Raw genomic sequence first — 72,089 nt, 5'->3', positions numbered from 1 at the left:
CTGTGTGTTTTGGAAGGGACTGTGGGTCGGCCTCCTGCCCACAGACTATGGCCCAGAAGAGATTGAGAGACTTGGGGACAAAATGGCATTGAGATAATGTAATGTAATGCTACATCCTTCTCCCTCCCCCCTCCCCCTCTTGTTGCTGTGTTTAATTGTGTTGGGTCATGGCACGTAGACAAAGGTCTGGAGACACCTCCCAGCAGGGGATGTGTAAGGAGGGGCTGCCTGCTTATCATAATCCCTTATGTGTTTCAACTGTAGTTTCTGTTTCCATGTACAAGTGTTGAGTTCCCATTGGTTCTTCCTTGTCCCCTACCCCCTCTATGACAAGGCTAAGGGGAGTGTCCCTAACTGTGTTTAAAGGTGTATGTTTTTGTATTTAATAAACAGTTTATGCTCTGCATGTTTAACTCTCAACACCTGTGTGGCTTGTCTCATGATTGAGGGGTTAAGGGCTGGTTATGGTGAGTCTGCAGGCTGCGGGTGTGTTTGGAGGACAGGAGACACAGGTCTGGTGGAGGTGCCCAGCAGAGGTATCTGAGATCTGTCACAGGCAGTATAACACACGTCCACCCAGACAGGTGGCACAGAACATAGATCACCTGACTCCACCCAAATATATATGCTCTGCCAGCAGGCCAAGGGATTCAAGAAAACCCCTGCCCATTGGCTGAGATACCCTATATACCCATTACCTGACCTTGCGTTGCCCTTCTCGTATCTAGTACCACCAAGTACCTGGCCACCTAGTGGTAGAAGAGAAAAGTGCAACAAGGGCAAACTTGGGGAAAAATCAATAGATCTCTAACAATCAACCAGGATAATTATTCCTGGCAAGTAAATTTGTGAGGAGCAACCCTGCCTAAACTCCAGGGTGCTACACCACCTTAATTACCCACATACCCTGTGTAATCAATATGTGTCCAGCTTTAAAGGGATGAGGTGGCCTTGCTACCTATGCATCTGTAGGAGGCGTTCTGTCCTCCTCTCTGTTGCTGACTGCTGAGACAAGGTGAGGTGGAGATGAGGGGGGTGCCGTAGCTGCAGGAGAGGTGTGAGTGCCATAAAAAATGGTCTGGGGGCCGGATTTGCCCCCCGGGCCTTATCAAGGACACATGTGCTCCTAACTGTTTCCCTTAGTTAGGATAGCGATGTCGGGACCCGAGATGAGTCTGATGTTGTCTGATAAGTCCAAGATAAGTTAATCTTGGACTCATCAGACCACAGGACATGGTTCCAGTAATCCATGTCCTTAGTCTGCTTGTCTTCAGCAAACTGTTTGCGGGCTTTTTTGTGCATCATATTTAGAAGAGGCTTCCTTCTGGGACAACAGCCATGCAACTTGATGCATTGTGGGGCGTATGATCTGAGCACTGACAGGCTGACCCCCCACCCCTTCAACCTCTGCAGCAATGCTGGCAGCACTCATATGTCTATTTCCCAAAGACAACCTTGGGATATGACGCTAAGCATGTGCACTCAACCTCTTTGGTCGACCATAGCAAGGTCTGTTCTGAGTGGAACCTGTCCTGTTAAACCGCTGTATGGTCTTGGCCACCGTGCTGCAGCTTAGTTTCAGGGTCTTGGCAATCTTCTTGCAGCCTAGGCTATGTTTATGTAGAGCAACAATTCTTTTTTTCAGATCCTCAGAGAGTTATTTGCCATGAGGTGCCATGTTGAACTTCCAGTGACCAGTATGAGAGAGAAAGAGCGATAACACCAAATTTAACACATCTGCTCCCCATTTACACCTGATACCTTGTAACACTAACGAGTCAACTGACACCAGGGAGGGAAAATGGCTAATTGGGCCCAATTTGGACATTTTCACTTAGGAGTGTACTCACTTTTGTTGCCAGCGGTTTAGACATTAATGGCTGTGTGTTGAGTTATTTTGAGGGAACAGCAAATTTACACTGTTATACAAGCTGTACACCCACTACTTTACATTGTAGCAAAGTGTCATTTCTTCAGTGTTGTCACATGAAAAGATATAATAAAATATTTACAAAAATGTGTGTATATATATATATATATATATATATATATATATATATATATATACACATACACAGTACAGTCTAGTGTAGCAAGGTCCTGGGTCCCCTTTGGTCTAATGAGAACCTCCAGAGTTAGGGACATCTGACATCCTTTTTTGTAGAGTGGGTTACATGACATGATGGATGTAATGCAAGTTAGATTCATGGGCGCCAGACGCTTCTTGAATGCAAAGAGATTTATATTCTCTTGAACAGAACTGTGAGAGAGAGGGTTTAGGGCCAGGACACCCTTTAGTATTTGCAATGGTAATTAGCAGACTCCAAGACTTCTATAGACAGCCATGCAGGGAAAGGCACCCAGCAGGACACCACGCCTGCATATGTAGGGTTGCTGTCTCATATGACACGTGGCCGCTGCGTCACTCGGGAGCCAATGCACGTGTTCAGCAGCCACGATGTCCATTGGGCACCTGCGTTTGCTCCTGACAGAGCAGGAGCATGGATCTGTGTGTGTAAACACACAGATTCACATCCTGTCAGGGGAGAGGAGACAGATCGTAGTATAGTATATAGGAACACCGATTGGTCTTCTTCCCTAGTCAGTCCCACCCCCCCCCCACAGTTAGAACACACCTAGGGAACACATTTAACCCCTTTACCTAGTGTTAACCCCTTCCCTGCCAGTGACATTTACACAGTAATCAGTGCATATTTATAGCACTGATCACTGTATAAATGTCAATATATAAATACGCTGTGCTATCAAAAATGCAAATGTGTGTAAATATATTACATATAAGTGGTAATGTGCAATACATGCAATGTTGCAAATAAAGTGATAATGTGCATACACTTAAAAAATGTTATATATATATATATATATATAGCGTCCAAAAAAGTAATCACAGTCTCAAAAATAAAGTGCTACAGTGTGCTTGTGACCGTTATTTTCATATCACACAAGCACACTGTAGCACTTTATTTTTGAGTATATATCAAGCTACATATACTCACTGTGATGCATATTTAATATTTTTATTATACATTTTTTATACTGTGATTACTTTTTTGGACGCTATATATATCTAACATTTTTTAAGTGCATGCACATTATCATTTTATTTGCAAAATTGCAAGTATTGCACATTACCACTTATATGTAATATATTTACACACATTTGCATTTTTGATAGCGCAGCGTATTCAATATTTTCTTTTGATTCTTTGCATGGTATATGAGACATGTGTAATGCTAGCAGCTGATCATCAAAAAGAAGTATTAATTTGGAGACCTTATTGGTCTGAAAGTTAGTGGAGGCTCATAGGACTATATATCATAATGCTGTATAAATGTCAATGGTCCCAAAATAGAGTCAAAAGTGTCCAATCTGTCCGCTGCAATGTCGCAGTCCTGATAAAAATCGAGATTGCCGCCATTATTAGTAAAAAAAAAAAAAATGCCATAAATCAATAACCTATTTTGTAAGCGCTATAACTTTTACGCAAACCAATCAATATACGCTTATTGCAATTTTTTTTTTTTTTTTTTTTTTTTTACCAAAAATATGTAGAAGCATACATATCGGCCTAAACTGAGGGAAAAAAATAAATAAATTAAATTTGGGATATTTATTATAGCAAAAAGTAAAAAATATTGTGTTTTTTTTTTTCAAAATTTAAGCTCAAATACCGCCAAAAGAAAGCTCTATTTGTGGGGGAAAAAAGTGATCAAAATTTAATTTGGCTATGGTGTTGCATGACCGCGCAATTGTCATTCAAAATGTTACAGCGCTGAAAGCTGAAAATTGGCCTTGGCAGGAAGGGGGTGAAAGTGCCCTGTATTGAAGTGGTTAATAAATGACACACAGTGGGGAACATATTGTTACCTAACACAGCGGATTGTAGGGACATTAAACTGTTATGAAAGCAGTAGGAGGGGAGGATCGGGGAGTGGACGGAACTGACGGGCATGAAGGTGGGAGAGAACACAGGAGAGCTGCGGATGACGGAGGCACGTAAACTGACCACCGTGTGAGGGTTCACCAGCCATGATAAACCATGGTAAGTTTACAGAAGGGAGGGCAGAACCAGGCAGGATCAGCCAGGTATTTCAGGTGATACAGGGGGCCGAATTACATAGCACAAGCACTGTGCTGTATAACATGCTTTAAAGGAACAGGATCAAGTTTTTTTTTTTTTTTTTAGGGTTACAAACACTTTAAGTTCCTGTATAAAAGGATGCGGTATATATATATATAGACTCATAAGTTAATTCCCTTTATTTCCATTGACTTTAAGTCTTCTCCCATTTCATAAACAATGTTTTTGTTTTTAATTTTTTTCTTAAAAGGACAGTACATATGGTTTATCATCGCCTTAGGAAAAAAAAATATTATAGGTTCCCCCTAAAAGTCCACTACAGACTCTTATCCAGGAATGGAGCCACATGTCCTCAACCTTGCATGGAAGGATTACCAAGCAACCCACCCCACCCAAACTCCTTTTAAAGCACATTTTCCCATGTTGATGGGAACAAGGACCTCATTTTCACATCCTGTCCATAGGGGACTTATCAGAGCCCAACATCAGCAAAAAAAAATTGTAGCACCCTCTACCTTAGGTAGGTAGGTGCTAGACTAGTGTTTGTGGTTGCACTGTTAGTGCAGGTAGATTTAGGCAGGCCTAGCTATGAGCTAGGCCTGTTTGTTTTTGATCTGGGGCAGGGAAGTGGTTTAGTGTAGCAGCAGGTGACTGACATGTGCCTCAGCTCTCTGGCGCCTCCTCTGTTTCCAGTGAGAAGGTTCTGGAAAAGAGGCAAGGCAGAGTGCTGGAGTGACATGGGGTGTATTTGGGAGCCCTGACCAATCCCTAACTAGGATTGTCAGGGGGCAGGCCTCATATATATATATATATATATACCCATGGTCAGCCTGGAGCTCGGAAGCTGGGAGGAGCCTCTCTTTACACCGTCATTAAGAGGTGTCCTGGAACAGGAGCAGGAGGAAGACAGCGGGGAACACAACCAGGAAAGTCATTCAGGAAAAAGATCATTGTGATAACTGATACTTGATGGACTACTGCTCCCAGCACATCCGATGCAAATCCTGCCAACCCTCCTGGCTGCAGCGACTTGACTTCAACGCCACAGTCTCTCCCTCTGGCTCCACATCCAATCCTGGCATGTCTCTCCCAGAGCCCCTCACTCATCGACCCCGAACAGTGAAGGAAAGCAAGTGATCTCAAGTATTGTGCTGGAGGAGATGTGCAGTAGAAGAGACTGTTAGTTTGCATTCAATTACCTTTATTTTCAACTAAGAAGTATTCATCTTTTGGGCATCCCATGTCCCTTTTCCTCATCCAAGTTTGTTCCCCTAATAAAAACAACAAAAACAAGCAAGAGACTGTTCATTGACTGGAGAAGTGTGCCAAAAATGGATGTCTGACCAAGCAGGGTGATGTGTGGATACTGAAACATGCAGTGACCCCATGGGGGCACCGCTACATATTTTTTACCGTATGCTGTGTACTGCCTAACTTATTATCTAAATCTGGGATTCTTTCTTTATGTGCTTCTTCACTACCTCGAGTAATATCTGAATTCTCTCTGAATACTCTGCTGCTTTTATACCTACCTACCCTTCACTAGTGCATTAACTATGAGACTGTTCAAACAACTAAACACCCAAAGAATGTGATTTCGTAACACCGATTTCCTGTCGCATCAGGGCAGCATACACTTTGGGTTGTGACTCCGCCCCTCACAACCTGATAGGACCACATAGCTATAAGTTGTAAAGATGGCCCCCGCCCCAGTCTTCTCTTATTTTTCCTCACCTGAAGGACTGAAGATGTCAGAAGCACCCCCTTACCGAATTCGCCCCAGCCAGGTTCTAGCCTCTCCTGGGTGGAAGTCCTTACCTGTACAGCCTCTAAATGAGCTAGATGGAAGGAACCCCACTCTGGTGATCTCAGGGGTATGTTGCGGCTCCAGTATAAGCCTTAAATAGGCTTAGTTGTGTGCAGTGGTCTCCATTACACTTTTCATTCCTTCTGTGTGTGCGGTGCACACTCTCAGGGTGGCCTGGTCGGTTCGCCAGGTTCCAAGATGGCGCCGAGTGGGGCGCGCCGCTACTGAGCATGTGCGGGCGGGTCGTGACCTCGGCGGCCATGGTGGTTCTTTTAAAAGCCTCAATCTGTCATTATATGATGCCTCTGGTTTCTGAAGACACCCTGACTGCTTTATCAGCTCTGTTTTTCCTTCTGGCGTTCCCCCTTGGGGTAAGTGGTTTCTCCTTTCTTCTGGTACCTGTGTTTGGCTGACTGCATGTTTATACCTACCTATATCTCTGCCAGGTCTATCACAGTTTCCTTTCCATGGAGAACGCTGCCCCAGCAGATCACCATCAGCCCAATAGGTAAGGGGGGGGGATTTCCATGGTAAGTAGTGAAGATTGAAAAAGAGAGCAGGATCGTGCTAATGCTGCCTAATTGGTCAGCCCTACCAGGTCATCAAGGTCGTCAAAATCAAGACGAAGAGAGACCTCTCGCAGGAGAAGCCGCTCCAGCCATAGGCGAAGCCGCTCACGCGGCAGAAGTCGCTCAGCCCACAGAGGAAGCCGTAGGAGGAGTCGTTCCTACTCCAGGCATAGGCGTTCCTATCACAGGAGATCCCCTGCACGTAGACGTCAGTCTCCTGCACATCCCTCCCGGCCGGCAGGGAATGCTTGCTGCGTATGCGGGGCCACAGCCCTACCAGACAGATTAGCCTGCCGCAAATGCATGGACGAAGCCACCAGAGAGAAAGAACTGGTCACTGTAGAGCCTACCGGAGTCCCTGCTACGCATATCTCAACTCCGGACGTGGAGGTTACAGCCCTAAGCACCTCCCCATCCCATCCCAGTACATCTAGGGAACAAGAATTCCCGTCAGATGAGGAAGAACTGGAGGCGGCAGCAGGCTTTGATTTTTCGCTCATAGGCCCCTTTGTGAAATCGGTCAAGGAAGCGATTAACTGGGAAGAACCTGAAGAGGTACAACAGAAACAAAGGAAGTATTTTCCAAATCTCAAGAAAGTACCTGAAGCCTTTCCATTCATAGAGGAACTGGATGAGCTTATTAAAGATGAATGGCAGAATCCAGAGAAGAAAGTTAGTCTCTCTAACAGGCTTACCAAGTTGTATCCTCTAAAAGAACCCAGGGTATCTCCCCTGGTTTCCCCTCCAGTGGTGGATGCCTCTTTGATGCGCCTAGCCAGGCATGTGATGCTTCCCATTGAGGATGCAGTGACGTTCAGGGATGTCCTGGACAGAAAGGTGGATACGGACCTTAAAAGGGCTTACGTTTTCGCAGGGGGTGCCTGCAGACCAGCAGTGGCACTGGCCGCCGCGGGAAAGCTATTTCCGGGTGGTCTGCAAACACCGCGAAACTCGTGGCTGAAGGCGCAGATCAAGACCAGATCGTTAAAGCCCTACAGGAACTCAGTCTTGCAGGAGATTTTGTGGCGGAAGCCTCGGTGGATACCATTAGGTCCGCTTCAAGATCTGTGTTAGCCACGGTAATGGCCAGGAGGGCGTTGTGGCTTAAACCCTGGTCAGCCGACCCGGCCTCAAAGTCCAACTGGTGCAGGATTCCATATGATGGAATTAACCTCTTTGGCGCAAAGCTGGATACAGCAATATCCAAAGTGACAGGTGGGAAGTCTGGTCTTATCCCTTCAGACAGAAGACCAAAACAGAAAAGAGCGCCTCCCTTCAAGCGCAATCTCCCGGAAAGATACAGGGATGCAAAATCCTATAGACCTGGGAAGGAGTAAAGGAGAACTTGGAAGAACCCTCAGACGTCCTTCCTCAAGTTCCAAAAAACCAAGACCCCGGCCTCCAATGAACAGAAACCGTTTTGAAGGTACGCCCGCCCAACCAGCGGTAGTGGGTGCCAGGATCACAAGCTTCAAGTTGGTTTGGGCGGAATTGATAAAAGATCCATGGACAGTATCCACCATCCGGGTCGGGTACAGGTGGTCGTTCAAGAACCGCCCTCCAAGGGGTCACTTCTGCGCAACCAAACTTCCTCCTTCCAGAGAGAAAAGGCTGTCCTTGGTCCAGTATATCCAGGACCTGTTAAGGAAACAAGCAATAGTGGAGGTCGCACCATCTCAAAGAGGTCAAGGTTTCTATTCCCCACTCTTCCTGGTAAGGAAAAAGTCAGGGGACTTTCGTCCCGTCCTGGACCTAAAGAAACTCAACCGGTCAATTTGGGTAGAAACATTCAGGATGGAGAGCCTTCAATCAATTCTCCAGGCGATAAATCGGGCAGACTGGATGCTCTCAATCGATCTTCGAGACGCATACTTGCATATCCCGATTCACGCAGCGTTCCAGAGATTCCTCCGATTTATGATAAACAGCTGGCACTTCCAATTCCGAAGTCTTCCGTTTGGAATTTCCACCGCACCCAGGACGTTCACAAAAGTCCTATTGCTCATGATAGCCCACTTGAGAGAGAGGGGATTAAGAGTCCACCATTACCTGGACGACATCCTGCTTCGCTCGGACAACAAGGAATCTCTCATCCAGCATCGGGGAATCCTGGTCTCCACCTTACAGTCTCTAGGGTGGCTGATAAACTGGGAGAAAAGCAGTATCCATCCCACTCAGAGAATGGTCTTTTTAGGGGCCGAGCTGGACACGAGAGAGAACACGGTGGAGCTTCCAGAGGAGAAGATTCCTCCCCTGATTCAGAAGGTGAAGAAGGCTATCTTGGCCAAGAGGCTACCAGCCAGAACATGCCTCAGTATCCTGGGCTCTTTGGCATCCACCATTCCGATGGTTCAGTGGGCGCAGTGGAACTCGAGACCTTTCCAGATTTCCTTCCTGCGCCAGTGGAACGGGATTTCAATGTCCCAGTCGATTCACATCCCTCAGGAGGTGAAGCAATCATTGCTGTGGTGGACTCGGCCTCGCAACTTAAGAAGGTGCAAGAACATTATCACCCCTCACCAGGAGACGGTGTCCTCAGATGCCAGTCTGCAGGGGTGGGGAGCTCACCATCAGCACTTTGCGGCTCAAGACCGCTGGCCATTCAGGGCACAGGACACAGTGTCAAATGTGTTAGAAATGAGAGCAGCACTCCAGGCGCTCCTGTCCTTCAGCTCCCTCTTGAGAGGAAGACATGTTCTTCTGAGAATGGACAACAAGGTTGCGGTTGCCTATGTCAACAGGCAGGGGGGCGCCAGAAGCAGGTCCATGATGCAGGAGGTCCGTCCTGTCCTAGAGTGGGCACAAGTGAACCTGTTAAGCCTAAGGGCAATCTATATTCCGGGAGTCCAGAATGTGCTGGCTGACTCGCTGAGCAGGAATTTCACCTCCAACCACGAGTGGTCTCTGAACCCACAGGCCTACGCCCTCATATCCCGGACTTGGAGTTTACCAGAGATAGACCTGGTGGCAACCCCAGAGAATGCAAAATGCCGGAGATTCCTATCAAGAATACCATTCCCTTCGGCGGAGGGGATGGATTGTCTCCTGCACCCCTGGAACTTCCAGCTGGGATACATCTTCCCTCCAACTCCTCTCATAGCGCGGTTTCTCCTGAGACTCAAGGAGTCATCGGCACTGGTGGTGGCAGTGAATCCCTTCTGGCCGAGGAGGCCATGGTTTACCACTCTGATGCAGCTGAATACGGCAGATCCCCTGCCCCTTCCGTTGTCGTCAGACCTACTCTCCCAAGGTCATCTTCTTCACCCGAACCCGGAGAAGCTACATTTGATGGCTTGGAGATTGAAAGGGCTAGGTACCTAGAGCAAGGCTGTTCCCAGAGGGTAGCGGATATCCTTCTCCAGGCCAGGAGGCCTACCAGGAATAATACTTACAGGCGAGTCTGGGAGAAGTTTACCGCCTTCGCTCAACAGCAAGGTTGGAACCCATCCTCACCATCGGTGTCACAGGTCCTGGAGTTTCTTCAGTTAGGTCTAGAGAAGGGCCTTAGGTCAAGTACCTTAAACGTCCAAGTCTCGGCCCTGTCCGCCTTGACAGGAGTCAGATGGGCACAAGATCCCCTTGTGGTTCAGTTCCAAAGGGCCTGTCTAAAGCTGAGGCCGCCTAGGAAACCTTCCTTCCCAGTCTGGGACCTCTCAGTCGTACTGGAAGCTTTATCTAAGGAGCCGTTTTTTCCTAATGAGAACATATCCTTATGGGATCTGACGCTGAAAGTCTCATTCCTGATAGCCATAACATCGGCTAAGAGGGTGTCAGAGATGCAAGCCTTAATGGCCAGTGATCCATATCTGATTGTATTGCCAGACAGGTTAGTCTTGAAACCTTCGGACTGGTTCATCCCCAAGGTATCCTCGTCCTTTCACTTCAACCAGGAGATTAACCTTCCGGCTCTCAGTACGGAACAAGGCGACCCTCACCCTCTGGACGTCAAGGGTAATGTCCTGCAGTATCTTTCAGCTACCAGATCCATCAGGAAGACCGAAAGTCTCCTAATCATTCCACATGGATTCAAGAGAGGTCAAGCGGCATCCTCACGCACAATTGCGTTATGGCTGGTGAAGACCATCAAAAAGGCCTACTCACTAAGCAATCATCAAGTACCTGAGGGCTTAAGGGCACACTCCACTAGGGCAGTGGCAACCTCCTGGGCAGCATATTGTCGAGTCTCGGCGGAGACAATTTGCAGAGCGGCCACCTGGTCTTCCAGAGCACCTTTATATCCCATTACAAGGTGGATTCCGCCTGCTTATCCACGGTGGATTTCGGAAGATCCGTTATCCAGGCCAATTCTTCTGTTCTTTGTTAATAAACTTAGTTTGAATTCCCACCCAGTCTTTGCGAGTTATTCCCCAAAGTGTATGCTGCCATGATGCGACAGGAAAACGGAAAATTGTATACTCACCTTTCCGTAATTTTCCTTTCCTGTCGTATCTTCATGGCAGCATACAATCTCCCACCCGTCTGAGGTGATATATACGGAGAATACGGGGCGGGGGCCATCTTTACAACTTATAGCTATGTGGTCCTATCAGGTTGTGAGGGGCGGAGTCACAACCCAAAGTGTATGCTGCCATGAAGATACGACAGGAAAGGAAAATTACGGAAAGGTGAGTATACAATTTTCCGTTTTCTGTTCTCTGACTCTGCACACGTTTCATCAATCAAGTCAGGCACTCGTAAACAATTTCTATCTCCATTTATTTGATATTTTGGCTTGTATAAAAGTAATCCATCCATCTCTGATCAGCCTTTCCTGCTGAATGAAGTTAAAGGGAACTATACTTTATATCGTTTTATTCATTGTTTTGTTATTTAGTATGCAATGTACCTGTTTACCTGCTCATTACAAATCACTATTTATGAATACAATTATGTGCATAGACACTAATACTATTGCAATGTCAAAAAAGGGTGCAAGTTATGTGCAAAATCAAAAGCAAAGTAAAAAATCAATTTTCCATTTCTTTTCCCCCCTCACAGATCCCTTGAGCCGCTGTCTTTTTTTTGTCCGCCTCTCACCCTTGAGGACGTTACCTCTAACCTGTTAGGCTTCCCGGCATGGTAGGGATATGTGTGTAATTCACTTATCCCCCTTTTTTAGCCCCTGCAATATTAACATCTACCACTGTGGGGAGCTTATACCATGCCGGCGGCGTTCTGTGATCGCCGTCGGACGTGGGGGTGACATCGAGCGCGGTATGACCGACTTATGCGTGTCACCGTGCATGCATGTCACCTCTCACGTCACGTTATTAGGTCGGAGGCGACAGAGGAAATCGGGGCAGCCCAGCCTTCCAGAACACCGAGGTGGCCACAGAAGGGCCGCCATAGGTGGCTCATTGGCCCCCTCCTGAGGGGAACTTCCAGAGGCAGAAGCACACACCTGTTACCCATTTTCAAATTAATTACTAAGGTACTTAAGATATGCCCCCCACCAGCAGTCCTCAGACGATGCCCGGGGAGAACACACATATACGCTATTCAAGATGGATGGTTAAGAATAGGGATGAGCTTCGTGTTCGAGTCGAACCCATGTTCGACTCGAACATCGGCTGTTCGATCGTTCGCCGAATTGCGAACGTTATGGGCCGTTCGCGCTAAATTCGTGTGGCGCGTCACGGCCCATAATTCACTGCGGCATCGCAGTGCATTGCTGGCTGATGATTGGCCAAGCATGCACTATGACCCGCATGCTTGGCCAATCACAGCGCTGTCAGTAGAGAGAGCTGTAATTGGCCAAAGCCAGGGTGGCTTTGGCCAATTATGGCTCAGGGGATTTAGTACACACCCCACACTATATAAGGCCGCCTGCACGGCGGCCCTGTGTAGTGTGTGTTCCGGTGTGCTGAGAGATAGAGAGAGAGAGAGACAGTGTCATTTGATTTGAGTTAGATAGATTAGGCAGAACAGTCAGTCAGTTAGCTGCACTTACAGTGTATTGTGTATATATATGCATCCCAGGTGTTGCATATATATATATACACTGTATTCAGTTTAGCTAGATCTGTTCCTGTTATCTTCTATCTAGACTATTTACATTTAATGCAGTGCGTCCTGCTCACAGTGTTCAGCTAGATCCGTTCCTGTTAAATTCCTACTGACCGGCAGGCTTGTCTGGTTACAGTATATAAAGCTACCTGAAGAAAATTACAGGTGTTCTATTTGATCCTATTAGTACCACGGTCAGGCAGCTAGACTATTTACATTTAGTACAGTGCGTCCTGCTCACAGTGTTCAGCTAGATCCGTTCCTGTTATCTTCCTACTGACAGGCAGGCTTGTCTGGTTACAGTATATAAAGCTACCTGAAGAAAATTACAGGTGTTCTATTTGATCCTATTAGTACCACGGTCAGGCAGCTAGACTATTTACATTTAGTACAGTGCGTCCTGCTCACAGTGTACAGCTAGATCCGTTCCTGTTATCTTCCTACTGACAGGCAGGCTTGTCTGGTTACAGTATATAAAGCTACCTGAAGAAAATTACAGGTGTTCTATTTGATCCTATTAGTACCACGGTCAGGCAGCTAGACTATTTACATTTAGTACAGTGCGTCCTGCTCACAGTGTACAGCTAGATCCGTTCCTGTTATCTTCCTACTGACAGGCAGGCTTGTCTGGTTACAGTATATAAAGCTACCTGAAGAAAATTACAGGTGTTCTATTTGATCCTATTAGTACCACGGTCAGGCAGCTAGACTATTTACATTTAGTACAGTGCGTCCTGCTCACAGTGTACAGCTAGATCCGTTCCTGTTATCTTCCTAATGACAGGCAGGCTTGTCTGGTTACAGTATATAAAGCTACCTGAAGAAAATTACAGGTGTTCTATTTGATCCTATTAGTACCACGGTCAGGCAGCTAGACTATTTACATTTAGTACAGTGCGTCCTGCTCACAGTGTTCAGCTAGATCCGTTCCTCTTATCTTCCTACTGACAGGCAGGCTTGTCTGGTTACAGTATATAAAGCTACTTGAAGAAAATTACAGGTGTTCTATCCCAGCTTAGTGCAGCTACAGGCCATTAGTATGTCTGGAAGGCCAAGAAGGAGAGGCAGACAGTCACAAGCCAATAAGAGAGGGCAAGCAGGCTCTGTGTCTAGTGCTGGTCGTGGAGACGGTGCATCCTCATCAGCACGTGGCCATGGGACACGCTTGGCCTTTTTTTCGGCAGCTGGCCATGTTGAGCCGCAACATGCGGAAGACTTGGTCGAGTGGATGACCAAGCCGTCCTCATCCTCCTCATCCTCTCTCACCCATGCCCAGGGTGCTTTGTCTGGCAAAGCAGCGGCCTCTTCCCTCAGCTCAATGTCATCAGTGACTCCTTCCCTAGCTCCACCATGTCCTCATGAGGATTCCCTCGAACTGTTTGACCACAGTGTTGGGTACATGCTCCAGGAGGATGCCCAGCGTTTGGAAGGCTCTGATGACGATACTGAGCTCGATGAAGGCAGTAACATGAGCGCGGACAGAGGGGGTGCCCAAGAAGGACAGCAATCTGGCAGTCATGCTCCCCCTGCTGCAGCATACTGCCAGGTTTGCTCCAGTGATGAGGAGGGAGGGGATGATGAGGTCACTGACTCAACGTGGGTGCCTGATAGGAGAGAGGAGGAGGAGGAGGAGGAGGAGGAGGAGGAGGAGGAGGAGGCGGCAGCACATCACCAACGAGGCAGGATGCCCTCCAGGGGCCAGCCTAAGGGCAGCACATTGACTGCATCACACCCCAAAGCTCCACATGTGCAGGGCGCTGCAGTCTCTGCGCGTTATTCAAAAAGTTCTTTGGTGTGGGCCTTTTTTGAGACGAGTGCATCAGATCGCACCGCTGCTATTTGCAACATATGTCTCAAGCGTATCTCGCGTGGCCAAAATATCTCCCGCTTGGGTACCACATGCTTGACCAGACATATGTTGACCTGCCATGCAGTTCGTTGGCAAGCGTATCTAAAAGACCCACACCAAAGAACAAAGAGGATCTCTCCTTGCTCCTCATCAGCTGAGATTTCCAACCCCACTAGACCTTCAGTCCTCTCTGAGACCTGCAGTGAGAGGAATGAAGGTGTAGAATTAGGTGTGTCACAGCCAAGTACTTGTGGGCAATCTGCTTTTGGTACACCGACGTCAGATTGTACCAGGCAAATTTCCCTGCCCCAGCTGCTGCACCGCCGAAAGAAGTTTGCTCCCAGCCATCCACATGCCCAGCGGTTGAATGCTAGCTTGGCAAAATTGCTAGCACTTCAACTGCTGCCTTTTCAGTTGGTAGACTCTGCCCCCTTCCGTGAGTTTGTGGAATGTGCGGTTCCTCAGTGGCAGGTACCCAAACGCCACTTTTTCTCACGGAAGGCGATTCCGGCTCTCTACCGGCATGTGGAAGGCAATGTCCATGCCTCGCTGGACAGGGCGGTCAGCGGTAAGGTGCATATTACCGCTGACTCATGGTCCAGCAGGCATGGACAGGGACGTTACCTAAGTTTCACGGCGCATTGGGTGACTCTGCTGGCAGCTGGGAAGGATGCAGGACAAGGTGCAGTAGTGTTGGAGGTTGTTCCGCCACCACGCCTCCAAAATGCTGATTGTGACACACCTCTCTCCTCCACCCCCTCCTCTTCTTCTTCCTCCATGGCCTCTTCCTCGGAACCAGCGGTGCTCCGTAGGCGTTCAAGGGGCTACGCAAGTACGCAGGCCAAAAGATGCCATGCGGTGCTTGAGCTGGTGTGCTTGGGGGACAGGAGCCACACTGGGGCAGAGGTTCTGTCAGCTCTGCAGGGGCAGGTTCAGAGGTGGTTGACGCCACGCCAACTTAAGGCAGGAATGGTGGTTTGCGACAATGGCACCAACCTCCTCTCTGCCCTCCGACAGGGACAAATGACCCATGTGCCCTGTTTGGCTCACGTCCTTAACTTGGTGGTGCAGCGGTTCTTGGGCAGGTACCCGGGCTTACAGGATGTCCTGAGGCAGGCCAGGAAAGTCTGTGTGCATTTCCGCCGGTCATATAATGCCAGTGCTCGGCTGACGGACCTCCAAAAGGAGTTTAACCTGCCCAAGAACCGCCTAATCTGTGACATGCCCACCAGGTGGAACTCAACGTTGGCCATGCTGCAGCGGCTGCACACGCAGCAGAGGGCCATAAATGAGTACCTGTGCGACTATGGCACCAGGACAGGGTCAGGGGAGCTTGGTTTTTTTTCCCCACGCCAGTGGGCCATGATCAGGGATGCATGCACTGTCCTGTCACCATTCGAGGAGGCCACGAGGATGGTGAGCAGTGACAGTGCATGCATCAGTGACACTGTCCCCCTTGTCCACCTGTTGGAGCACACGCTGCGTGGAATAATGGACAGGGCACTTGAGGCAGAACAGAGGCAGGAAGAGGAGGACTTCCTTAGCTCTCAAGGCCCCCTTTATCCAGACAGTGTTCCTGCGTGCCCGCCGATCACACAGGAAGAGGACGAGGAGGAAGAGGAGGAGGAGGAAGATTGTGTCAGTATGGAGGTGGAGCCTGGCACTCAGCATCAGCAGCAGTCTTTAAGGGATCAGTCCCAAGAAACACATGGACTTGTACGTGGCTGGGAGGAGGTGGCTGCGGACCATGTCGTTCTTAGTGACCCAGAGGACTCCGGACCGAATGCCTCAGCAAACCTACGCTGCATGGCCTCCCTGATCCTGCAAAGCCTGCGTAAGGATCCTCGTATTCGTGGTATCAAGGAGAAGGACCAATACTGGCTGGCAACCCTCCTTGATCCACGTTACAAGGGTAAGGTTGCGGACCTTATCTTGCCATCGCAGAGGGAGCAGAGGATGAAACATCTTCGGGAGGCCTTGCAGAAAGGTCTGTGCAACGCGTTCCCAGAGACTGGGAGGTTACAAACTCCTGTTTCTGGACAACGTGTTGCTGAGGCTTCGGTCAGTCAAAGAAGGAGCGGTGGAGAAGGTGGCCGTCTGACCGATGCGTTCAGACAATTTTTTGGTCCGCAGCCCCAAGGTATGATCGGTTCCAGCAACCATCGCCAGCGTCTGTTTTACATGGTGCAGGAATACCTAGGGGCAAGATCAGACTTGGACACCTTTCCCACCGAAAATCCTCTGGGTTACTGGGTCTTGAGGATGGATCACTGGCCAGAGCTTGCACAGTATGCAATTGAGCTACTGGCCTGTCCTGCATCCAGCGTTCTTTCGGAACGCACATTCAGTGCTGCTGGAGGCGTGGTAACCGATCACAGGGTGCGTCTGTCCACCGACTCGGTCGATCGGCTGACCTTCATAAAAATGAATGAGTCTTGGATCACCACCAGCTACCAAGCACCTGATGCTGATGTAACCGAATAATTTTTTTTGAAATCTCAGATCCCTTCAAAGACTGCCTATGCTGATGCTGAGTGACTATCCCTGAGTAATTATCCTCTTCCTCCTCAATCATCACGCTGATAGCTTGTTGCAGTGTTGTGGCACCAGCACCAGTGCCTAAGGCCCAATTTTTCTGCCCCTGTCTAACAGGGGCGTGTAATTACAATTTTTGATGCAATACTTTGCAGCAGGGCTCGTTCCTGCGTTCCAACTAGAGTGTCTGTGAGGGGTTGCAGTGTTGTGGCACCAGCACCAGTGCCTAAGGCCCAATTTTTCTGCCCCTGTCTAACAGGGGCGTGTAATTACAATTTTTGAAGCAATAATTTGCAGCAGGGCTCGTTCCTGCGTTCCAACTAGAGTGTCTGTGAGGGGTTGCAGTGTTGTGGCACCAGCACCAGTGCCTAAGGCCCAATTTTTCTGCCCCTGTCTAACAGGGGCGTGTAATTACAATTTTTGAAGCAATAATTTGCAGCAGGGCTCGTTCCTGCGTTCCAACTAGAGTGTCTGTGAGGGGTTGCAGTGTTGTGGCACCAGCACCAGTGCCTAAGGCCTAATTTTTCAGCTCCTGTTCAACAGGGGCATGTAATTACAATTCTTGATCTAATATTTCACAGCAGGGCCCTGTGAGGGCTTACAGTGTTGTGGCCACAGCAACACCTAAGGCCCAAATTTCTGCTGAGTATATAGGGCAGGACCCTACTTTCAAACATCTAACTTACAAACGACTCCTACTTGCAAACGGAAGGAGACAACAGGAAGTGAGATGAAATCTACCCCTAGGAAGGGAAATTCTCTCCTGTAAGAGTTAATATGGGAAAACAAGTTCTCCTTTCCACTGATGCTTTCCAATCCTTGTTCCACAAAAAAACCCAAATTTTCAAAAAACATTTTTCATTGGGACAAAAAAGTGAGGTGAAATCTTCTGAAGAGGAGGAAAGACAGCAAAACAAATGTCACAGGGGTGATAACCCTTCCCTATGTTTTCCAAAAAGCTTAGAAAAGATTTTTTGGCTGGAGCTAAACACGTTAAAAATGTTCAAAATTACAAACAGATTCTACTTAACAACAAACCTACAGTCCCTGTCTTGTTTGCACCGCCTGTATACTGCTGTTCAGAGTATATAGGGCCTGGTGGCCCCACACCTTTCCTTATTTTAATTTGGGTGCGGGGTTCCCCTTAATATCCATACAAGACCCAAAGGGACTGGTAATGGACTGGGGGGTACCCATGCCGTTTGTCTCACTGATTTTCATCCATATTGCCATGACCCGACATGACATTAAACCCGCAAGCAGTTTTAAATGAGATTTTTTCCTTTAAAAATGACATTTGGTGCAGGGACTGTTCTAAACATGGGAAACACGCGTCACTTTACAGGCATACTATAGACACCCCCCAGGTACGATATTTAAAGGAATATTTCACTTTTTTTTTTTTACTTTAAGCATCATTAAAATCACTGCTCCCGAAAAAACGGCCGTTTTTAAAAGTTTTTTTTGCATTGATACATGTCCCCTGGGGTAGGACCCGGGTCCCCAAACCCTTTTTAGGACAATACCATGCAAATTAGCCTTTAAAATGAGCACTTTTGATTTCGAACGTTCGAGTCCCATAGACGTCAATGGGGTTCTAACGTTCGTGCGAACTTTCGGTCCGTTCGCGGGTTCTGGTGCGAACCGAACCGGGGGGTGTTCGGCTCATCCCTAGTTAAGAACAGACATTAGTGTGCTGCTGGGTTTTTTTTATTGAAAAAATCTATTACTGATTAGTTTATTACAAATCTTTTCAACACAGATGCAGTATTTATACTCTTCTGATCTGAACACACAATTACTTCAACAACACAATAAGGTATTAATAATTTTATTTTTAATCTCCTTTATTTTTTGTTTATGCAATACATGGTCACTCCATAGCACTTTTTGTAACACTCACCTTCACTAGGCATCCCCTCACCCTTTTGGTTTGGATGCGTTAGTATTACACCACGTATTTTGTCTCAATCATTGTAAACCTTATTGAATACAATACACTTGTAAGTTTTTGTCACCTTTTTAACATTTCTGTATTATTTATTTTTATTTTTCACTTGTGTTTGCCTGTTTTGTGGTATGGGCACGAATTGCTTATGTGCACACCCTCAACTTATATTTGATTTAATACACATATATTTTCCATACTACACCCTTTTTTATGACATACACCTTTTCTAATGGATTACACTCATTTGGCCGCCATAAGCAGTAACCACACACACACATGCACCTATTTCCTCTCTTTATCTTGCCGACACAATATCATTGTGTCACTCCTCACTGTTTATAACATACCCAGATCATCTGTTGTATGCCTAATACGAGGATGATTGTGGGATCAACGCATAATTCACTATTGCAACCAAAAAGAAAATAATATACCATGTACGGCGTGACATGGTTTCTCCTATATAGGGATTGGATATAAACTTCCCAATCCCTCTATGGAGAAAAACCCCTAGATTATATACTAAGCTAACATTGAAACAACCCCGGCAGCGCACGGAGGGGGCTTCCTTTTATTAAGATTCTCCCCCTCTCACAATGGCCTAAAAAACTACCCTTACCTCTTCGGTATGCTAATTATGTATAATTACAACTTTCAGGTGCTCCTGCCCATTTGATTCCTCATTGGGGGGCCGTTAAACATGTAAGCCTCACAGATCGGGGTCGCCCCCTTGGGTTGAGGGCATGGACAGGCTCTCAGTGGGTCCGGGATCGTACTTGAGAGGATTATTTGGTTTTTAAAGAAGTCTCTGGTTAACCACTTGCTGACCGCCTCACGCAGATATACTGCGGCAGTACCTGTACGTGATCTGCCTCCCGCGGGGGCTTGTGTCTGGGAGCGATGAGAGGTGAGGGGGAGACCATCCATTAGTGGCCACCCCTCGCGATCGCTCCCAGCCAATCAGATTCTTCCTCTGCTGCTGTATGCTAAACAGCAGCAGAGGAAATTATGTCATCTCTCCTCGGCTCGGTATTTTCCATTCCAGCGCCGAGGAGAGAGGACTTCAATGTGAGTGCACAAACACTACACACACAGTAGAACATGCCAGGCACACATTACACCCCCGATCCCCACCCGATACCCCCCCCCCCCCTGTCACACTGACACCAAGCAGTTCTTTTTTTTTTTTTTTCTCTGATTACTGCATTGGTGTCAGTTTGTGACAGTTAGTGTGGTAGGGCAGTTAGTGTTAGCCCCCTTTAGGTCTAGGGTACCCCCCTAACCCCCCCTAATAAAGTTTTAACCCTTTGATCACCCCCCCGTCGCCAGTGTCACTAAGCGATCATTTTTCTGATCGCTGTATTAGTGTCACTGGTGACGCTAGTTAGGGAGGTAAATATTTAGGTTCGCCGTCAGCGTTTTATAGCGCCAGGGACCCCCATACACTACCTAATAAAGGTTTTAACCCCTTGATTGCCCCCTAGTTAACCCTTTCACCAGTGATCACCGTATAACTGTTATGGTTGACGATGGTTAGTTCGTTTATTTTTTATAGTGTCAGGGCACCCGCCGTTTATTACCGAATAAAGGTTTAACCTCCTGATGATATGCGTCGCCCCAGGCAGCGTCAGATTAGCACCAGTACCGCTAACACCCACGCACGCAGCATACACCTCCCTTAGTGGTATAGTATCTGAACGGATCAATATCTGATCCGATCAGATCTATACTAGCATCCCCAGCAGTTTAGGGTTCCCAAAAACGCAGTGTTAGCGGGATCAGCCCAGATACCTGCTAACACCTGCATTTTGCCCCTCCGCCCGGCCCAGCCCAGCCCAACCAAGTGCAGTATCGATCGATCACTGTCACTTACAAAACACTAAACGCATAACTGCAGCGTTCGCAGAGTCAGGCCTGATCCCTGCGATCGCTAACAGTTTTTTTTTGGTAGCGTTTTGGTGAACTGGCAAGCACCAGCAGCCTAGTACACCCCGGTCGTAGTCAAACCAGAACTGCAGTAACACTTGGTGACGTGGCAAGTCCCATAAATGCAGTTCAAGCTGGTGAGGTGGCAAGCACAAGTAGTGTCCCGTTGCCACCAAGAAGAAGATAAACACAGGCCCATCGTGCCCATAGTGCCCTTCCTGCTGCATTCGCCAATCCGAATTGGGAACCCACCACGTATGCAGCACCCGTACTTCCCCCATTCACATCCCCAACCAAATGCAGTCGGCTGCATAAGAGGCATTTTCTTTATGTCCTCCCGAGTACCCCTACCCAACGAACCCCCCCAAAAACAGATTTCGTGTCTGCAGCAAGAGCGGATATAGGCGTGACATCCGCTATTATTGTCCCTCCTGTCCTGATAATCCTGGTCTTTGCATTGGTGAATGTTTTGAACGCTACCATACACTAGTTGAGTATTAGCGTAGGGTACAGCATTGCACAGACTAGACACACTTTCACAGGGTCTCCCAAGATGCCATCGCATTTTGAGAGACCCGAACCTGGAACCAGTTACAGTTATAAAAGTTAGTTACAAAAAAAGTGTAAAAAAAAACCACAAAGAAATATATAAAATAAAAAAAAATAGTTGTCGTTTCATTGTTCTCTCTATTCTCTCTCTATTGTTCTGCTCTTTTTTAATGGTATTCTATTCTGCAATGTTTTATTGTTATTATATTTTATCATGTTTGCTTTTCAGGTATGCAATTTTTTTATACTTTACCGTTTACTGTGTTTTATTGTTAACCATTTTTTTGTCTTCAGGTACGCAATTCACGACTTTGAGTGGTTATACCAGAATGATGCCTGCAGGTTTAGGTATCATCTTGGTATCATTCTTTTCAGCCAGCGGTCGGCTTTCATGTAAAAGCAATCCTAGTGGCTAATTAGCCTCTAGACTGCTTTTACAAGCAGTGGGAGGGAATGCCCCCCCCCACTGTCTTCCGTGTTTTTCTCTGGCTCTCCTGTCTCAACAGAGAACCTGAGAATGCAGCCGTTGATTCAGCCAGCTGACCATAGAGCTGATCAGAGACCAGAGTGGCTCCAAACATCTCTATGGCCTAAGAAACCGGAAGCTACGAGCATTTCATGACTTAGATTTCGCCGGATGTAAACAGCGCCATTGGGAAATTGGGAAAGCATCTTATCACACCGATCTTGGTGTGGTCAGATGCTTTGAGGGCAGAGGAGAGATCTAGGATCTAATAGACCCCAATTTTTTCAAAAAAGAGTACCTGTCACCACCTATTGCTATCATAGGGGATATTTACATTCCCTGAGATAACAATAAAAATGATTTTAAAAAAAAATGAAAGGAACAGTTTAAAAATAAGATAAAAAAGCAAAAAAAATAAAGGAAAAAAAAAAAAAAAGCACCCCTGTCCCCCCCTTGCTCTCGAGCTAAGGCGAACGCAAGCGTCGGTCTGGCGTCAAATGTAAACAGCAATTGCACCATGCATGTGAGGTATCACCACGAAGGTCAGATCGAGGGTAGTAATTTTAGCAGTAGACCTCCTCTGTAAATCTAAAGTGGTAACCTGTAAAGGCTTTTAAAGGCTTTTAAAAATGTATTTATTTTGCTGCCACTGCACGTTTGTGCGCAATTTTAAAGCATGTCATGTTTGGTATCCATGTACTCGGCCTAAGATCATCTTTTTTATTTCATCAAACATTTGGGCAAAATAGTGTGTTTTAGTGCATTCAAATCTAAAAAAGTGTGTTTTTTCCCCAACAAATGTGTTTGAAAAATCGCTGCGCAAATACTGTGTGAAAAAAAAAATGAAACACCCACCATTTTAATCTGTAGGGCATTTGCTTTAAAAAAATATATAATGTTTGGGGGTTCAAAGTAATTTTCTTGCAAAAAAAAATAATTTTTTCATGTAAACAAAAAGTGTCAGAAAGGGGTGTTGTGCATAAAATGCCAGGACAGTTCAAATATATAATGTTTGGGGGTTCAAAGTAATTTTCTTGCAAAAAAAATAATTTTTTCATGTAAACAAAAAGTGTCAGAAAGGGCTTTGTCTTCAAGTGGTTAGAAGAGTGGGTGATGTGTGACATAAGCTTCTAAATGTTGTGCATAAAATGCCAGGACAGTTCATAACCCCCCCCAAATGACCCCATTTTGGAAAGTAGACACCCCAAGCTATTTGCTGAGTGGCATGTCGAGTCCATGGAATATTTTATATTGTGACACAAGTTGCAGGAAAAAGACAATTTTTTTTTTTTTGCACAAAGTTGTCACTAAATGATATATTGCTCAAACATGCCATGGGAATATGTGAAATTACACCCCAAAATACATTCTGTTGCTTCTCCTGAGTACGGGGACACCACATGTGTGAGACTTTTTGGGAGTCTAGCCGCGCACGGGACCCCGAAAACCAAGCACCGCCTTCAGGCTTTCTAAGGGCGTAAATTTTTGATTTCACTCTTCACTGCCTATCACATTTTCGGAGGCCGTGGTATACCCAGGTGGCACAACCCCCCCCCCCCCCCAAATGACCCTATTTTGGAAAGTAGACACGCCAAGCTATTTGCTGAGAGGTATAATGAGTATTTTGCAGACCTCTCTTTTTGTCACAAAGTTTTGAAAATTGAAAAAAGAAAGAAAAAATGTTTTTCTTGTCTTTCTTCATTTTCAAAAACAAATGAGAGCTGCAAAATACTCACCATGCCTCTCAGCAAATAGCTTGGGGTGTCTACTTTCCAAAATGGGGTCATTTGGGGGGGTTTTGTGCCACCTGGGCATTCCATGGCCTCCGAAACTGTGATAGGCAGTGAAGAGTGAAATCAAAAATTTACACCCTTAGAAATCCTGAAGGCGGTGATTTTAGGCTCCCAAAAAGTCCCACACATGTGGTATCCCCATACTCAGGAGAAGCAGCTAAATGTATTTTGGGGTGCAATTCCACATATGCCCATGGCCTGTGTGAGCAATATATCATTTAGTGACAACTTTGTGCAAAAAAAAAAAAAAGTGTCACATTCCTGCAACTTGTGTCAAAATATAAAATATTCCATGGACTCAACATGCCTCTCAGCAAATAGCTTGGGGTGTCTACTTTCCAAAATGGGGTCATTTGGGGGAAGGGGTTTGTGCGATCTGGGCATTTTATGGCCTTCAAAACTGTGATAGGTAGTGAGGAGTGAAATCAAAAATTTACGCCCTTAGAAATCCTGAAGGTGGTAATTGGTTTTCGGGGCCCCGTACGCGGCTAGGCTCCCAAAAAGTCCCACACATGTGGGATCCCCGTACTCAGGAGAAGCAGCTGAATGTATTTTGGGGTGCAATTCCACATATGCCCATGGCCTGTGTGAGCAATATATCATTTAGTGACAACTTTTTGTAATTTTTTTTTTTTGTCATTATTCAATCACTTGGGACAAAAAAATTAATATTCAATGGGCTCAACATGCCTCTTAGCAATTTCCTTGGGGTGTCTACTTTCCAAAATGGGGTCATTTGGGGGGGGGGTTTGTACTGCCCTGCCATTTTAGCCCCTCAAGAAATGAGATAGGCAGTCATAAACTAAAAGCTGTGTAAATTACAGAAAATGTACCCTAGTTTGTAGACGGTATAACTTTTGCACACACCAATAAATATACGCTTATTGACATTTTTTTTACCAAAGACGTGGTCGAATACATTTTGGCCTAAATGTATGACTAAAATTGAGTTTATTGGATTTTTTTTATAACAAAAAGTAGAAAATGTCATTTTTTTTCAAAATTTTCGGTCTTTTTCCATTTATAGCGCAAAAAATAAAAACCACAGAGGTGATCAAATAACATCAAAAGAAAGCTCTATTTGTGGGAAGAAAAGGACGCAAATTTGGTTTGGGTACAGCATTGCATGACCGCGCAATTAGCAGTTAAAACGACACAGTGCCACATTGTAAAAAGTGCTCTGGTCAGGAAGGGGGTAAATCCTTCCGGGGCTGAAGTGGTTAAACAACTGATGAGTCATCAGCTGACAGCAAGATTCCCCACTGACAGCTGAATTTAAAAAAAAGGAATTGTCGGCAATGACAAATTAAGAAAAAAAATGGCATGGTGTCCCCCCCCATCCATACCAGACTCTTTGGGTCTAGTATAGATTTTGAGGGGAACCCCCATGCCAAAATGTAAAAAAACAATAGAAGTTATACTGATTACAAGTTATGTTCTTTTCATTCCTTTAAACTTTCCACACAAAAAATTGCCGCTAGGATTGCTTTTACATGAAAGCCGACCGCTGGCTGAAAAGAATGATACCAAGATGATACCTAAACCTGCAGGCATCATTCTGGTAAAACCAATCAAAGTCGTGAATTGCGTACCTGAAGACAAAAAAATGGTTAACAATAGAACACAGTAAATGGTAAAGTATAAAAAATTGCATACCTGAAAAGCAAACATGATAAAACATAATAACAATAAAACATTGCAGAATAGAATACAGTAAAAAAGAGCAGAACAATAGAGAGAGAATAGAGAGAGAGAGAGAACAATGAAACGACAACTATTTTTTTTTATTCTATATATTTTTTTGTGTTTTTTTTTTTTACACTTTTTTTTGTAACTGTAACCGGTTCCAGGTTCGGGTCTCTCAAAATGCAATGGCATCTTGGGAGACCCTGTGAAAGTGTGCCTAGTTTGTGCAATGCTGTACCCTAATACGCTAAAACTAGTGCATGGTAGCGTTCAAAACATTCACCAATGCAAAGACCAGGATTGTCAGGACAGGAGGGATAATAATAACGGGTGTCACGCCTATATCCACGTTGCTGCAGGCACGACATCTTTTTTGGGGGGGTTCGTTGGGTAGGGGTACTCGGGAGGACATAAAAATGCCTCTCATGCAGCCGACTGCATTTGGTTTGGGATGTGAATGGGGGAAGTACGGGTGCTGCAGAAGTGGTGGGTTCCCAATTAGGATTGGCGAATGCAGCAGGAAGGGCATTATGGGCACGACGGGCCTGTGTTTGTCTTCTTCTTGGTGGCAGCGGGACACTACTTGTGCTTGCCACCTCACCAGCTTGAACTGCACTTATGGGACTTGCCACGTCACCAAGTGTTACTGCAGTGCTGGTTTGACTACGACCGGGGTGTACTAGGCCGCTGGTGCTTGCCACTTCACCAAAACGCTACCAAAAAAACAGCGATCGCAGGGATCAGGCCTGACTCTGCGAACGCTGCAGTTATGCGTTTAGTGTTTTGTAAGTGACAGTGATCGATCTATACTGCACTTGAGTGGGCTGGGCTGGGCCGGGCGGAGGAGCAAAACGCAGGTGCTAGCAGGTATCTGGGCTGATCCCGCTAACACTGCGTTTTTGGGAACCCTAAACTGCTGGGGACGCTAGTATAGATCTGATCGGATCAGATATTGATCCGTTCAGATACTATACCACTAAGGGAGGTGTACGGTGCGTGCGTGGGTGTTAGCGCTACTGGCGCTAACCTGACGCTGCTTGGGGATGGTGCTTGCCAGTTCAACAAAACGCTACCAAAAAAACTGTTAGCGATCGCAGGGATCAGGCCTGACTCTGCGAACGCTGCAGTTATGTGTTTAGTGTTTTGTAAGTGACAGTGATCGATCGATACTGCACTTGGGTGGGCTGGGCTGGGCCGGGCGGAGGGGCAAAACGCAGGTGCTAGCAGGAATCTGGGCTGATCCCGCTAACACTGCATTTTTGGGAACCCTAAACTGCTGGGGATGCTAGTATAGATCTGATCGGATCAGATATTGATCCGTTCAGATACTATACCACTAAGGGAGGTGTATGCTGCGTGCGTGGGTGTTAGCGGTACTGGCGCTAATCTGACACTGCCTGGGGCGACGCATATCACCGTCGGGCGATCAGGGGGCTAAACCTTTATTCGGTAATAAACAGCGGATGCCCTGACACTATAAAAAATGAACTAACCAGCGTCACCCGTTGTATGGTGATCAGTGGTGAAAGGGTTAACTAGGGGGCAATCAAGGGGTTAAAACATTTATAAGGTATTATATGGGGGTCCCTGACGCTATAAAACACTGACGGCGAACCTAAATATTTACCTCCCTAACTAGCGTCACCAGCGACACTAATACAGGGATCAGAAAAATGATCGCTTAGCGACACTGGCGACGGGGGGGTGATCTAGGGGTTAAAACTTTATTGGGGGGGGTAGCGGGGTACCCTAGACCTAAAGGGGGCTAACACTACCTGCCCTACCACACTAACTGTCACAAACTGACATCATGCAGTAATCAGAAAAAAAAAAAAACTGCTTGGTGTCAGTGTGACGGGGGGAGGGGTGATTGGGGGGTGATCGGGGGTGATCGGGGGGGGATCGGGGGTGTAATGTGTGCCTGGCATGTTCTACTGAGTGTGTTGTGTTGGTGCACTCACATTCCAGTCTGTGCACTCACATTCAGCGCCGGAACGGAAAATACCGAGCCGAGGAGAGATGACATAATTTCCTTTGCTGCTGTTTAGCATACAGCAGCAGAGGAATGATTCTGATTGGCTGGGAGCGATCGCAGGGGGGCCACGAATGGATGGCCTCCCCCTCATCTCTGAACGCTCCCAGACCAAAGCCGACCGCCTCGGGCACCGGGGGGGGTCCAATAGGACCCCCCACCTGCGCCAGGCAGATCACGTACAGGTACGTGATTATGCCTGCCCGTGCCATTCTGCCGACGTACATCGGCGTGAGGCGGTCGGCAAGTGGTTAAGTACGCGATGGCCACTGCTCCTTAACAGCCATATTGTTTACTGGTTGTCAAGGATGCCTGCAGCTGCCAGTTCCTTAAATATCACATGCCGGAACCACTACTTATATACCACATGCATTTTTTTTTCTTTTGTGAATTGACTTTCACTCCAGTTGTATACAGTATTTACCAAGCATTTTTGCTTTATCCAGCAAATACTCTATAAAGCAATAGTTATTTGACATTTTCGGGATCACATGCAATCTGGTTCTGTCAATGGAGCCCATTATCACCAGAGCAAAAAAAAAAGATCCTGGTCACCTCCCCAGAGCAGTGCAGTGTCACCATGATGAAACCAAAAAAAATGCATTCAGGACGGATGTGCAGAGGCATTTGAAACGCCAAATGCCTGTAACCGCTTGTAAACATGTGTAAACGCGACAACTCACGCTTAGCCATGTTTTGTTTACAGGTGTTTTTAATGGAGATACATTTTTATCTATTTGAAAAAAATATATATATTTAAATGCTCCTAAACGTAAGCAGCTAATCGCGGCATGTAAACGCAGCAAGACGGACATTTTTTAAACATTGTTTACTATCTGTCAACTTAAATCGTCCAGGGTAGGTTGTAAAATGTCCTGTGTACATTAAGCCTTAAGCCTCGTACACACAATCGGATTTTCCAAACGGGAATTGTGTGATGACAGGCTGTTGGCGGAAAATCCGACCGTTTGTATGCTCCATCGGACAATTGTTGTCGGATTTTCCGTGGACGAATTCACATTTCTGTTGCAGCAAATTATGAAATCTCGAAATGCAGCGCACATTCTCTTCTTTAACCGCCTGCCGACCGCTGGCCGTCAATTGACGGCCAGGCGGCGCAGCTCTCGTTGCGGGCGGACGTCATATGACGTCCTCGCTTTCTTAGGCCACCAGGGGGCGCGCGCGCGATCGCCGGCGCCGTGTCACTAAGCACCCGGTGCGCGTGCCCGGCGGCCGCAATGTCCGCCGGGCACCCGCGATTACCGGTAACACAGCAGGACCGTGGATCTGTGTGTGTAAACACACAGATCCACGGTCCTGTCAGAGGAGAGGAGACCGATGGTGTGTTCCCAGTACAGGGGAACACCGATCGGTCTCCTCCCCTAGTGAGTCCCCGCCCCCTACAGTTAGAATCACTCCCCTAGCAACACAGTTAACCCCTCCATCACCACCCAGTGTTAACCCCTTCACTGCCTGTCACATTTATACAGTAATCAATGCATTTTTATAGCACGGATCGCTGTATAAATGTGAATGGTCCCAAATATGTGTCAAAAGTGTCCGATGTGTCCGCCGCAATATCGCAGTCACAATAAAAATCGCAGATCGCCGCCATTACTAGTAAAAAAATAAAAAAAAATAAAAATGTTATAAAACTATTCCCTATTTTGTAGACACTATAACTTTTGCGCAAACCAATCTATATACGCTTATTGCGATTTTTTTTTTTACCAAAAATATGTACAAGAATACATATCGGCCTAAACTGAGAAAAAATTTGTTTTAAAGAAAAAAAAATTGGATATTTATTATCGCAAAAGGTAAAAATTATTGTGTTTTTTTTAAAACTTGTCACTCTTCTTTTGTTTATAGCGCAAAAAATAAAAACCGCAGAGGTGATCAAATACCACTAAAAGAAAGCTCTATTTGTGGGGAAAAAATGATAACAATTTCATTTGGGTCGAGTGTTGTATGACCGCGAAATTGTCACTCAAATTGCGACAGCGCTGAAAGCTGAAAAATGGCTTGGGCAGGAAGGGGGCGAAAATGCACAGCATTGAGGTGGTTAATGGGATAATAATGAAGCTGCTTTGCTGGTGATACTGATGGAGTTCTGCCAAACGTATTTTAAAATGCTTTTATTTTCTAGTGATTTCAAGAATAATATTATTATGCTTGTTTTTTGGGGGTTTTTTTGGGCACGTTACCATAACACCATTATCCCATAGTTTTTAAGATCAAAGCTATAACTATGTTGGTGTCCCTTGTTAATCTTACATTGTATTTTTTTTTAAATGTAACTGCCTACTCCCAAACTGTCATTTGAAGTAAAACACATATCAAAGTATTATTCTACACAATTTTTTTTATTGTGCATTAAAAAAAGAAAACAAATAAAATTAGACATGCTATCTGCCAATAGAACTTAACCAAAAAGTGTATTCTTTGCATCAAAAAATATAGAAAATATACCAAATCAAATCATTATTCAACCAAAAAATAAAATAAAAACCTCATGCATGTGTCCTGCTTCTTAATATAGGAGGTCAACAATGCCAAGAGTTGATGAAAGCAGGGGTCCGTCATCCGGAGATAATTCCAAAAATCTTCCGTATTATTCTCCTGGAGCTCCTGCAGCAAAGGCATATGACATAATTGGTTGATTAATAAAGAAACCAATTTTTGGTCCAAGAAATCCTTCTCCTCCTGTTCCTGGACTGGACTTGGATCAAAGCAATAACTCCAAGGCCAATAATAAATAACACGTTATCTCCTCCGATTCCGCAGCATGTCTGGTTGACGAACGGCCGTTCAGAAACGAACTGAAAAGCACGAAATGAAAAGGGCGAAATGAAAAGCGCAAATCAACACTTACCAAACTTCTACTAACAAAAAATTAGCAGGAGCCCAAAGGGTGGCGTCTGACAATTGAACTTCCTCTTTATCAGCTCATAGTACGTCACTACATTCGTGTTTGTCGGGTGACAATTGTGTACCGTTTGTATCGGACAAAAGTCTGACGCTTTATCTGCGGAAAATCCTATCATGTGTAAGAGGCTTTAGTCTGTTCCTTTAGAAGTGAGAAAAATATTTATTTTACTAGTTACTTTTATTTAAAGTGTAGGTTATCTCAACATTTCATATCTACAGTATGATATGTGTTTCTGTTACAATGTATTTGTATTAAAAAAGAATCTTGTTTTCTTTGCATTGCTTTCTTTGTCTGAAATCCCTGGTAATTCTGCCAGTCCCCCTGCTTTCTCATTTAAACCGACCACGCAAGGCATGGAAGCACATCCTGGCATAGTCAGTATTCTTCTTTGCACTGTATGTGGGAGCACAGTCTTCCTGTAATTCAGATTAGCAGACATAGATGGGCACATGCGCAGATGCGGGATGTGGACGGATCTCTAACCCACTCTGCACCTCTCAGGCACTTTCATGCTTCTGACAGCGCTCCCGCGGCTCTAAACGAACTGCCGTCCACACACTATATTACCAGAGATACCGGAGATTGTTTTTATGTCTTCAAAGTCAGGTAATAAGTCCCAGAGCGGCCGCCTGACCTCTTCATATTATGGCAGCGGACATAAAATGGCGGCGGCTCCCAGCTCTCCTCGCACTACGAAGCAGGCTTTACATCAGAAAGCAAAAGAAAAAACTCTCCTCTTGTCTATGCTCCACCCGCAATCTCCTCCCACAAGATACCAGCTCTTGAGCTTAAAAAGACAGGCAATCATATTTTATGCAGCTCTGTTACTCCTTCTCCACAAGCTTTCAAGCTGTATGAAAAACATGAGACTTTATCTCCCTGTATACCTAGAAATGCCTGATGATGCCTCTCTTATGAAAATATATGACCAACCATTAACTACAGATAATATAATTTCCTCAGCTCCTATACAATCAAATCCTGTAATTTATTCAGGAGAATCACTTTTTAAATGTTTCATTTGTCTTTACAACATGAACTGAACGAAATGGCCTCAAAATTAACAAATTAATTGAAACAGGATTTTAATGAATTAGGACAACGATTATATACCATTGAAGTTAAAATGAATGATGCGTCAGGCAAAGTTAACCAAAATTGAGGACTTGGAAAATCCTTCTAGGTGTTGTAACTTTCACATTCGTGGTATCTCAAAATCTTTTAAAGATATATATGATGTCGCTCACTCCTTAATGCAAAATGCTCTCCCAAATGCAGATGCTCATCATTCAGAAATTGACAGGATTCATATAGCATTGTCAATACCTAAACAGGATGGTCTGCCTAGAGACATTCTTGTAAAACCACATTTTTATAACACTAAAAACGCAGTTATGCGTTATGCTAGAGAGAATCCAAACTTAAAATACAAAGGATTTCAATATCAGATGTTTACAGATATTGCACCTATAACAATAAAAAAAGAAAAGCCTTAAAACCTCTTCTACTACCCCTAGTCTCCCACAATATACGCTACCATTGGGCTTACCCATTTAGACTTTCATTCCCTTTTGAAGGAAAAAGCTACTCCTTCTCTATTATATCCGAAGGTGAACAACTACTGATGGAATTGGGTCTAATTTAATTTTCTGATACTACACAAAACATTGTAACTAATGAACTTACTTCTTTATCTCCACCTTCATCTTCGGCTTCACAGTCTGCAATTATCGGACACCCAACTTGATAAACATCAGTCAACATCTATTTTTTTTATGACATTATTCTATCTGGTATCTTTTCCATGTGATTATATTTATAACCTCTCAAAAAGTGTTTATACACTAGAATTTTTTTTATTTTTTTTTTGAGGCAATTAAATATTTTCTACTTATTTTTAGTTAAATGTTTAAGGAGCAATTTTTATGTTATTTGAAATTTGTGCCTTAGGGGCTATACATACCTCTCCATTGTAAGTGTCTCCCCAGGATATATCTTTGTGAGATTGCCTTAATTCTGGACTTATGTCCAGAACACACTACTAGTGGTTGTGGTGTTTATTGTGACATCTATATAACTCTGCTTTAACTATAATTAATACACATATATTTATACTTGTTGAATTCATATTAATATTTTTTAATTCTTTTTATTTTTATTTATTTCTCCTTCTTCTCTTAACCATTACTATTTTTTCTCTCCTCTTGATAACGTTATCACTGATAACTTGGTAGGTGATTGCTATTATGACTTCTTCACATGTTTTACCTTCTAATATAAAGATTGTTTCTCATAACGTACAAGGTTAAATTCATAAACAAAACATATTAAAGCCTTCTCTTTTTACCGTTCCTTAGGAGCTGACATTGTAGCTTTACAGGAGATGCATTTTCCCCATTTTTTATATCTAAATACCTCCATAGAAAGTTTCCTATTTGTTATTATGCTAATGCTTCGGTAAAGAAGAAAGGAGTGGCCTTATGTTTATCGAACAGACTATCCTTTACTGAACATAAAATTATTAGAGACAAAGAAGGTTGTTATCTTTTACTTAAAGGGTTATTGGGAGAAAATTTTGTTACCTTTATAATGTATTACACTCCCAAATTCCAATCAATTATACTTTTTCCAAAATCTTTTCTCTTTTCTGCATTCTGAAATTGAAGGTACACTCATATTAGCTGGTGATAATAACTTGGCCATTGATCACACATTGGACAAATCTTCTACTGTTTATAAACAGCCTTCTAAAAATAGCTATACATTTGCTGATCTATTATTTATTAATGATCTTATCGATGCATGGAGAGAAGTCAACCCTACGGCGAGAGATTACTCATTTTATTCAAGCAAACAAAAAAAAAATTCTAGAATTGACCATATTTTTATTCATTCTCATCTCATCCCTAAATTATTATCAGCTATACATCCCAACCCCTTGGTCTGGTCACAAACCATTGTTAATCTCCTTTTCCGATCTAACCGTACAAACAAAAGGAATAAATAGGAAACAAAACTAATATTTATTAGATAATGAATCTTATTTTTTCGTCACTACATTACACCTAAAAACATATTTTGAATTTAACAAATTGGAAGATAATTCACCATTTATAAACTGGGCAGCTCACAAAGCCTCTATAAGAGGATTTTTTTTTGTATTCACAACTGAAAAAAGCCCATAACAAACTTGTTAATACTAAAACTAAAGTATATAATGACTTAATAACCAAACATAAACAAACACAAGACTTCAATCTTTTATCTCAAATAGAATAGGCAAGTACAGATTTAAATTTATGTCTAACTACTAGAGCTGAAAAATATTTGAAATGGACACAACATACATTTTTTACATGGAGAGATAAACCAGGTTCTCTCTTAGCAAATAAACTTAATCCTAGATCTCGTATTTCCGCTTTACCCAAAATTAAACTTGGTGACGGAACACTTTCTCAAAATCCTAACCGCATTCTTACAGAATTTCATTCATATAATAACAAACTTTACCAAAAGATTCCAATTGATTATGAGAGATCTATCCATAAATTTCTAGAACAAACACGACTTCCTACACTTACTGCACAATATGTTGAAATTATGGATAAACATTTCACACATTAGGAAATTTCATTAGGGAAGTTCTTAAAGCGGAGTTCCGCCAAAAAAAAAGTCAGCAGCTACAAAAAGTGTAGCTGCTGACTTTTAATAATTGGACACTCACCAGTCCCACGGTCCAGCGATGCAGGCGTACGAAGCCCCACTCCTCTCTCCCTCCTCTCCACGGTGCTGGCATTCTTACTGTGGGCACCCGGCTGTGGCTTCACAGCCGGGTACGCACTGCGCATGTGTGAGCCACGCTGAGCACTGTAAATGGCTGGGCAATCTTCTGGGATCTGTGATGTGTCCCAGAAGATAGCAGGGAGGGAGGGGGGAGAGGTGAACTTCCTTCCGGTGCCGCGGAGCCCCGGGAGGAAATGGGAGCTGGATGCCTCTAAAAAGAGGGTATCCACTCCCCCACAAAAAAATTACATGCCAAATGTGGCATGTCAGGGGGTTACCATCACTTAGGCCCCTTTCACACTGGGGCAGTTTGCAGGCGTTATTGCGCTAAAAATACTGCCTGCAAACTGCCCCAAAACAGCCTCCGCTGTTTGTTCAGTGTGAAAGCCCGAGGGCTTTCACACTGAAGCGGTGCGCTGGCAGGAAAAGAAAAAATCTCCTGTCAGCCGCATCTTTGGTGCGGTGAAGGAGCGGTGTATTCACCGCTCCTTCACCACTCCTGCCCATTGAAATCAATGGGACAGCGCGGCTATACCGCGGCTATAGCCGCGCTATACGAGTGGATTTAACCCTTTTTCGGCCGCCAGCGGGGGGTTAAAACCACACCGCTAGCGGCCGAATACCGCAGTAAAACAGCGCTAAAAATAGCGCTGTTTTACCGTCGACGCCCCCTACCGCCCCAGTGTGAAAGGGGCCTAAAAGCGGAGGTTCCATTGTTGGGTGGAACTCCGCTTTAAAACATTAAAATTAAATAAATCCCCAGGACCTGAAGGTTTATCTAACGGTTATTATAAAAAATATGCTGATCTTTTAATACCTCACTTGGTCTTATATTTCAACCATCTAAGAGAAGGAAATAGTATTCTAAATGATGAAAACATAGCATTTTTTAGTGTTATTCCCAAACAACATAAAGACCATACCGAAATATCAAACTATAGATCTATATCCCTAATTAACTGTGACCTTAAAATTCTTAAGAAAACCTTAGCATTATGACTTAATTCTTTCTTAGAACATTATATTCATAAGGAGGTTTTATCAAACATCAACAGACCGCAGATCAAATCTGTCTATCCTTAAACCTCACATTGGGACTCCCCATTAATTCGCCAAGCTAAGTTATTATCATTGGACCTTCACAAGGCCTTGATAGTTTGTCCTGGGATTTTTTTTTTTCTCGGTATTAAAAAATATGCAATTTGGCCCTTTTTTCTTATGCATTTTACGTACTCTATACCACACTCCCACTGCACACATTCTTCTTAAGGATTATAAATCTGACCCTAGAAATATACAACGTGGCACAAGACACAGTTGTCCTCTTTCGTCCCTTCTACTTGCGGCATTCATTGTGGACATTATGAACATAAATGCGCATTATATGCAGATGATGTTTTGATTGATATTACGGGACTGATAGTAAATAAAACAAATCAATTATCTTAAACCTCAATCTCTCCAAATCTACATTTAACTCACTTAAACATAATTAAAACAAAATGAATATCTTACCAAAAATGTTATATCTTTTTCGAAATCTCCCTATCATAACTCATAAACAATACCTTCTTTTACTTCAAAGAAAAATCTTACATTTTATTTGGGGACAAAAACACCCTAGAATTAATAAACTAACAATTTACACTTCTAGGGGTCCCAAATTCCTACAATTCCTGGTCCAACGCCACACTGGGTTGATATGGAGGCCCTTGTATGCTCTAAAGGTTCAATTGCAGCTTTAATGTGGATTCCTAGCAAATTGAGACCCACTATCTTATGTCCTAATCTTTCATTCTCTTTATCAATTTGGGATAGATGTCATATAAGGAAAAATCTTTGTTCACCTCATACACCTTTTAGCTCCTTTACTTAATAATCCTGAATTTATACCTGTATTATCCTCTGATCTTTTTTAGTGGTGGAAAAATAAAGGTTTGTCACGTACTATGATTTTTTTATCTGGAACTAAATTATACTCACTAAACTATTATCAATCCATATTACAATTGCCATCCTCAGAACTATCTAGATACAACTTGATTAATTTATTCTTGGAAAATAAACGTAATGGAATTAGTCACCCATCCACGTTATCCCTATTTGAACAATCTTGTGTTACTAGAAATCTCACAACAGGCTGTATATTTATTATACAAAATATTTTAATTGAACCGACACATAAGTTCACATATATGACACAATGGAAAAAAGATCTTAATTTTTCTTGGGAAATCTCAGAATGGTATGAAACGATCAATAATCTCTCTAAAATTTCAACAAATATGTCTTTAGTGGAATCTAATTACAAAACTCCATTAAGATGGTACATGGTTCCTTTAAGAATAGCTAAAATAAGTCGACAGGTCTTCTATATGTTTTAGAAATTGTGGTCAAGAAGGTTCTATGGTACACATCTGGTGGCGATGTCCTAAAATATGTTAATTTTAGATAAAAATATCTTTGTACATGAAGTTACAATTATAAATATTATTAAATCCCCTGACATTGCTCTTTTTCAAAAATTTGATATGAGTTTACCTAAACACACCAAACACTTAATTTTTTATATAATCTAGTACTAATTAGTTATACCAAAAGTTGAACTGGGTTATGATCAACGATAAATTGACTTGCATTTTGAATAAATGCCTAACTACTTTTGAAAATACATGGTGACCTTGGTTACATTATTCATCTTTGCATGCTAGCGATTCCTGAAATATAACCCTTAAATGTCCTTATCTTACCCACATTCTTCTTCTGTATTCTTTTTTTTTTTTTATATAATATATTTCTTTTGGCCTAAACAACTTTAAAAACACTTCATTTGATTAGAGATTCATTACAATAATACGTATTATAAAATGAGAATTGATGATTAAATATTAATTCTATTAATATCTTATTTAAACAATAAAAATAATTTAATTATTTGATTTTGTCGATAAATATCTCTACTTTCTTTTTATTAGGGATACCTTTAAATGTCTATTGTATTTATATATATATTGTTCTTTATTTGATCCAACAATGTATTTATTACACTGTGTTAAGAAAAACCAATAAAATTATTGAATTCAAATTGGGAGACATATGCGGACACATCCCCCTTGCACAGCTAATCATTGAGAAGATCGATGTACTGCTGTTTCTCTGCCTCCTGCTGGACCCCCCCTACTGCAGTCTCCATTGGAAATGGTAGTAACTCACACAGACAGGTGCAATAGAAAACTTGTATTGAAGTAATGCAATGACAGTTCACAACAACCCAGAGTGACGACTGCCTAACCGGGTACACTCACGGATTTCAACAATGCAAAGTTGACAGAGTGTCAGAGTCAGCCAAGTTGACAGAGTGTTAAGAGGGCAGAATGCAGCCTGGCTGTCTGGTGTCCAAGCCGGAAGATGTCCAAAGAGTTACAACCCTATGCTTACCCTCCCGCTAATACTGTCCCTAATAGGCAGGGTACCTGTCCCTACTCTACCCACTCCCATAAAGTGCACCAAGCCTGGGAGCCAGGGCCTTAAATAGGCCCTGCCTGACCCAAGATGGATGCCAGAGTCGCATGGGGCGGCAGCATCCAATTGTGTATTTCCCCAGCGACCCAGGAAATAGTAGAGTAACTTTGTTCCTCTTGACTTTCTCTCTAGCTGTACCTGCAGTGGAGAAAGTAGATTATACCTGCTTACAAACCATTTACAGGAGGCTTTGTATTCATTTACAAAGTTGGAGCTAGTGATATAATTTGCCCATCTTTCCACCTCAGCCAGTCAGAGGAAGCTTTTTATTCATTCATAGAATACAAAGCTTCCTGTGAATGGCTGAGCAGTACTCAACTCTCTTTTGTTGCAGGAGCTGAATAGGAAGTTTGTGTCCTGCTGCCAAAACACAGCGCTGTGCACTGTATGTAGCTGTTGCTTCATACAGAGATGACAGTAACCACAAGTGTTATGCCGCGTACACACGGTCGGACTTTTCGGCTACAAAAGTCCGACGGCCCTTCCGACAGACTTTCGACGGACTTTTGGCGGACTTGCTGCGGACTTTCTAATGAACGGACTTGCCTACATATGATCACACAAAAGTCCGACAGCCTAGTACGCGGTGACGTACACCAAGTCTGATGAGACTATAAAACGGAAGTTCAATAGCCCGTACGACACCCTTTGGGCTCCTTCTGCTAATCTCGTGTTTATTTCGTGTTAATAGAAGTCTGGTGAGAGACAATTCGCGCTTGTGAGACTCGTATTTTTCAGTTCATTTTAACTGTTGTTCAGTCTGTGCTTGTGAGGTTTGTATCTGCTTTTCAGGGCAATTCAGTTTTATTGTCCGCTCGTTGCTGATTTTCAGGTCGCTCTTCACAGGCCTTGCTGTTCTTCAGTGTGTTCTGTTAAGTGCGTTCTGACCAGCCGACCATTTTGAAGCCATGTTACCTGTACGTACTCGTCATAGAGCTTGTGCATTGTATGTGCTTGGTGCTGTAGTTCATTCTTCAGCCCAAGACCAGTCCATGAACAGGGCGAGGATGAGTTCAGGGACCAAGAATTGGTTGCTCCAGCGTGACCAGTTCTGTCACATGCCATTGCTCCATGAGATCCGTGAGAATAATCCTGAGGATTTCAGGAACTTTCTCCGGATGACGGACCCCGTTTTTGACCGTTTGGTGGCTTTGCTCACCCCTTATATCAGCAGGCAGGATACCTGCATGAGGCAAGCCATCACTCAGATGGCAGAGGCTAGTTGCCACCCTGCGGTACTTGGCGACAGGAAGAAGCCTGCAGGACTTGAAGTTCTCAACAGGCATCTCCCCCAGGCTCTGGGGATCATTATCCCAGAGACCTGTTCTGCCATCATTCAGGTCCTGCAGAAGGAGTATATTAAGGTAAGAATTTTATCCTTTATTAGCATCACATGTTATTTTATTTAATCTTTGATAATGTAATGTATTTCTTAACTCAATCATTACTTACCATCATTGCAATATAGTGTGAATGTCCCCTTTTTCTCCTCATGCATACTGTAATTATTTCATGTTCTTTTTTCTCCTGCATGTATATTTGCCTTCACTAACCTCCCCATGCAATGCTGGGCACATATCCACCTAGTCTACTCAGTTTGAATGTATTTAGTCAGCTGCATTGTATTTTTTTTCCCCTAAAGTCCATCCAAATAGTGTGTGTGTCATTAACTAGATTTCAAAACCCCTCCCCCCCTAAACTCCATCCAAATAGTGTGTGTGTCATTAACTAGATTTCAACCCCCTCCCCCCAAACTCCATCCAAATAGTGTGTGTGTCATTAACTAGATTTCAACCCCCCCCCCAAACTCCATCCAAATAGTGTGTGTGTCATTAACTCGATTTCAAACCCCCCCCCTCAAACTCCATCCAAATAGTGTGTGCGTCATTAACTAGATTTCAAACCCCCCCTAAACTCTATCCAAATAGTGTGTGTGTCATTAACTAGATTTCAAAACCCCTCCCCCCCTAAACTCCATCCAAATAGCGTGTGTGTCATTAACTAGATTTCAACCCCCCCCCCCTAATAATTTGCTATAATGCTCTGTGGTGTTGATTTTTAAAAGCAAATATATGTTGCACTTTGCAAAATGCATTTGCACTCTGCAAGTGCATTTGCTCCAGGGCTTTATAAATAAGCACAAGCTCTGCTGATTTCCATCATCCAATCATGTGCAAGCCACAAAGTGTTTGGATTAATTGCCCTTGCATGTGATTGGGTACTCCTTGCAACATGAAGCCTTTACCTTGCCTCATTTAGTAAGCTGTGGAGCAACTGCACTTGCAGAGTGCGACAACTGCACTTTTCAAACTGCACAGTCTTGTAGCATTTAGTCAATAAAACCCTGCGTGTCCTTAAACTTTTAATTTTTAATTTCACCACCCCCTAAAATGTAACAATGTGCCATCAGAGGGGCAATCTGATAAGTGTGCCTTTCCATATTATTTTTTAGAGAAGATTTCAATTATTTAATGTTATACTGATGCATGTGCAATAATGTTTTAAGTGTATAATGTTATTTAATGTTATACTGATGCATGTGCAATAATGTTTTAAGTGTATAATGTTCTTGCAATGTTCTTTTCAAAATGACTGAGTTTTGTTTTCTTGTTTGATTCCCCAGTTTCCTTCAACGCCACAGGAATGGCAGACTGTGGCATCCCATTTTGCCACCCGTTGGGACTTTCCCAATTGTGGAGGGGCTATAGATGGGAAACATGTCCACATCGTGCCACCACCCCATTCGGGGTCATACTATTTTAATTATAAGGGGTTCCATAGTATTGTCTTAATGGCGGTGGTGTCGGCACAATATGAATTTCTGTATGTGGACGTGGGGAAGAATGGCTGGATGTCGGATGGAGGAGTATTTGCCCAGACGAACTTCTACCAGCGTCTCCAGAGTGGTGGCCTGGGATTGCCACCTGATGCGGATAACCATTCTGGCCAGCCGGTTCCGCCTGTTTCAAACATCCATAAACCTGGCGGAATACAAACTGAATTACATCATTTTAGCGTGCTGCATCCTGCACAACTTTTTGAACAAACATTCCACAAATTATATTGTGCCAGTTGGGCCTGAGGCCGGACTTATTAGTGACAATCTGACGGGCCTGGATACTGTCCGTATTGGCTTGGCCCCCCAAAGTGCCCGTCAAGTTCGAGATCAATATGTCGATTATTTTATGGGTAGGGAGGCCATTGCAATGCCCCAGGATATTTAATTTCTCAAAATAAATCTGGATCAAATCTTGAATTATATTTATTGCTTGCCTTTCTTTTTGGCTTTCTCCTAGGTTATCATAGAGCACTTGTAGTGCCAAGTGTATTTTCCTTGACTAAATAAGCCCCATTGTCACTGTAAACAACTATTTAAAATTTAAACAAACTGATACTGAGCATTGAAATAACAAACCACACATTTAGTTAATTACTAAACAGATGTTTTAATATTCTGTGTACATTCACTTATGCATTTGTAAAAAATGTTGATAGTCAAAAAAATATCGATATATTTACAATTTTACAACAATATAATTAGGTCCTTATTTTTTTTTTGTAACAAACAGGCCTCTTTATTTATTTATTTATTTTTTGGTAAAACAGGGCACTATTTTTTTTTTATTTTTTTGGGGTTTTTTTGAAAACAGGTCTCAATTTTTGTTTACATATTTTTTTTTTTTTTTTAAAAAACAGGCCTCTATTTTTTTTTTTTTTTTTGGTAAAACAGGCCTCTATTTTTTTTTTTATTTATTTATTTATTTATTTTTTTTGGTAAAACAGGCCTCTCTTTATTTTCATTTTTTTATTTTTTTTGGGGGGGGGGGAAACAGGCCTCTATTTTTGAAAAAATGTTTTAATTATTTTTTTGGGAAAACAGGCCTCTATTATTTTTGGGAATTTTTTTTTTTTTTTTCTAAACACGCATATAACTTTTCCAAGGTAAAAAAGAGAAGGCCCAGAATGGGGTCAGCAAACAAGGAAATGAAGAACATGATCAATGTTTTTTGGGTTGAAAAAGGACATTTAGATTCCACCCAAAACATTGATCATGTTCTTCATTTCCTGCTGCATATGATCCAGCCGATTCCGCATTCGATCAATCTCCCCATTGACCAATTAGCCGTTGGGCACTGTCTGTGGTAAAATGTTCACTCAGACCTAAAATTGAATGAAAAAAAGATGTGTTTAGAAATATGCAGACATACATAGATTACCTTACCATAAGCTGGTGGCTCAGACACTGACCTGGTGGGGTGCCCATGTCGCATACTTCCGAAACATCCTCGGGGGTGGCGCTGTTGCTTGAGTCAAGCACAACCAGATCACCTAAAATAGAGTGTAACATTTTTACAATAAAATATGCAGCCATACATAGATTACCGTAAGCTGGTGTGTCAGACACTCACCTGGTGGGGTGCCCATGTCTCCCACCTCTCCTTCCTCCACATCCTCAGTGGGACTTGGGCTGATTTCCCAATTATGTTGTTTCGGTTGGGGGGGACTGGGTTCATCTTGGCTGAGTCTTTTTTCCCCTATGTGTTAAAAAAAAAATAATATACTTAGCACACAGATATTTTAGTACATAGTCATCTTAAAACATTGTAGTGAAGTGGTGTACAAATTGTCTGTTTGTGTAAAGTTCCTAGTTTAATACAATTTTAATTTTCTAAAGACATATCTAGATATCTATCTATCTATCTATCTATCTATCTATCTATCTATCTATCTATCTATCTATCTATCTATCTATCTATCTATATCTCTATCTATATCTCTATCTCTATCTATCTATATCTCTATCTGTAAATATCAATAGATATATAAATATAAATATATATATTGAAATATATATAGATGTGTGTGTGTATATATATCTCTATCTAGATATATAGATATATCTAGATATATATATAGATATATAGATATCTATATATATATCTAGATATATCTAGATATATATATATAGATCTAGCTATATCTAGATATATATATATAGATCTAGCTATATCTAGATCTATATATATATATATATATATATCTATATATATATATATCTATATATATATGTATAGATATATATATATATAGATATATATAGATATATCTATATATATCTCTAGATATATATACTGTATATATCTATATATATCTATATATATATATAGAGAGAGAGATAGAGAGATATAAAATATAGATAGATACATTAATAAAAGCTATAGGTCTGTATATATGTTAGGAGGTTTATTAAAAAGATCACTTCAAACGATATAAACTCGTACAGTAAAGAAAAGCACATGGAGCAGTATACAAGGTAATAAACAGAATATCAACACACGACAAGTACTTTACTTTTTTAAGCACTTTATGAATCCTTCTGTACTGATCCGGCTCCCAGAGTTTGAGGTCGGACCATCTTTTCCGAATCTGATCTTTCTAGCGCCGTACCCCAAAAGAAAGATGTAATGTCTTCACCACCTTCGCCATTATTTTGGCTTTTCGAAAATTAGGCCAGGCGTACGGTCCATACTTCCCATCATAGTCATTTTTTCGAAGAATTGCCACCATTTCCACCATCTCTTTAAAGGACATATTGGAGGCCTTAAATCTCGGCTTCCCAGATCGTGACGTTCCGGCTTCCGGGCTTTCGTCGCTACCTGAGGTAGTACACATCTGATGTGTCTCCGCCATTGTTCATCCTACTACGCACCGTAGAAAGAATGGGCGGAGAATATTCGTTAAAATAGAACGTCAGGGGCGGGCGACGCAGGCGGAGTTTCACACATGCGCAGTGTATAAAGAGAGGTATTACGCATGTGTCGTACGTACGTTCTGTGCGTAGAGTCAAGGGGCGGAGAATATTCATTAAAATAGAACGTCGGGCGGGCGACACAGGCGGAGTTTCACACATGCGCAGTGTATAAAGAGAGGTATTGCGCATGTGTCGTATGTACGTTCTGTGCGTAGAGGTAAGGGCGGGGAATATGCGTAAAGAAAAAGAACGTCAGGGGCGGGCCAAGCAGGCGGAGTATTACGCCTGTGCAGTGTCTAAAACATTCTTACGTATTGTGTTGTACGTACGTTCTGTGCGTAGATGATAGTGGACCGGGACGCTAGAAAACAAAGGTAATTTTTAAATTTGAAATTTGGTCAAAACTTTGTAGCAAGCAGCCTATATGGCTTGACAGATTGATGAGGCCTATGTTGGGATAAGATGATGAGGGTTTAGCAGAAACATAAGTGTTTTTGTCTTGTGCCTTTATCTTTTACAGACATTATGAATGCCAAATTTAAAGAGCCTGAATTTTTGTTGGCTTTCATTGATAAATACAGAGAGATGAAGAATCTGTGGGAGGTCAAACACCCTCAATATTATCTGAAACATGTAAGGAAGTTAACGCTGGAGAGACTTCTGACATTTGTCCAGACGTCCATCCCGGAAGCAACGATGGAGATTGTTAAAGAAAATTGGGATCTTAAGGAACATGTATAAGAGGGAGCATAACAAGATCCAGGATTCCATGAGATCAGGAGCATCAGCAGATGATATATATGTACCCAGGCTGTGGTACTACAATAAACTACGTTTTCTTGATGACCAGACTGAAGCCAGGGCATCACTTTCAACCCTTCCCTCCACCCTTTCCTCCACCCTTCCATGCACTCTTCCATGCACCCTTCCCTCCACCCCAGCAGAGGCTGATGAGGACCAAGCTGGGTCTTCCATCCTGGAAGAACCGGATGTGACTATCTGGAGTCAGGTAAATTAATTTAAAAAATATTTACTGTCCTAATATTAATGATGTTAACTAGATGTAATAATTGATGAAAATAATTTGATCCTAAAAATGATGTATACATATCAATTGACAGTAGTGGCCAAATATGTTTGTCACCTGCTTTAACCACTTGCCGACCGCCGCACGACTATATACGTCGACAGAGCGGCACGGGCAGGCAAAAGGACGTATATGTACGTCCTTGCCTGCCCGCGGGTGGGGGGTCCGATCGGACCCCCCCCCGGTGCCTGCGGCGGTCGGCAAATCTCCCCCGGCGATCGGAGGTGAGGGGGAGGCCATCCATTCGTGGCCCCCCCCTCGCGATCGCTCTCAGCCAATGGGATCATTTCCCTGCCTCTGTATTGTACACAGAGGCAGAGGAAATGATGTCATCTCTCCTCGGCTCGGTATTTTCCGTTCCGGGCCGAGGAGAGAAGACTGCAATGTAAGTGCACCAACACTACACACACAGTAGAACATGCCAGGCACACAAAACACCCCGATCCCCCCCCCGATCGCCCCCCGATCCCCCCCCAATCACCCCCCCCCCCCCCCCTGTCACAAACTGACACCAGCAGTTTTTTTTTTTTTTTTTTTTTTTTTTTCTGATTACTGTATTGGTGTCAGTTTGTGACAGTTACAGTGTCAGGGCAGTGAGTGTTAGGCCCCCTGTAGGTCTAGGGTACCCCCCTAACCCCCCCTAATAAAGTTTTAACCCCTTGATCACCCCCTGTCACCAGTGTCGCTAAGCGATCATTTTTCTGATCGCTGTATTAGTGTCGCTGGTGATGCTAGTTAGGGACGTAAATATTTAGGTTCGCCGTCAGAGTTTTATAGCGACAGGGACCCCCATATACTACCTAATAAATGTTTTAACCCCTTGATTGCCCCCTAGTTAACCCTTTCACCACTGATCACTGTATAACCGTTACGGGTGACGCTGGTTAGTTTGTTTATTTTTTATAGTGTCAGGGAACCCGCCGTTTATTACCGAATAAAGATTTAGCCCCCTGATCGCCCGGCGGTGATATGCGTCGCCCCAGGCAGGGTCAGATTAGCGCCAGTACCGCTAACACCCACGCACGCAGCATACGCCTCCCTTAGTGGTATAGTATCTGATCGCATCAATATCTGATCCGATCAGATCTATACTAGCGTCCCCAGCAGTTTAGGGTTCCCAAAAACACAGTGTTAGCGGGATCAGCCCAGATACCTGCTAGCACCTGCGTTTTGCCCCTCTGCCCAGCCCACCCAAGTGCAGTATCGATCGATCACTGTCACTTACAAAACACTAAACGCATAACTGCAGCGTTCGCAGAGTCAGGCCTGATCCCTGCGATCGCTAACAGTTTTTTTGGTAGCATTTTGGTGAAATGGCAAGCACCAGCCCCAGGCAGCGTCAGGTTAGTGCCAGTACCACTGACACCCACGCACCGTACACCTCCCTTAGTGGTATAGTATCTGAACGCATCAATATCTGATCCGATCAGATCTATACTAGCGTCCCCAGCAGTTTAGGGTTCCCACAAACGCAGTGTTAGCGGGATCAGCCCAGATACCTGCTAGCAACTGCGTTTTACCCCTCCGCCCGGCCCAGCCCAGCCCACCCAAGTGCAGTATCGATCGATCACTGTCACTTACAAAACACTAAACGCATAACTGCAGCGTTCGCAGAGTCAGGCCTGATCCCTGCGATCGCTAACAGTTTTTTTTGTAGCGTTTTGGTGAACTGGCAAGCACCAGCCCCAGGCAGCGTCAGGTTAGTGCCAGTAGCGCTAACACCCACGCACGCACTGTACACCTCCCTTAGTGGTATAGTATCTGAACTGATCAATATCTGATCCGATCAGATCTATACTGGCGTCCCCAGCAGTTTAGGGTTCCCAAAAACGCAGTGTTAGCGGGATCAGCCCAGATACCTGCTAGCACCTGCGTTTTGCCCCTCCGCCCGGCCCAGACCAGCCCACCCAAGTGCAGTATCGATCGATCACTGTCACTTACAAAACACTAAATGCATAACTGCAGCGTTCGCAGAGTCAGGCCTGATCCCTGCGATCGTTAACAGTTTTTTTTGGTAGAGTTTTGGATGAACTGGCAAGCGCCAGCGGCCTAGTACACCCCGGTCGTAGTCAAACCAGCACTGCAGTAACACTTGGTGACGTGGCGAGTCCCATAAGTGCAGTTCAAGCTGGTGAGGTGGCAAGCACAAGTAGTGTCCCGCTGCCACCAAAAAGACAAACACAGGCCGTCGTGCCCATAATGCCCTTCCTGCTGCATTCGCCAATCCTAATTGGAACCTACCGCTTCTGCAGCGCCCGTACTTCCCCCATTCACATCCCCAACCAAATGCAGTCGGCTGCATGAGAGGCATTTTTATGTCCTCCCGAGTACCCCTACCCAGCGAACCCCCCCAAAAAAGATGTTGTGTCTGCAGCAAGCGCGGATATAGGCGTGACACCCGCTATTATTGTCCCTCCTGTCCTGACAATCCTGGTCTTTGCATTGGTGAATGTTTTGAACGCTACCATTCACTAGTTGAGTATTAGCGTACGGTACAGCATTGCACAGACTAGGCACACTTTCACAGGGTCTCCCAAGATGCCATCGCATTTTGAGAGACCCGAACCTGGAACCGGTTACAGTTACAAAAGGTACAGTTACAAAAAAAGTGTAAAAAAAAAAAAAAAAAAAAAAAACACAAACAAAAATATAAAATAAAAAATAATAGTTGTCGTTTTATTGTTCTCTCTCTATTCTCTCTCTCTCTATTCTCTCTATTGTTCTGCTCTTTTTTACTGTATTCTATTCTGCAATGTTTTATTGTTATTATGTTTTATCATGTTTGCTTTTCAGGTATGCAGTTTTTTTATACTTTACCGTTTACTGTGCTTTATTGTTAGCCATATTTTTGTCTTCAGGTACAGCATTCACGACTTTGAGTGGTTATACCAGAATGATGCTTGCAGGTTTAGGTATCATCTTGGTATCATTCTTTTCAGCCAGCGGTCGGCTTTCATGTAAAAGCAATCCTAGCGGCTAATTAGCCTCTAGACTGCTTTTACAAGCAGAGAGAATGCCCCCCCCCCCCCCCCCCCCATCGTCTTCCGTGTTTTTCTCTGGCTCTCCTGTCTCAACAGGGAACCTGAGAATGCAGCCGGTGATTCAGCCAGCTGACCATAGAGCTGATCAGAGACGAGAGTGGCTCCAAACATCTCTATGGCCTAAGAAACCGGAAGCTACGAGCATTTTATGACTTAGATTTCGCCGGATGTAAATAGCGCCATTGGGAAATTGGGGAAGCATTTTATCACACCGATCTTGGTGTGGTCAGATGCTTTGAGGGCAGAGGAGAAATCTAGGGTCTAATAGACCCCAATTTTTTCAAAAAAGAGTACCTGTCACTACCTATTGCTATCATAGGGGATATTTACATTCCCTGAGATAACAATAAAAATGATTAAAAAAAAAAAAAAATGAAAGGAACAGTTTTAAAATAAGATAAAAAAGCAAAAAAATAATAAAGAAAAAAAAAAAAAAAAAAAAAAAAGCACCCCTGTCCCCCCTGCTCTCGCGCTAAGGCGAACGCAAGCGTCGGTCTGGCGTCAAATGTAAACAGCAATTGCACCATGCATGTGAGGTATCACCGCGACGGTCAGATCGAGGGCAGTAATTTTAGCAGTAGACCTCCTCTGTAAATCTAAAGTGGTAACCTGTAAAGGCTTTTAAAGGCTTTTAAAAATGTATTTATTTTGTTGTCACTGCACGTTTGTGCACAGTTGTAAAGCATGTCATGTTTGGTATCCATGTACTCGGCCTAAGATCATCTTTTTTATTTCATCAAACATTTGGGCAATATAGTGTGTTTTAGTGCATTAAAATGTAAAAAAGTGTGTTTTTTCCCAAAAAAATGCGTTTGAAAAATCGCTGCGCAAATACTGTGTGAAAAAAAAAAATTAAACACCCACCATTTTAATCTGTAGGGCATTTGCTTTAAAAAAATATATAATGTGTGGGGGTTCAAAGTAATTTTCTTGCAAAAAAAAATAATTTTTTCATGTAATCAAAAAGTGTCAGAAAGGGCTTTGTCTTCAAGTGGTTAGAAGAGTGGGTGATGTGTGACATAAGCTTCTAAATGTTGTGCATAAAATGCCAGGACAGTTCAAACCCCCCCAAATGACCCCATTTTGGAAAGTAGACACCCCAAGCTATTTGCTGAGAGGCATGTCGAGTCCATGGAATATTTTATATTGTGACACAAGTTGCGGGAAAGAGACAAATTATTATTATTTTTTTTTTTTTTTGCACAAAGTTGTCACTAAATGATATATTGCTCAAACATGCCATGGGAATATGTGAAATTACACCCCAAAATACATTCTGTTGCTTCTCCTGAGTACGCGGATACCACATGTGTGAGACTTTTTGGGAGCCTAGCCACGTATGGGACCCCGAAAACCAAGCACCGCCTTCAGGCTTTCTAAGGGCGTAAATTTTTGATTTCACTCTTCACTGCCTATCACAGTCTCGGAGGCCATGGAATGCCCAGGTGGCACAAACCCCCCCCCAAATGACCCCATTTTGGAAAGTAGACACCCCAAGCTATTTGCTGAGAGGTATAGTGAGTATTTTGCAGACCTCACTTTTTGTCACAAAGTTTTGAAAATTAAAAAAAGAAAAAAAAAATTTTTTTTTTTGTCTTTCTTCATTTTCAAAAACAAATGAGAGCTGCAAAATACTCACCATGCCTCTCAGCAAATAGCTTGGGGTGTCTACTTTCCAAAATGGGGTCATTTGGGGGGGTTTTATGCCACCTGGGCATTCCATGGCCTCCGAAACTGTGATAGGCAGTGAAGAGTGAAATCAAAAATGTACACCCTTAGAAATCCTGAAGGCGGTGATTGGTTTTCGGGGTCCCGTACGCGGCTAGGCTCCCAAAAAGTCCCACACATGTGGTATCCCCATACTCAGGAGAAGCAGCTAAATGTATTTTGGGGTGCAATTCCACATATGCCCATGACCTGTGTGAGCAATATATCATTTAGTGACAACTTTGTGCAAAAAAAAAAAAAATAAATAAATAAATTGTCACTTTCCCGCAACTTGTGTCAAAATATAAAATATTCCATGGACTCAACATGCCTCTCAGCAAATAGCTTGGGGTGTCTACTTTCCAAAATGGGGTCATTTGGGGGGGGTTTGTGCCATCTGGGCATTTTATGGCCTTCAAAACTGTGATAGGTAGTGAGGAGTAAAATCAAAAATGTACGCCCTTAGAAATCCTGAAGGCAGTGATTGGTTTTCGGGGCCCCGTATGCGGCTAGGCTCCCAAAAAGTCCCACACATGTGGTATCCCCATACTCAGGAGAAGCAGCTAAATGTATTTTGGGGTGCAATTCCACATAGGCCCATGGCCTGTGTGAGCAATATATCATTTAGTGACAACTTTTTGTAATTTTGTTTTTGTTTTTTTTTTTTTTTCATTATTCAATCACTTGGGACAAAAAAAATGAATATTCAATGGGCTCAACATGCCTCTCAGCAATTTCCTTGGGGTGTCTACTTTCCAAAATGGGGTCATTTGTGGGGGTTTTGTACTGCCCTGTCATTTTAGCACCTCAAGAAATGACATAGGCAGTCATAAATTAAAGACTGTGTAAATTCCAGAAAATGTACCCTAGTTTGTAGGCGCTATAACTTTTGCGCAAACCAATAAATATACACTTATTGACATTTTTTTTACCAAAGACATGTGGCCAAATACATTTTGGCCTAAATGTATGACTAAAATTGAGTTTATTGGATTTTTTTTAGAACAAAAAGTAGAAAATATCATTTTTTTTCAAAATTTTCGGTCTTTTTCCGTGTATAGCGCAAAAAATAAAAACGGCAGAGGTGATCAAATACCATCAAAAGAAAGCTCTATTTGTGGGAAGAAAAGGACGCAAATTTCGTTTGGTTACAGCATTGCATGACCGCGCAATTAGCAGTTAAAGCGACGCAGTGCCAAATTGTAAAAAGTGCTCTGGTCAGGAAGGGGGTAAATCCTTCCGGGGCTGAAGTGGTTAATAAATTATGGTGTCTGATTTCTAGACTCTTTTATTAAGAGATGTATTCACATTGAATTTGCAAGTCATGAGAAGCAAATTGTGTGTTATTGATGAACCCAAAAAAAAAAAACTAAAACTATGTCCCTTTTTTATACACAGGATGAGGGCAGCCAGGAGGAACGTGGGGAAAGTGGCAGGCAGGAGGAGGCCGGGCCCAGGGACAGCCTGGAGGAGGCCGGGCCCAGGGACAGCCTGGAGGAGGCCGGACCCAGTGTCATCCTGGAGGAGGCCGGACCCAGTGTCATCCTGGAGGAGGCCGGACCCAGTGTCAGGCAGGAGGTGCCTGGGCCCAGTAGGAGCCTGACACAATCTCAGGTGCCTCCCCTCCGCCTTCATACAAAAAGGGCCAGGAAGGGGACGGTGACACAGGAGGCATCCCTGCGCCTCATGCAAGAGGCCACCAATTTTTTGAAGAGCCCCCCCGAAGCTGAAGAGGCCTATGGGTGCTACTTAGCCAGCAGGCTGCTTCAAATGCAGCGGGGCCAACACCTCATTTGCGAAAAACTTTTTGCAGAACTGATACACAAGGGGCTGAACGGCGAGCTAACTGCCCATACACAAATACATGAGGCAGCCCCCCTCCTCCTCCTCCTTCTCCTCCTGCCACAACTCAAACACCAGAGCCACAGCCTCCAAAGAAGGCTGCAGGGAAGGGTGCAGGGCAGCGTGGAGGGAAGGCTGCAGGGAAGAGAAGAAAGTGATGACCTGGGTTCAGTCTGGTCTGACAGAAGACGCAGGCTGTTGTAGTACCACAGTCTGGGGACATCTATATCATCTGCTGCTGCTGTTGATCTCTGGGATTCTTGGACCAGATTGTGCTCCCTCTTATATGGACTCCTCAAGATCCCAATTTTCTTGTCCACAGACTTTTTCCAGCGTTGACTTCCTCTTTATTTTCTTTTGGCCATAAATAAATGGATATTTGAGTTTATGAAAAGACTTTATGTGTTTTAATTAACATCATTGATTTAGACACAATATCAAATTAACAAGGGACAACAATCTCCTTGAGGTTGCAAAAACACCAAAAAAAAATAAAATAATAATGTTCTACTGGTAACTTAAAAAACAAAAAAATTAAAAAATTCTACATAATCAAAAAAGATTCTTTGTGTTAACTTTATATACAAAAGAAAAAATCACAATAAACAAAAAAATGGTTCTTTGTGGTAACTTAAAACAAAATTAAAAACAAACCAAAATGAAATAAAAATGTATTTGTGTTCAATTTAAGAACTACAAAACTAAAGAAAAAAGGGTTCTTTTCGACAACAATCATAAAATAAAAATCTGGATAAAATCTAAAATAAAAGATGACTCTCCCCAAAAAAACAAGTGTAAAAATTAATATTAGTATGGAGACATGGCTTTTAAAAATAATACTATATCATTCATGAGATCATTCATGAGATCAAAGAGAAAAAGAATCTAGAAAAATCAGTTTGGGAGAACTCTGTGTGAATAGGAACAGCAAAACATCTTCGTTTTTATAGCATTATTAAAGAAGACTTTAATGCGCTGCATTCAACGATCACAGAATTTGCAGCATGAGAAATGTGCTACCTACAATACGAACACTAGTTTTACTAGACTGAGTGCTTCCGTTTATTTTTTGCTTCTGAGCATGCGTTGTTTTTTTGTCCATCGGACTAGCATACAGACGAGCGGATTTCTGGGTCCGGCGGAGTTACGACGTAAAGATTTGAAGCATGTTCCAAATCTAAAGTCCGTCAGATTTGCGGCTGGAAAAGTCCGCTGAAGGTCCGGGGAAGCCCACACACGATCGGATTGTCCGCCGGACTTGGTCCGTCGGCGTCCGTCGGACTTTTATAGATGAAAAGTCCGACCGTGTGTACGCGGCATTAGTGAATTAAATCATTCATTTGGACCAGCTTGGTCCAAACAAGTTATTAAAACACTACTAAAACATGGAGATCAGCTTTAAAATGCAACAGTCTGCAAATACACACTATACAAGTTTGTTTTGCAAACGAATGAAAAAGTTCACATCCCAGAGGTCAAAACAGACCTGACATTAAAATACAAGGTCCACTTATGTTGCAGCCCCCTGGAATTAAAACTGCTTAATGAAAGCTTTAAAAGAGAAGCATGAGTTTCCTTTTTTTTTGCTTACTTCTATTCTATGTGAGCTGCTGATATCTAAAACGCTTTCCAGCCCCCTCAGAAGTGCCCCATTCTGTTAAAATGAAGCTAAATACCTGTGGGAGGGGCTACAGACTTTCATGACGCGTCATACCGACAATGGTCTTTCTCGGGAGTCTGGACCCACCCACTTTCCTGTCATCTTGCATGATTGATGTCGGCTCTCTGCTCGTTCCCGTGACTTCACAGAGTGTAGCTGCTCCTCCCTCCCCTTCCCTCCTCCCCCTCCCCTTCCCTCCTACCCCTCCCCTTCCTCCTCCCTCCACCCCCTCCCCCCTTCGTCCCCCTCTGCAGCCTGTTCAGCACTTCAGTCAGTGACTAAAGTAGGAGAAGTCACCGATAGTAATATGTAGAGGAGATTTACATACACAGCACTATCTACCAGAGTGAAAACAATATATTTGTAAAGCAGAATACACATATGGATGTGACAGCGCACAGGCATTCCATGCATTACTGGTATAGTAAAATGAAATAAAATCAGAGCTAAAATTGTGAATGAATCCTTTTATTGACTATCTGGATTTTTATATGAGACAATGAAACCTTATATTCACATCTACTTGTATTTTCATACTGAAGCCCAGAGCTCCTCAGACATGGACAGAGCTTTTCTCCCCCATAATTGGTGTCATCACATGTCGTACAGTGTCATTAAATGTTGTACAGTGGCATCACATGCCGTACAGGGCAATCACATGTTGTACAGTGCCATCACATGCCGTACATAGCCATCTCATGCCATACAGTGCCGTCATAGGTCTGAGTACATGGGTGTGCTCCCCCCTGTAGGTAGTTATAGGCCTGTATATATTTGAGAGCTGGGTGATAAGTGATCAAAATTTGGTACCGCATCCCATTTAAACAGAAAAAAAGGAAAAAGGGGCAGGCGGGACTTTTAAGGTACCAAGAAGTGGAATAATCAGTTTAGAAAAATATAAATTTTATTTAAACAATTCTTTAAAATCACAGTAAACATTTACAAGAATCACATATTATTTCTTTTGATATGTTCAAACACTTCTTACTCTACATGTTTTGCTCAGAGGAGCTTCTTCAGGAGTTTTTTGGAAGTGTCGCATGAAGTAATATATACTATAAGAGAAACAGCAGTTGTAAATGATTATGCTTGAAAATTGCCATGAATAAAATCGCATGGCATGTCAATAGGACATACCTATATATAATGTATAGAGAAGTTATCATACATTATAGAGAATACATTTTATACAGAATAATAATGAACTGAAAATGAATGCCTACCGGATGCTTGTATTCATGAAGTATTAATTTTTGGTTCATAAGCTGAATCCAGGATTTACAAAATGAGAAGACCTTTTGTAACCAGAGAGAGAGGATAAATTAAACATATTGGTTTAAATCAAAATGATCCTATGAGGTGTGGAGTAGTAGGGCAAAGCATTTACCTCGATTCTAAATGATAGGAAAAGTGGAACCAATATAATCTTATAAAAAAATTAAATAAATAAATAAAATCTTATATAAAAGATGATTATCTTGTTTTTAACATATTTATATACATATATTATCGCTAGACCATACAGGTGCGCGCACGTGTACCTACCTAATTCTTGGCACATGAATTAGTAAATGATCTGTCTGTGATACTGCTTGAGTTTATTATAATTAAAACAAAATCCTTTTAAATTTTGGAATATAGAAAATTGAGGGTGCCGCTGCCCCCCTCCGCTCGAGACCCCGTTCGGTTCCCCTAGCCCCATAAAGGGGTGACTCCTTGCAAGTCGTGTGGAGGTGGGGGGTCTTTGCCTCTGTCAAAGACAGGAGAACACTGTGGGGACACCTCAGGATCACCAAGACTGGAAGTGTTTTTAGAAGAACAGCAATTCATCTAACTATGGAATGTAGTTTTCTTGTCAAGAAGCGGTAAATATACATATCTAACTCTACTATAATAGTACAAAATGATCATTTAAAATAATTGATTCACTTACAGACAGTATAACTTAAACTTTTTCTTTTTCGCATAGAATTAATTTCCCTGAAGAAGACCTTTACCTATACAGGTTAAAACGCGTAGGGATCTCATGTGGAACTCTACTTAAGTTTGATGTTTTTAAATATGAATTGAGCTCATGTGTGGTTTTTCCATGTTGACGAGATATGTTTCATATGTAAAGACCTGAATTGCTTTTTACGACTCCTTTGTATTCATGCCATATACCCCCCTTTTTTGATACTATGATATAAATAAAGAACTATCAATTTTTTAAGAAAATCATTGTCACTTGCCCTGAATATCACTTTCCTGCTAAAAAACCCCTGAGGGATTTCCTATTCAATTTAACAAATTGGGGTGTGCAGCTTCAACAACTCACATATATGTGTTATCTATGCTATAGATTATTCCTCTTCTTGGTACCTTAAAAGCCCCGCTTGCCCCTTCCTCCTTTTTTTCTAGTTATAGGCCTGTATACATGGCTGTGCCCCCCTGTGTAGGTAGGTATAGGTCTGCGTACATGGCTGTGCCCCCCTGTGTAGGTAGGTATAGGTGTGCATACATGGCTGTGCCCCCCTGTGTAGGTAGTTATAGGCCTGCTTACATGAGTGTGCCCCCCTTTGTAGGTAGGTATCGGCCTCTGTACATGGCTATGCCCTCCTGTGTAGGTAGGTATAGGCCTGCGTACATGGGTGTGCCCCCCTGTGTAGGTAGGTATAGGTCTCCTCTCAGTAGCAGGGCTACCATGGTAACAGATGATTATCAGCTCTGTGTCCTCTCTGTATGTCGCCCCATTTCGCTCTGCCAAGCGGCTCCCACTCCACCTCCATCTCCTCACTGGTAGCCAACTGTAGGTGTCCTGTCAAATAATGCCTCCCATCAGATAAGGCATCCGAAGAACCGCGCATGTGCAGCGATGGCTCTGTATGGCATGTGATGTCTCTGTACAACATGTAATGACACTGTACGGCATGTGGTGTCTCTGTACGTCATATGATGACACTGTACAGCATGTGATGACTCTGTACGACATGTGCTGACACTGTATGGCATGTGCTGACACTGTACGGCATGTGCTGACACTGTACGGCATGTGATGGCTCTGTACGGCATGTGATGGCTCTGTACAGCATGTAATGGCTCTGTACAGCATGTGATGGCACTGTAAGGCATGTGATGGCACTGTACGGCATGTGATGGCTCTGTACAACATGTAATGACACTGTACGGCATGTGATGGCACTGTACGGCATGTGATGGCCCTGTACGGCATGTGATGGCACTGTACAACATTTCATGACACTGTACGGCATGTGGTGGTGCTGTATGGCATGTGGTGACACTGTACGGCATGTGGTAACACTGTACGGCATGTGGTGGCACTGTACGGCATGTGATGACTCTGTACGTCATGTGATGACTCTGTATGGCACTGTACGGCATGTGGTGGCACTGTACGGCATGTGGTGGCTATGTACGACATGTAGTGGCACTATACGGCATGTGGTGGCTCTGTACTGCATGTGGTGGCAATGTACGGCATGTGAGGACACAGTATGGCACCAGCATGTGATGGCTCTGTACAGCATGTGGTGACTCTGTACGGCATGTGGTGACTCTGTACGGCATGTGGTGACACTGTACGGCATGTAATGACACTGTACGGCATGTGATGACTCTATACGGCATGTGGTGACACTGTATGACATGTGGTGGCTCTGTATGGCATGTGATGACACTGTACGGCACTGTACAGCATGTGATGACACTGTATGGCACCAGCATGTGATGGCTCTGTACAGCATGTGGTGACTCTGTACGGCATGTGATGACACTGTACGGCATGTAATGACATTGTACGGCATGTGATGACACTGTACAGCATGTAATGACACTGTATTGCATGTAATAACACTGTATGGCATGTAATGGCACTGTATGGCAAGTGATGACACTGTATGGCATATGGTGACACTGTACGGCATGTGGTGGCACTGTGCGGCATGTGATGACACTGTACGGCATCTGATGACACTGTACGGCATGTGATGACTCTGTATGGCATGTGGTGACACTGTATGGCACATGGTGGCTCTGTACGGTATGTGATGAAACTGTACAGCATGTGATGAAACTGTATGGCATGTGATGGCACTGTACGGCATGTGATGACACTGTGCGGCATGTGATGGCACTGTACGGCATGTGGTGGCGCTGTACGGCATGTGATGACACTGTACAAAATGTGATGACACTGTATGGCATGTAATGACACTGTACAGCATGTGGTGGCGTTGTACGGCATGTGGTGGTGCTGTACGGCATGTGGTGGCGCTGTACTGCATGTGGTGGCACTGTACTACATGTGGTGGCTCTGTACGGCATGTGGTGGCAATGTACGGCATGTGGTGATTCTGTACATAATGTGATGACTCTGTATGGCACTGTACGGCATGTGGTGACACTGTACGGCATGTGGTGGCTATGTACGACATGTAGTGGCACTGTACGGCATGTGGTGGCTCTGTACTGCATGTGGTGGCAATGTACGGCATGTGATGACTCTGTACGTCATGTGATGTCTCTGTACGGCATGTGATGGCTCTGTACGCCATGCGGTGACACTGTACGGCATGTGGCGGCTATGTACGGCATGTGGTGACACTGTACGGCATGTGATGACACTGTAGGGCATGTAATGACACTGTATGGCATGTGATGACTCTGTACGGCATGTGATGGCTCTGTACGCCATGTGGTGACACTGTACAGCATGTGGCGGCTATGTACGGCATGTGGTGACACTGTACGGCATGTAATGACACTGTATGGCATGTGATGACTCTGCACAGCATGTGATGCTGTACAATCATCCCTCAAATGGTATTCTGCTCAGATCTTCTGATGTGGGAGCTGCAGCAAGCATCGCAGGCAGGAAAAGAGAGAGATGCAGCTCACAAACACTCTTGTTCTGGAATGACACCGCCTTAGTGAGAACTGGTTCCAGGTGCTGGCTTTGCTGGGTTGCAATGAGACAAGAAGAAATCCTGAATAGCCACACTCCGGGATAAGGACATCTTTATTAAAGTAAAATCCAACAATACAGGCAAATGCAGAGAAGTACAGGGTGGTAACAGTCTACACACATGCAGGCGTGTGCATATCAAGGCTCTGTCTGTGTAAACAGTGAGCAGTTCTAGGGTGTATCTCTGTACTCTGTGCATATTTGTCAGGGCTGGGCTCAGCCCTTCCTTCTCTGAGCTGGCCGCTCAGCTGTCGGCTAATTGCCAGCTCTCATCTCTCTCCACAGTTACTCAGTTGTTAATGATATCCTGTTCATCAGTCCTGCCTACTTAATCACTTCAGCCCGGACCATTTGGCTGCCCAAAGACCAGAGCATTTTTTGTGATTCGGCACTGCGTCGCTTTAACTGACAATAGCGCAGTCGTGCTATGTTGTACCCAAACAAAATTGAGCTTTCTTTCGGTGGTATTTGATCGCCTCTGCAGTTTTTATTTTTTGCGCTATAAACAAAAAAAGAGCGACAATTTTGAAAAAACGCAGTATTTTTTACTATTTTTATATTTAAATATATATAAAAAACAATTTTTTTCCTCAGTTTAGGCCGATATGTACAGTATTCTTCTACATATTTTTGGTAAAAAAATTGCAATAAGCGTATATTGATTGATTTTGCGCAAAATTTATAGCGTCTACAAAATAGGGGATAGTTTTATGGCATTTTTATTTTTAATTTTTTTTTATTAGTAATGGCGACGATCTGCGATTTTTATCAGGACTGCGACATTATGGCAGACAGATCGGACATTTTTGACACATTTTTGGGACCATCATTTATACAGCGATCAGTGCGATTAAAAATGCATTGATTACAGTGTAAATTACACTGGCAGTGAAGGGTTTAACCACTAGGGGCCAGTGAAGGGGGTTAAGTGTGTCCTAGGGAGTGATTCTAACTGTGAGGGGGCTGGGCTTGAACACACAGGACAGCGATCACTGCTCTCGATCACAGAGAGCAGTAGATCACTGTCCTGTCACTAGGCAGAACAGGGAATGCTTTGTTTACATAAGCATCTCCCCATTCTTCCTCTCCATGACACGATCGCGGGCAAGCAGTTAAGCCGTCCAGTCCAGAGGAGCTCTGCCTTCGCCTTGGTCAACATCACAAGAAACTTTCTCCTGCATTCCTGTTTAAAGACTGGCTTTTCTGACATCCCTTCTGGCTCCAGATCCTGCTTGCTGTTCCACAACATTGATCCCTGACTTCTGGCTTGGTTGACTATCCATTCCGGTTACTGAACTTTGGCTATGTTTTGACTATGTTTGTTCTTTTTACTTTTATTATTAAACAAGTGTGATTTAACTGTACTTCTGTCTTGGTCTGATTTCATTGTTTCTGACAAATGACAATATTCCAGGCTGTTTGAAAGATAATTCTGTAATAAGTAAGTGTATGTGGGGAGGAGGAGCTCTGAGTGCCTGTGTGTGTATGTGAAGTGAGAGGAGCAGAAACAGGAGAGGGGAGGGGGGAGCAGGGAGCCCTCTCCAACACACTTCACATCCTGACAAGCCTGTGAAACTTTTGTTCTGTGAAAGTCTGATCTCTCAGACCGGGCACACCATTTATTATCAGCTTTTGTTTCCTGTATGAGGTCGTATTACAATGGAAATATAACCATGTGACCAACGTGCTCGTTCACAGCACAGCCACATCTCTCAGGGGAAGGTGGACAGAGGCAGGAGGTGTGTTGGTGTGTTGCTGAAGCTGCATACACCCTCTGAGAACTTTTCAAACAGCAAATTGGTCATTGCCCCTTAATCTCCTCTTCTCAAGAGAGAATAGATTCAGTTCCTCTAATCTTTCCTCCTAGCTGAGCTCCTCCATGCCTCTTATCAGTTTGGTTGCCCTTCTCTGCACTTTTTCCAGTTCCCTGATATGCTTTTTGTGAACTGGTGCCCAAAACTGAACTGCATATTCAAGATGAGGTCTTACTAATGATTTGTACAGGTGCAAAATGATATCTCTCTCTCTCTGGTGTCCATACCTCTCTTAACTCAAGAAAGGACTTTGCTAGCTTTGGAAACCACAGCTTGTTATTGCATGCTATTATTGAGCTTATGATCTACCAAAACCCTCAGACCCTTCTCCACTATGGATTCCCCCAGTTGTACTCCCCCTAGTATGTATGATGCATGCATATTCTTAGTAAAAAGTAACAAATACCCTGGTTTTAAGCGGCTCACCTGGTGATGTTACTGGGCCTCACTTCAGGATCCAGGGAAAGCTCAAAATCTCAAATCTCGTGAGAGGATGCATCAGCACTGTGCTTTTCTAGGATCTTGTAAGAAAGCCAAGTGATGTGACCCTCAGCTAGGAAAACATTCCAGAATTGTGGGTGTAAGGTAAGTATTTTTTCAGTTTACCCTAGAGAGTATTTCACAGAACCTTCTGTTGCAGGGGATGCCTGAAATGTGACTTTAATGTGGTTGATGGGTGAATCATGTTTGTATTTGGCATCTTTTTATTAAAGCGCTATTAAACCCAAAAGGCAAACATTTATTATATTGTAGCTTACCAGCTCTTATATGTGATGGCTGCATTCGTTTTTTTTAGGCTTTTGTTCCTTTATTTTCACCTGATGATCTGGTCAGTTAGTCACTTGTTTTTCAACAGAACAATTATATATATGTACATACACAAACATTTTGCCTTTTCATTTCTATTTTAAACTGAATGGTTGTTTTACAAGGTAAGGGTTCATATACTTTAACCGCTTCCCGCCCACCATACGCCAAATGACGTCCTCGGCTTTGAGCGGGGATATCTGAATGATGCCTGTAGCTACAGGCATCATCCAGATATCGTCTTTTAGAGCCGGCGAATCTGCGCACCATAAGAACGATCATAGTGGCTGTACCGCCGCTTGATCATTCTCCTGCCGCCCTCCGGTGCTTGTACTGACTCACCGCTATGATCACAGGATCCGCCAACCCCGGATGTTTAGCATAGAGATTTCCGGTGGACCAGATGGTCTCTATGATTGTTCGGAGGCCGGGCGCGATGTTATGACGTCACGCCCGGCCTCTGTATTCAAAAAAATAGCGCCGCTTCGGCTAAAATTAACAATAAAAAAAAAAAAAATTTAAAGCGTCCCTGTCCCCGTGAGCTTGCACGCAGAAGCGAACGCATACATAAGTCCCACCCACATATGAAAACGGTGTTTTTTTCTTTGGCGGTAGAATGAGGAACCACTCTCCCAACCCAAGGCTCAAATGTAACAGTCTGATGACTCCCTTTTGTACATGCTTTATCTCTTGTGTCATATGACATATATACATATATTAGTAAAAGCTACCCTGAGCATGCACTATTGAAGACAGCATCATGTCCGCATTATATGCTGAGCTATTTTTAAACCATGGGGAGCAAAAAAACTGAGAAAGTAAATGTGATTCCTTAGTCTTCCCTAAACTCTAAAGGTTCTTCTGTCTCGAATCAGCTTCATCCCTTCACCCCATAAAAATATCTTTATTCAAAAATCAAAAGATTTCATACATTTCCTTTTATGCAAAGTTGAATTGAATATTCATCATTTAGAAAGAACTTCATCATTTAAAACCATTTTTTTCAGTTGACCCAGTTTGGTTACCACGTAAATGACAATACTCCGTTTTCTCTAAATGAGAATGATATATATCCTTAACATATTTCAACAGAGTAAATAACCTTACTATCCAAGGAGGAACTTCCACCCTTGTGATATTTTGTTCCACATTACAAATATAAACATTTTATGAAACTGAAATTTTACTTAAATTTGAATTCAAGGAATTCAGCCACTTTCTAACATATTCTGGCTTCCTATGGATTAGGTCCAAGAGGTGCATGTCACCTCATGGACTTTTATCCCTTTAGTTTACATCTTCTGATACTGAAGCAGCTTTGCTCGCTCCTCTGCTGCCCATTAACAGAAGGTTTTGCATTTTGTATTTAGGTGCACAGAATACAAAACACTCTGTGATTGGGCAAGAGGAGGGGATGGGGGGAGCAGAGTGATTGCATACGACTCTAGCTGCGGGAGCTGAGACCAGAAGGTCCAGCATTGGAGCTATGCATGTAGCTATGCTCCCGTCATGCAGTAAAAAATAAAAATGATAAAATAAAGATTCCATGCACCTTATTGGACTTAAAGTCGTTCTAAAGGCAGAAGGTTTATTATCTTAATGCATTCTATGCATTAAAATAAAAACCTTCTGTGTGCAGTAGCCCCCCTAATACATACCTGAGCCCATTTTGATCCACGATGTTGCACGAGAGACTCTGCTGTATGGGACTCTCCCTCCTGATTGACTGAGACACACAGCGGGTGTCATTGGCTCTGCTGTCAAAGTCAGAGAGCCAATGAGGAAAAAGAGGGGGCAGGGCGGAGCCATGGCTTCATTTCTGAATGGACACACAGAGCAGCGGTTAAGCTCGGGTGCCCCCCCCATGGCAAGCTGGGGCCATGGGGTGATGATGACCTGCTGAACGGTCTATCCTGGCTCTATATACCACCCTATCCTGACACTATATACCACCCTAACCTGGCTCCATATACTACCTTAACCTGGCTCTATATACCACCCAAACCTGGCTCTTTATACCACCCCAACCTGGCACTATATACAACCCCAACCTGGCAGTATATACCACCCTAACCTGGCTCTATATCACCTAACCTGGCTCTATATGCCACCCATACCTGGCACTATATACCACACTAAACTGGCTCCATATACCACCTTAACCTGGCTCTATATACCACCCTAACCTGGCTCTATATACCACCCTAACCTGGCACTATATACCACCCCAACCTGGCACTATATACCACCCCAACCTGGCATTATATACAACCCCAAACTGGCAGTATATACTACCCTAACCTGGCTCTATATCACCTAACCTGGCTCTATATACCACCCATACCTGGCACTATATACCACCCTAACCATAGGTGCCAACAGTCCCAATTTTCACATACCATGTCTGCACCCTCTCACGTACTATGTCTGCACCCTTTCACCCACCATGTCTGCACCCTCTCATGTACCATGTCTGCAACCACTCACCCTCTCCTGTACCATGTCTGCATCCTCTCTGACAGTCTACTGTACGATCTCCGCACACTTTCTGACTGTCTCTTGTATCATCTCTGCACACTCTCTGGCCCTCTCCCTTTCTCTCTTTTTCTCTCCCCCTCTTCCTTCTCTCTCCATCCCTCTTTCTCTCTCCCTCTTCCTTCTCTCTCCATTCCTCTTTCATAGTAGCCTCTAACCACACCACCTGTTAAGCCACGCCCAATATTTAGTTTAAGCCACACACATTTTTCTCAGCGGTTCGCTATGTACGCCACATTTTTCTCACTGTTAGGCCACACCTACAAATGAAAGCCCCACCCCTAATTAAAATAAGACTTTGTCTACATACAAAAAGTGTCCCTATTAATTTGTTTAGAATATTGGCAACCATGAAGCATGGTCTGTCTTCAGGTTCAACCCACACCCTGCTAAGTCAAAGCTAGAGCTCTCAAGTCGGCAGGTATTATGAATGTCACACTGTAATGCCCTGTACACACGATAGGATTTTCAGGATTTTTTGGAAAATGTGTGATAGGACCTTGTTGTCAGAAATTCCGACCATGTGTGGGCTCCATCACACATTTTCCATAGGAATTTCCGACAAAGTTTGAGAGCTTGCTATAAAATTTTCCGACAACAAAATCCATTGTCGGAAATTCCGATCGTGTGTACACAAATCCAACGGACAAAGTGCCACGCATGCTCAGAAAAAATTAAGAAACGAAAGCTATTGGCTACTGCCCCGTTTATAGTCCCGACGTACATGTTTTACGTCACTGTGTTCAGAACGATCGGATTTTCCGACAACTTTGTGTGACCGTGTGTATGCAAGACAAGTTTGAGCCAACATCCGTCGGAAAAAATCCATGTCCGATCAATGTCCGACCGTGTGTACAGGGCATAAAAGAATGAAGAGTATAATAAAAATAATATAATAAAAAATGCACCAACCTTGCTCATTACCCAAGTAATATTTGTTAAAATCAAAAAGAAAGAAACATATTCACAAACAAGTGAAATGTAAAAGCATATCAGAGTCCACAGTGGGCAAAATGCAACCAGGTCACCAGGACTGTGTCCAACAAGTCGAAGGACCTTCCAGATGGCTGACACGTTTTGAGGGGAGGTCCCCTCTTCCTCAGAACCACTGCTTCTACACAGATAGCAAGGGTCTTTTGGTGCAGTATGTTCATGGGGCTAGGCTTTTTTTTCTCAGGCTGTAGTTGAAATCAACCGTGAAGCTGGTTTTACACCAATGCACTGCAGTAATGCACTATCTACGCATTAGTGTATTGCAGCACCATTCATTTTAAACAGCACCCCAGTACACTAAAGAAACACACTTCTAATGCACTGCCATGTGTAGGTGCATTTTCTGGTACAGTCTATTCAAAGGAATGGTAATGCTCAACAAAACAATTATCTGCTTGTGCTAATGTCCTGCACAGTACAGTGCAGATGTGAATTTCCATGAAAACTTTGGACACCTTTTGGTTTGATGCACCCTGAATGTACTTATTTGATTAGAACTCAAATTAAATTTCTGGTGGGGGGGGGGACGTGGCCTGGCACAAGATGGGATGGCACCACACTAATGAAACCCTGTCTACATCACAGCCCAAACCTGAGCCTAGCAATCTCCAGACACACCAACAATGAGCAAAAGCACAAAGGGAGCACCACGGACTGATGTCCACTGCACTTTTGAGGATTTCAGTGAAGAGTTGTCACCCAGCTTTAGAAGACAAGGTAAGAGACCACAAACAGCCTAAGCAAGCACTTCAGTCAATCTTTAATAATTTACAAGAGAGACCCACAGAATTGCTCATTGATTTTGAGCACATACAGTATACAGAGCACTAAGACCATGGGGAGCAGAAAACTCTTTTCCAAATGATGTAATATGCTGTTTACAAAAATACCCTGAAAAAGTAAATCCTTAACCAAAATTATTTTATAATATTTGATGGGGTAATTCGTTAGCCAGGATACCTGGACCTCTCCCTGATCACATTAAGCAACAAAAGAGAACATGGGATTTACATACCACTGCAGGTTCCCCTTTGAGTTAAGTGCTTCTCCTCATGAAAGATGATACATACTCAGAATGGTGGATGATCTACACAAGTTTGTGCAAACCTAAAGACCCCACTCATAGAATTACCTAAATGGTATAAGGAACTTCAACATCCTGAAGCTAAAACACCCAGTGAAAGGAGTCAAAACATCAAAGGGGATCAAAAGGCTAAGCGTCATCATAACCCACATTTTCCACCTCCTAATCCCCATGATGCCCGCTGAAGATCAAATTTTAATTTTAAATGGATATGAGTAGGCATACTGTACATCTACGATTCAATCTAATACATATAACTGCCTAACTGAATGCTTGCTATGTGACTGTCATCTCTTACAATTCTGAAGCCCTTAGGATCTCAAAATTGCTTTCTTTTTTTATATGACAAGATCATTACCTTGTGAAGCCTACTGCATACCCCAAGTTTTGAATATTTTTGATCTCATACTACTTAAAGTGGAGGGCCACCCTAAAATAAAAAATAGCCTGAAAAATCATTAAAAAAAATAAAAAAAAAGCATTTGAAAAAAAACCTATTTTTAAACTTACCTGAAGCCTTGTTGCTAGGCAGTCTTCCTAATCTGCCTCTTCCTATTCCGCAGCGTGTCCTGGTCCTCAGTGAGCAGCCCCGTTGCCTTCTGGGAACTGTGTGTGTTCCCAGAAAACCACAGGGCCATTCACAGTTCGCGCGTGCTCAGTAGGAAACTGGCAGTGAAGCCGCAAGGCTCCACTGCCTGTTTCCCTTACCTAGGATGGCGGTGCCGGGACCTGAGAGCAAAGGGACGGGTCGGCCTCAGGCGGCCGACATCGCGGGCACCCAGGACAGGTAAGTCTACTTTAAATTCAGCAGCTACAGTGTTTGTAGTTGCTGACTTTTAAAAAAAAATATTAGTGGCCGGAATCCCGCTTAAAAATAGTAATAAACCCAAAAAATTTTATGAATTATATTGCAGCTCACCAATTCTTAGGTATAGTGGCTGCATTCGTTTTCTCTTTTTTAGTCTTTTTTCCTTTATTTTCACCTGGTGATATGGCCAGCTAACTATACTTACATAGTTGATACACTTAATGCAGTTAAAATACCAATTACTGAGGATATTTCTGAAACCTCAAACTTAAAGTGGAAGTCAAGACTATTTCTAACTAAGGGTGGTCATGTCCAGTTACAGGATCTCCCCAGCAGCCTGCTTCAGGGGTGAGGAGAGATCAACGACAATGACTGAAATGCCTGGGCAGCGATGTCATTCAAAGGCTTACTATGGGGCATCTGTTGGTTGTCGGCTGTTCCTCCTCTACCCTATAGCCCCTGCTGGGAGCTAATTTTGTGACTGGACCAGAGTGCCCTCAGAATAGGTAAGTATAAGCATCTTCCTTTCACAAGACAGTTAGAAAAGGGGGTGGGGGCAGTTTTACCATAGTTAGGAATAACATGGAATTCCACTTTAATAAGATAATCAGGCAACTGTATGATGAATTATGATAGGTAATGGTCACTATGATATTGACACAAGATATTTTTACAGTGTTAGGTTTCAAAGATATCTGAGATTATAACTATGATACTTTCTTGAAGGATCAGTTGTAGAGTGAAGAAACCTCAGTCTCCCGCATCAAGCAGTGTAACGACCTCTGAAAGTCGAGGTAAAGAATATCAAAAGGTTTCATTGAAGTTGTTTTCTATATGAACTGCCGCTGTTTCAGGAGAGATCTGATAGATGACATCGATTTTCCAAACCAGCCTTTTAAGATATGAACATTGTAGATTTAAAGCAGTAATAAACCCAAAACAAAAATGTAACATAAATTGTCAATTATTAGATGCGGTGGCTGCATTCATTTTCTTTTGTAGGCGGGTTTCCCCTTTGTTTTCATCTGGTAATCTGGCGGCTGCATTCATTTTCTTTTGTAGGCGGGTTTCCTCTTTGTTTTCATCTGGTAATCTGGCCAGTAACACACCTCCTGTATTACAGTGCCTCCACTCTGGATGAAGAAGCACAATTGGCACCTTTGGACAGCAGAGTTTTCAGTCTGGGGGGAGGGGAGTGTTAAATGTACTAGCAAATTTAGATACACTAACAAATTTAATTTGAACTCCTGCTAACACTGTATAAGCAGTTACAGCAACATTTTTTTTTCCTTTTTGGATAAAGGTTTTACATGAATACATAAAAGCTAGTCATTGTAAGCACCCCTGCCAATGTTAAATGGTTTGTCTCATACCTGTAACTGATACATTTTACTGGCTAGATCACTAGATGAAAATAGAAGAAAGAAGGCCTAGAAAAGAAAACTAATGCAACCATCACATCTAAGAACTGGTAAGCTTTAATATAATAAATGTTTGCTTTTGGGTTCAATACTGCTTTAACCACTTAAGCCCTGGACCATTTGTCTGCCCAAATTCGGCACTGAGTCACTTTAACTGACAATTGCGTGGTCATGCGAAGTGGCTCCCAAACAAAATTTATGTCCTTTTTCACTTACAATTAGAGCTTTCTTTTGGTGGTATTTGATCACCTCTGCGTTTTTTATTTTTTGCGCTATAAACAAAGAAATAGTGACAATTTTGAAAAAAACGCATTAATTTTTACTTTTTGCTATAATAAATATCCCCAAAAAATGTAAAAATAAACATTTTTTTCCTCAGTTTAGGCAGATACGTATTATTCTAAATATTTTTGGTAAAAAAAATCGCAATAAGTGTTTATTGATTGGTTTGCGCAAAAGTTATAGCGTCTACAAAATAGGGGATAGTTTTATGGCATTTTTTTTTTTTTTACTAGTAATGGCAGCGATCAGCGATTTTTATCGTGACTGCGACCTTATGGCGGACAGATGGGACACTTTTGGCGCGATTTTGGAACCATTCACATTTATACAGCGACCAGTGCAATTAAAAATGCATTGATTACTGTGTAAATGTGACTGGCAGTGAAGTGGTTAACCACTAGGTGGCACTGTAGGGGGTTAAGTATTTCCTAGGGAGTGATCCTAACTGTGGGGGGAGGGGCTATGTGTGACACGACACTGATCACCGCTCCCGATTACAGGGAGCAGTGATCAGTGTCTGTGTCACTAGGCAGAACGGGGAAATGCTTTTTTACATCAGCACTTCCCCCGTTCTTCCTCTCCATGAGACAATCGCGGGTATCCCCGTGGATGTCGAGTCCGCGGGACCCGCGGTCGGACTCACGGAGGTCGTGGCGGGCGCGCGCACCCGCAAACTGCTTCTTAAAGGGCAGCGTACAGGTACGTTAATCTGCCTGTATGTGCCCTTCTGCCGACGAATATAGGCGTGAGCCAGTCGGCAAGCGGGTGTTTTCTTTTTCCTTAAATGTTCATTTTTGTTTTCAATTAACTTTTATTCATTCATTCACCAGATTGTTTTTTTTCACAATCATTTTGGGACTTAGAATGAATGTTTAATTCATATTTTGTATTTGATGTACCATATTTCCTTGTCAAAAGAAGTTTATTGAGTATACAATGTTATAAAGATACATAAAGTAAGTTTACAAAGATCTATAAAGTAAGCTCATTGTTTTACAGTAGGGTTTATATAGGTAAATATCATGAAATTTCAAATATTAAACATTGGGTTCACGTAAACCTAAATTAAAGATATATATCATTTCCTTAGTTACTTTTGTAGGTATTTAAATGATTTATACCTACTATACATATTGTTTACAAGTAGAGTGTATATAGGTCAAATAAATTCTGATAATGAGCTTTAATCGTAAGGTGGAGAAAAGGAAAGAGAAAGAAGAAAAAGGGTTGAAAGGTAGCGGTATGGTCCACAAGGTTGTCCCGCTCGTCAGTTTATTATTCTTTTTAGTTCTCTTTGAAGCCCTAGAATGGGGGTCTCTGTAAGTCATTTAATCTGTTACCATGGCAACAGGACAGAGTCATTGAAGTTTGACAGGAACTGTTGTTTTATCCAAGGATGCCAAAGTTTTTCAAATTTTGGAATTTGATTTTGATCGATGGCTACCATCTTAGCATGGGACATTGTATTATTCATTCTGTGAATTGTTTCTGCTAGTACCAATGTAAGAGATTTCCATGCCTTGGCCACTGTTTGTTTTGCAGCCGTTATTAGTTGGATCATAAGTTTGAATTGAGAGAGTGTTAACCATTCCGGTTTTAGATTAAGTAAAGTTAAATATGGATCTGGTTGTATTATTTTTTTAAATATTTTAGATGCAATCACGAAGACTTCCTTCCAGAAGCTTTGGATTACTGGGCACGTCCACCATATGTGTAAATATGTGCCTATTTCTGGGCATCCTCGAAAACAAAGAGCTGAGGTATTAGGTGAATATTTTGCCACTCTAGCGGGTACAAGGTACCAGCGAGTTAGGACTTTATAATTTGTCTCCAGTGCTAAGATGTTGGGTGAAGATGACTTAGATGTGAGCCATATGTTAGACCAGTCCGTGTCTTCTAAAGTTCGTCCCAGGTCCTCCTCCCACCTCTGAACGTAAGAGGGTCTATTAAGATTTGCTACTCCATATAATTGATTATAAAGTGATGAAATTGTACCTTTAGCAAATGGATCTTTTGTACAGATTGATTCAAAAATGGATAAATGGGATAATGGTGTATCCCCCTTTAGGAATGGTGTATAGAAATTTTTGATTTGGAGATATCTAAATATCTCAGAGTTTGGTAGATCATATTTTTCTCTAAGCGATGGGAATGAAAGGAATGATTTAGATGCTATGAAGTCATTTAGTGTCTGAATGCCTGATGTTGTCCAAGCTTTAAAAGAATTTGGGTAGATCCATGCCGGATAAAAGGCCGGATTTCTGATAAAAGAAAGGAGAGGATTGTGTGGAGATTGTAACTGATATTTGGTTTTTAGTTTATCCCAGAGAGATAAGAAGTGTTTAGTTATGGGATTATGAATTTTAAAGCGGTCTTTAGGATCAAGCCATAATAAATTTGATATTAATAGAGGGTCATTTTCTGAAGCCTCTATAAATACCCATAATGGGATTTCCTGTTTTGCATGGTATTTGGACAGACTGGCCAAATGTGCTGCTCTGTAGTAGTTAGTAAAATTAGGGTATCCCAAGCCTCCTTTATTTTTGGGAAGATGTAGTGTGTGCATAGGTATACGTGGTTTAGAAGAGCCCCATATAAACGAAGTTGCTCTTTTTTGTACTATTCTCAAAAAATAGGAAGGAATTGGAATAGGGAGGACTCTGAATAGATAAAGCAATTTGGGTAGAATAGTCATTTTGATTGCATTAATCTTCCCTATCCAGGATAAAGGAAGTTGCGACCATTGTTTTATTAGATTTGTGATCTGTCTTAATACAGGAGGATAATTGGTTGAGAATAAGTCAGAATGAGATGCTGTTAAATGAATTCCAAGATATGGGATTGATTTTTCTGCCCATGTGAATGGGAGTGCAGCCCTAGCCGGCATCAATTCCATGTTTGTGAGTGAAATATTAAGCACTAGGCATTTCTTAGGATTAATCATAAGGCCGGATAGGGCTGCAAACCCATCAAGAGCTGGTATTAAGTTAGGACCAGAGACCTGTGGTGATGATAGAAAAAGTAATATATCGTCTGCAAATATACATAATTTGTGTGTAATACCTCCTACTTCAATGCCAGTTATAGTTTGGTTTGTTCTGATGTATTGGGCCATGGGTTCGAGTATAAGGGCAAATAATAAGGGAGATAATGGGCAACCCTGTCGGGTACCTCTTTCGATATTAAAGGCTTCAGATTTGTATCCAGCATATTTTATATAGGCTTTGGGTTTATTATATAATGCTTTGATCCATGTTAAAAAGTGGGGTCCAAAACCCCATTTTTGTAATGAATATTGCATATATTGCCAGGATACTGTGTCAAATGCCCTCTTAATATCGAGAGATAGAAAACATAATAATTTAATATCGAGGTTTAACAGAGAGATAGGCCGATAATTCACACAGGAAGTATCATCAGAAAGGGGTTTTGGGATCATACAAACAATTGCCATTAGTGTTTCCTGCCGAAAAGAATGTCCATCTAGAAGTTTGTTAAAAGTTTCAGTGAGAATGGGATTGAGTATTTCTGAGAATGTTTTATAGTATAAAGCCGAGTAGCCGTCTGGGCCTGGTCTTTTGTTAAGTTTTAGGTCTTTTATGGCGTTAGCAACTTCATCTATAGTTATAGGCTCATCCAAACTGCTTTTTTGATTCTGAGGTAACTCAGGTAAGGTTATTTTTGAGAAGAAGGATTCAGCCTCTGTAGGATTAAATTCATTGTTTGTCTTGTATAAAGTTGCGAGATGTGAGTGAAATTTATGGACTATTTTAACTGGATTACAATTGTAAACATTTTTTGATAATTTCAAACGTATTGGTTTGAAAGATTTGTTAGTTGAAGTTAATGCCCGAGCCAAATATGTACCTGGTTTGTTTGTATTCATGTAGAAATTGTGTTTGGAGCGTTTGAGGGATTTATCAACTGACTCAGTGAGAAATAGATCGTATTCCAATCTAGATTTTTCCAGATGAGATTTTGTACTCTGAGATGGATTATCTTGAAATGATATGTAGGCTGCATTAAAATTGAGTTCTAGTTTTTTTGCTAGATTTTTGCGTTCCCGTTTAAATAGTGCCATTTGTCTTTGTATTGTACCACGCAAGACAGGCTTATGAGCTTCCCACAGTGTTATTGGGGAGATGTCTGTTGTATTATTAATTGATATGTATTCCTTTAAAGCTTGTTCAATGGCCATCTGATGTAGTGGGTGTTTGAGCATTATGTCCGGTAAGTACCACGTTGGGTCATGCGCTTTTGGTATGGCTGAGGCTATAGTAGTGTATACTGCATTATGGTCAGACCACGGAATCGGAATTATATCTGATGCAATAATTTCTGGTATCATTCCTATTGTTAGAAAAATATGATCTATTCTGGTGAAGGTTTGATGAGGGTGCGAGAAATAAGTGAATTTCTTTTTCATTGGGTTACTTTCTCTCCATGAATCTACCAGATTGTATTTGGAAAGAAGTTGAGAAAAAGGTAATCTAGAGGTTATTTTGGATGGTGTAAAAGGTGTGATTTATCTAGAAATGGGAGGAGGACCTGGTTCGAATCCCCACACATTATCACTGTTCCTATTTTGTGTGTATTAATCACTTGTAATATATGTGAGAGGAATGGTGTAGGTTGTTTGTTAGGAGCGTAGTAGGAAATCACCCTGATTGCTGTATCCATTATATAACCCATGAGTATCAGGTATCTACCTTCTGGGTCTTTAATTTCTGATGATAAGGTGAATGGTGTGGATCGGTGAAATGCAATTAGAGTTCCCCTTTGCT

The sequence above is a fragment of the Aquarana catesbeiana genome, linkage group LG02 (genome assembly GCF_042186555.1).
Source record: "Aquarana catesbeiana isolate 2022-GZ linkage group LG02, ASM4218655v1, whole genome shotgun sequence".
Taxonomy (NCBI): Eukaryota; Metazoa; Chordata; class Amphibia; order Anura; family Ranidae; genus Aquarana; species Aquarana catesbeiana.
This window is presented reverse-complemented; position numbering follows the sequence as displayed.